Consider the following 72,089-nt stretch of genomic DNA (forward strand, 5'->3'; position numbering starts at 1 on the left):
AATACTCCGAACAGTTATTATTGGCAGAATAGAAAACATTTAAATCCAATTAATATATTCTCTCTAAATTGAAATATATAGTTACTTAGTTAATGTAAATACGTGCTTTGTTTTATTACAGAATTTGTCTGTAAATGTAATAATATGTGCTTAGTGTCTACTATGCTGATTGCTAACCGCAGATTTATATTAGACATTTAATATGTTTTAGATTTTGCCAATTTGGAAATTGATTGACGAAAAATGAAGGCTTTAACTTAGTATCATAGTAATAGAGTAACTCAGTATCACTCTAGTATCATAATTGATACTGCGGTTAACTTTTTTGTGGCTTTAATATTTCAGTATGGCATTGGTCTTTCAACCGGGGGCTCCTGGTTGAATTCCCGCTAAGATCACTACAATTTTATGTGATTTTCACAAAGCTTGGGTGTTTGTCATTATTTCACTTCTATTACTAACTACACACTGTACTACTGGCATTGGGGCTTGTGGCATGTTCGCTGGTAAAACCGCCATTGTTGGCAAATGTGGCTGTATTTGAACCTGGGCACCAGCTGGACGGGCACAAATCTCGTTTTGTATACTATATTGTAAGCATTGGAATATTATTGTGTATAATATTGCATTACATCAATTGAAAAATAAATAAATCAAATAGGTATCTAGTTTATTACCGTATATCCATTTTGTGTACAATAGTAAATCTAATTAATTTTAATACGTGAAAAATAATTGTTGTATGTAGCGAGTCGGGACGTGACTGTGTCCGGGTAAACATAATTAAAGATGGCGATGTTGTCAATCGTTGTTAGACGCGCTGGAGTGTCATTAGTGTTGTAAAATAATATAGACATAATTATACTCCCGACTCGCTATATTTTTTTTTTAGAATTAAGTAGACATCTAGTGCATACTGAGTTTAATGTTAACTAAAACAATTTGAAAAACTAATTGCATATACATTACCTTCCTTCCAACAAATTTCATCAAATATATTATTTTAATAGCGTTAATAATAAACTATTGATAAATTTTTATATTAATTGCTGTGTATCTTTTCTATCAGGTAGCTAAAAGTAGTTTCTATATCCGATAAGAGTAAGTGAAACCATTTTAAAAAGCTTATTGGACTACGAGTAGTTCTGTCGTCTATATTGTGATGTGTGTATCGGGATATTATTACTAGAAAGACCCTGCGAAAAGGTATTATTAGGGTTTCAGTTTCAAAGAACGCTTTTGATAATACTCGTATTATTAAAACAGCGCCAAACCAAATCCGCCTAGACAAAACCGCCCTCAAAAAATACAAAAAATATAAATATAACAAGTGATTTTTTGGTTTTTCGAATTGCGTATCGATATAAATTTACATACTTGCGATAATCAGTGTACCTAATTGCCGATAATACGTGTTCAATCCGATGCAGCTGCATAGCTTATACCTGAGTTCCCTAATGCAATACCTGGAACATCTACTATTTTATTACAACGTTTTTCTTAGGTCGTATTTGGTACAAATCTTGCAAAAGATTTTTAACTAACTTCCCGACTAGCTAGACATTTGAAACTTTTAGAATATATCAGAACACGATGCCAATGCATTCTTTTAATACTTTTAACCATCTTTAAGTAGAATTGAATTCATTTTTAGTTAATAATTCTGTTTTGTATTAAAAGTTATTTGGATACCATTATTGGTTGCTAGGGGGTCCTAGCAAATAAATTATTAAATAACATATACGTGCGTGGAAAAGTGCGTCCACTATGGAAATAAATATGAAATGATATTTCATTATTCAGTATTTCTATCAAGTACAATTTTTTTTTGATCGTTTAAGCTAGTCAAGTCAAGTTTATATGATTCAACAGAAAATTTAAAAACGTTGTATATAAAAAGTTCTTTTTATCTTGTAATTTTATTATTTATGTATCTATATATTCGTATGTTCTTTATTTGTGTATCTAAATTAATATAATATGTATCCTTTAAAAATAAAAATTGTCTCATTTCTAAATTGTTTTGGCGGCAGGTGGTTTAGGTTCGGGTGGTTTTGTCGGGACGCCGTTACAATCGAAATAGCTATCGACTTAAAATATCTTATTTTAAATTTAATATAATTTATATTATCATTTTGACACCAGATTAGTAAGTAAAAGGAAATTATATTGGATACGCAACTTTTTTAATTGGCTCAATGTTTATGCCTTACGACCTAAGGTGTTGGTCTGACGGTATTGTAAAAATAAATGAATAGTGTCTTTATAAAGATATTATAAAATCTTTTGGATGATCGCGTTTGAAACTGACGACCCGGGTATCATAATAGCGATTTCTCCGCGGCCGAGAATTGAATCGAACGTCGTCCCGTCATTAAGCTTATCTCCTGCGTCGCTGCTGGCTGGCGGTGAGAGACGTAAAGTCGGATAATGTCTATCGGAAATCCACAAAACTGCCCGAGACGTTCGCGGATGGCCTGCCCAAATCAAATAAAGATTGCAACCAAGGAAAATGCTCAACACAGCTATACCGATACAATTAAGTAAACGCGACTCACTGAGTTACTATCTAATAGCTTTATAGGTAATTGGAAAGATTAAGACGGCATTTTGAAAACGCTTAATTTTTTTGTTGTGCTGTGTGTATTATTTATAGAAAGAAAATTATAAAAGTATTTATCAATGTGAAATAGCCAGGGAATACGGAAAAATAGTAAAAATAAAAATATATAGCACAGTAGCACATTGGTTACATGGAAATTGTACGTAAAACATTTCACCGTGGCACAGATCGCCGTGACCTTTCTTATCGGAAAGAGATGACCGTTTACCAGTAGCGAAGGGTGGAGATAGGCTCTTAACCCATTCGCCATAAATAGTGCACATTAAAGTTTGGTAGTAATACATATTTGTTTCTATTGAACTGAGACTACAACTTGCAGATGGTATTAGTTAGATGAAAACAGATACGTAGGTATGACTGACAAAGTTTAGTATGCACTATTTATAGCCGATCTCAATAGCCTACCTCCACCCTTCGCCACTGCCGTACGGTCTCCAATTTTATTAGATTCAATATGAACATTAATACAATTTTCATAGCTGATTTTGACAAATTTCATGAATTCAAGATTGAAAACCTAACCTAACCTAACAAATAATCCAGTAAATCGGCTATTTTCAAAATTTGTTTGCTGCAGGCTTCCTGTAAAGTGTAAACCGACAAGACCCGTGTTTTATTTAGACATGAATGTTATGTCTGTCATTACTATACGACCCAACGAGGTTGGACGGTCTTTAATACACGGCCATATATTTTCGATACCTACAACATTTCACGGTCAAGTGTGATACGACAAACTGCATATGTGCAAGTTTCCGGACACGCATTAAATTGTATACCATAGACGCCTAATTACACATGCAAACTCGCAGATCCAATCGGATCCAACGATCGTCGTGAGCAATCTTCGACTTTAAATAGCAATTATATGGAACGATTCAGCTACCAACTCACTCGTATTGATTGACATTTAATTTGATTGGTTCATAATATACACTCAGTTACTAGTATGAACAATACTTATGTTATAAGTAAAGAAACAAATGAAATTTAGACAAGGAACGAGTTGCTGATTGTATTTAATGGGATATTATTTTTGTTATGTATTATTATTGTCTGTTAAAATAATGAACAAGTCAGGCAGCCATCATTATGTAAACGTCAAATTTGTATTGTTACGTCACGTAAAACAGAAAACGCTACGTGCGGCGATACATGGAAGCTCAAGGTTAATTCGGATATTTCCGTACGTTCTCGATAATTTTCGACACAATCGTGCCCACAAATAGGAGTTGTTCTAATTTGATGAAGACTCAAAAGTGACATTTCAGGATCGGGGCTATCTTAACAGAGAGTTGACCTGAGAATCTGCCAATGTAATTTGAGCTTTATGAGTAATCAAATCTTAGGAATACTTGAAATACATAAAGTACCTACTAAGTGCATAATATATATATTATATATGTAATCACCAATACCATTGAACAGTTTAAAAGGTCCGATATGTCACAACAATCCATGTGGAAAATGGACGAAACCTAAGGCCAAGATATGTTTTTTTTTTAAATATGAAAGCGTTACATACGTGCCACACCTGTCAATGTGTATGTTTCGTATGAAAATAACTCCTGTGACGGGAAATGAAGTAAAAAATTCAATATATCAATAACAATTTTTGTTATAAATAATTAAATATGTAAGATTAATTTTAAGGAATTCTCCTCAATTTAGAGGCTCATTCTGGTTAATTTATTTCAGGTAAATTAGCTTATTTGATTACTGAAAGCTCACGGTCAAGTAGTGATAGAGAACATATAATTATTATAACTACATGCGCAAACAGTAGGGTACATGATTATTGATTATTTTGCATAGATAGGCAGCAAAATACACTGAACCATGATATATTTTTTTAATATTTTGATGAACAATCATAAAAATTACATATGGAAGATACAAAAAAAAAGTTTATACGTACATTATCAATGGGTGTCAATTCACGTGCCCTCTATGTGAGTGACGAACTATCTCATTCTGGAATCATGAATGTTCGAAACCGTTTTTGGTAAACCTTACAACCTGTGTTATGTTGAATCGATAAAATTCATTCATCAATTCATCTGTAACCTTATATACTCTGTTTACGAGCAAAACATAACATATACCTTTTTAATAATAATAAAACATGTTCATTTCATATGTATGTATTTTTATTCAACAGTTTACAATAAGCTTATACCTGCACGACAGCAACTGTTTTTAAGGAGAAAAGCTCTCGCAATATTACATTATGAAACGCGACCCGCAAAAAGCTGCATTTCAGGTGAGCGAGCTTAATACGATCTCTTTTGAACGACGTAAAGGGAACCTTTATATTGTAAGGACGCGAGTATTGCTTATTTCTATTCCCAAGAGTAGTTTAAACATGGGTGTATTTATTTTATAGTATAAAAAATGTACGTACATAATAAGGCCAAAAACGTCTTCTTCTGATGCCGTTCTCTATCGGAGATAGACCACTATCACATTTACATTGTCGTCTAGTGCCAATAATAATTTGGTGGAGGACAAAGACAAAATTCATCACCTGATCTCTTCCTCAGTCAGTGGCGATGAGTGAACGCAGGCTGTTAAAATTCGACATAAATAATGTACACTAAACTTTGTCAGTCATTGTTGTTTTTATTTAATAAAACGCAATTTTTTTATAGTACTTATTCCACTTTAATTAATATATTAGGACCGGTTTCGTCCGCCTCAGTGGGACATTTGTTGAAAACGTCCCACTGAGGCGGACGAAACTGGTCCTAATATATTAATTAAAGTGGAATAAGTACTATAAAAAAATTGCGTTTTATTAAATAAAAACAACAATACAATGCAGTTCCACCATGAATTGACAGTTAACAAAATAAAAGAAATTTGTCAGTCATACTTATATGGTTTCATTGAACTAAGAATACAATTTTCAGATGGTGCAGGTTAGTTTATAAAATTCGATTAAACCCTGCCTAAACTAAATCATAATAGTTTATGTATGCCACGGGAGATCCGACAAAAGTAGTGCACACTTTTTCAGTCATACTTATTTGTTTTCGTTGAATTAAGAATACATGTTAGAGATCATAATCGATATAAAATATTCTTCTATTTATAAAATATCTAAAATTATGTATGGTTTAATGCCAGAATTTTAGATATTTTATAGATAAACGAATATTTTTTATTATCTTTTATCTACCTACTATGGTTTGGATTAGACCGGGTTTAATTGAATTTTATACATAAACAAATACTATCTACACACTATAGTATTAGTTTAATGAAAACAAATACGTTTGACTGAAAAAGTTTAGTGTTACCCTTAACCACTGCTACCTTTTATAGTCATATACAGTAAATATTTATTCTTATAATGAGCTGGGAAATACTGTATTTTATCTTCTCATATTGGTGCCGAGGTACCTACTCTAGTTTTGTAGAAGAACTTCTCGGTCCTTTCCTATTCGTTTGGATATATAATCTTAGTCACCATATCAGTCTAATAAGGTTTGAGGAAACGAGCTATAACTAGTCACCATCACCATCACTGACTTCACAATCCAATTACTCCAATCCGATTGTCAGCCTTAAAAAATTCTATACGAGAAATGGTTGACGGCAATGACATATTAAATGGACAACTCACTTCATACCCAGCGCGCACGAGAAATTGTACATGAAAGTCATTCACAGATCTAAAGGTAGATGTCACGTGACCATATGACGTATCCGTTTCCATTATGCGATACAAGCTTTGAGAATTTATAGTAATATAACCTTTATTGTAATGGCGTATTAGTGTCATGACTCATTGCGTTAGAAACAGATTCTCGGTTACTTACGACTTCTCGGAGATTAGACGCAAGTGAGCTCAGCGAATCACAGGCGACTGACTGTCCAATGGTTCCTGTCATTCAATTGCATTGAATAAACATTCATCAATATCTTAAAATGGCATTTTATAAATAATAAATAATACTAACACATGAAAAGTGATATCCCATCTTTCTTGGAGTGTTTAGTAGATTTTTTTACAATTTTTAACTAGGCACATTGGCATTTTGTAACACAATAATAACGGTGGAGTCGAAACCTGACAGTCAGAAATTTTGTATGGGCAGACCCAGCGGTGTCGCCAGACCGCTTACAAGCAGAATGTTCATTTGAGCGTAGGATACCGATATTAAAATATGAATTTCGCCATCCGGCAGACCTGACACAAAGTGAGTGTCATTTTATTTTCTAGATGCTTCGTCCATATTAATGTCATTGGTTGACGGTCACTCATTCAAAGACTCATTGAAAAATCCACTTGTATTTTTGCCAGATTAAGAATTCAAACCATTCATATCATACTTACTTCTTTAGAAGTAGACATTCCGTTACTCGTCCATAACGGTTGCGTGAATTGGCAGTCATATACCATTTTATATTCTGTACGTTGGTGTGTAAAAAAATTGCGGCCTGTTTTGGCGTTTAGTTATTATCATACGCAGTTTTTTCGATTATTAATCTAAATAATATCTATGTATTTACCGGCCTATTTATTTATATTAATAAAATTATATTATACTGTGAATGGTGTGATTCTGGTTTAAGTCGATTTAACATGTTTCGTTTTAGAAACGTGTTAACGGACGTTTGTAGTATTTAATAAATCAATGAAATCTAGCATCCATTCATAATAAATTTAAGTTTTAGAGAACTGATTGTTTGACTGAATCTAAAATTGTGTTAAAATATTTACGACTTTTGACAATTAATGCTGGTATAATAATGGGTGGCTGGGCCAATTATGTCGGTTTTCTCACCTACCTAAAATCCACAGATATTATCACAAGACCCGGCGACCAACCAGCAGTCACGAGTCATGAGTCGAGCGTGATTACGTTACATTCAGTTACTTCAAGACAACCGACGCGCCTAAGCTTGTTAAAGCTAACACTCTATCGCCCTATCTACGATACGATACGACCTAGGACACGTGAACCATAGAGTGACTCATCCAAAATGCATCTGTTCGACCTTCGTTGCGCCAAATCTGATATGGTTTGAGCGAATGTCGCGTCTATCATCCATCCTAATCTTGTCATCACCATTTATCCAAAGTGAAACCGTGAGATTGACATTCCGAACCATCCGTTTACTAGTGCGTGAGTGCGTGAATACCGAACCAGCTCCAGCGCGCGCCAGCCCTCTCAACATTAAACGTCAGTGTCTGGTATCCTGTTTAAATCTTTCGCCCCCTAGATTCGTAATCCACCAGCATCTTCAAATTACAGTCCACTGCAAAAAGCGCAACCAGTGGGGATAGCTACAATAGTTATTAATGAATTCTCAGTACGATTTTATTTCAGCTTCTCACTTAAATATATTATTTTGGCTCCATATAGTAGACGAGTTCCTTTTCAAAGTCTTTTACCAAAATTTTAAATATGTACGGTGTTACAAAGAAATAATTTTATTGATTATTGAAAAAACACAAAAACTTAAACGAGTTAAAACTTTCGACGGTACTTGAGCAAGGTCACTTTTTTTAGAAGAGATGGAAATCACGACCGGAACTCGGTAAACTTTTAATGGGAACAGGAGTTGATAACTTTAAAATCAAAGAAAAATAATTACAAGATAAAAAGAATTTTTTATATACAATGTTTTTAAATTTTCTGTTGAATCATATAAACTTGACTTGACTAGCTTAAACGATCACAAAAATTTGTACTTGATAGAAATAATACTGAAATGTCATTTTGACATTCATATTGATTTCCATAGTAACACACGTATATATTATTAATAATTTAGTTGCTAGGACTCCAGACCCCTAGCAACAAATACTAGTGGATTGGATTACGGATTTCTTCCGAAATAACTTTTCATACAAAACAGAATTAACTGTAAATGAATTCAATTTTACTTAAAGATGGCTAAAAATATTTAAAAAAAAATGCATTGGCATCGTGCTCTGATATATTCTAAAAGTTTCAAATGTCTAGTTAGTCGGGAGATTAGTTAAAAATCGATTCCAAGATTTGTACCGGATAAACAAACACCGGACAATACGAGCTAAGAAAAACGTTGTAAAATAGAACTTAATAAAATATTGGAAATACTAATCAGTTATTTTAATATATTTATATGAAATTTGTCGATTAAGTATGTACATTTTATTTCAGATTGAAATATATCGAGCCACGTTAATAAAAGATTTTGTAAGTGATTTTACGAGTAAATTGTGAGTTGGTTAGTTATTTTAAAATTCAATTAAACAATGTGAAAACTAACCCACAATATAGATAATAGTCAAAAATAATCGTATATCTATAAAATATCAAAAATTTTGCCATTAAATCATACATATTGGATATTTTATAGATATAATAACATTTTTTGTCTACTATAATTTGGTTTAAGCAGGGCATAATGAATTTTTAAAAACTAACGAACAATATATGTAAAATATATTCTTAATTCCACAAATAAGTATGAATGAAAAAGTATACACTATTTTGTCGAATCACCTATCATCATCATCAGCTATGGTCAATCCTCTGCTGGATGAAAGCCTCCCCAAGCTTCTTCCAACTTTCTCGGTCCTGTGTCGTTCGCTGTCACGTATTTCCGCCGATCTTTATCAGTTCGTCAATCTAGCAGCTTTTAGGGCGACCCTGTGGCCGTTTCGTGCCCCTTGGGTACCATTGGATGACGGCATTTGTCCAACGGCCGTCCTTTCGGCGAGCAATGTACCCCGCCCATCTCCATTTCAGCTTTTCGGCAACGTCTATTATATTGCGTACTCCTGTCTGCTTCCTAACACATTCGTTTCTCTTAAGGTCCTTTCGCGTGATGCCTAACATACATCTCTCCATGCCTCGCTGTGCGACTCTTAGCCTTTGGACATCTCTCGTGTTGAGGGTTTACGTCTCGCAGCCATACGTGAGCACGGGCAGCACATATTGGTTGAACACATTACGCTTAAAACATAATGGTAGGTCATTCTTGAAGATACTATTCAGACGTCCGAAAGCACTCCATCCCAGCTTTGTTCTGCGAGCAATTTCATCGTGCATGCTTCCGTCTATGGACACCTGCTGTCCGAGATAGACGTAGCTGTTGACTTGGTTGAGTTTGGTGCCATTAATACAGATAATTGCAGGGTCCGAAAAGCAATTTCTCATCACTTTTGTCTTTGAGACATTTATCTTTAGGCCGACCGTTTGACTGACATCTGCGAGTTCTTGCATTCTACCTTGGAGGTCCTTCGGGTCTTGTGAGAATATAACAATATCATCTGTATCTGTAATCATCTATAACATACCAAAACTATTAATTATGGTTTAGGCAAGGATTGATTGATTTTAAAAAACTAACCATGACCATCTGTAAATTATTGTAGTCTTAGTTCAATAAAAACAAATACGAATGACTGACAAAGTTTCATGGGGACTATTTATGTCGGATCTTAACAGCCTACATCCACCATTCGCTACTGATATTTAATGATAATACTATTCTAAAATCCATAATTTTCAACGAATATGTTTTTAACAAATGTATGAGGAACATTATGAAGTAATAATTTTGACTGGGAGTAAACGATTTTGTGTTGAAAAATGACAATGGGAGGGGTAGGGTGAATTATAAGGGCTTTTAAAACAACCAAATTGATATATAAAATATATATGATTCAGAGTTGTCTATTCCTTTTTTAAACTTTACCGCATTTATAGGAATGGGAAGGAGAATAAGTTTAGACCATGTTTTTTCAGGCATTAAAACTTCTAAAGACATTTTTTTACGAGTGGGTAATTGTAACATAAAGGTGTGTAAGACAAGAAGTTTGGATGGTTTTTTACGAGCCGAATGTCTCCCATCTGCCATTTTACGATTTGCCCAGCTGACGCAGTTTCTGTGTATTTATTTCATATTTTACACAGGCCCCTCGTGTATTTGTGGCAGTGGCGTAGTAATGTATTATATTGGTTGAAAAAATCAAAAAAATCAACTTAAATTACCTCATTTGTCTTGAATTATTATTATCTGTAACGCAGTAGAGAGAACAAATGAAAATCTCTAAGAGAGAGAGCAAGATACGGAGACGATGTTTTAAAATTTCACGTGTAAACGCTGGTTGCGCTTCTGTGGACTGTATTTTGGGATGTGGATGCTGGGGGAAAGCGGTTTAAACGGAAGTCGATCCAGGCACTAACCTTAATGTTTTTTGGCTTTATGGTTAGAGCAGGTCCCGGGTCATGCACTCATGCACTAATAGGCAAAATGGTTCTGGTTATCACTCGCACGGAATACACTTATAATTAATATGAATGATGATGACAAGTTTGTATGAAACACCCTGTATCGGTTACATGGCTTGATAGGTGGTCTAATTGACTGAGTTCGTAATGAGACTCGAATTGAATTATTGCTTAGACGACGGTCACATGTTAGCAGGTTGATACAGTCGCGGTATACGAATAACTGTTTATTAATAACGGTCGACTGATAGCTCGTTAAATAGTTAAACGCCTGGATGACAACAATAAATGAGGATAGTAGGTATGCGATATTTGTGCGGCTGTAAAGATTGGACTGGGATTCTAAATTTGAAAAATTGGAGGAATCGTTTATTTTAATCGGGTCTTGAAAAAAACAATTATGTATTGTTATTCTTATTTAGTAGAGTATCGAGAAATATGTATGCTATCCAAGAAATTTAGAGGTTGTTACAATATGAACAGGGAGCTGTAACTTATTGTAACCTATTGTAACCTTAGGCAACATACACAATAAATCAAAAAATAGAGAAATAGATGACGAAGACCCATCAGCAAAACGTCGCCGCTTGACAGATGAGTGAATTCTGCGATGGCGTGTTTATCAAAAAACTGACAAGTTAGAGGTTCGCTACAAATATATTTGAAATTGGTGTGGTGCGTATTTGAGGCACCTATCTGCCGCGTTCCTTGCTCGACTCGGCTGATGCTCGCAGGCGTGTACGGGGTATGGTTGCCTAGGCAACGAATTAATTACTATCGGCGATTTGCAATTCCTTACGTAAAAAAACGATTAAACGTCAGAGGGACAGTTGTTACTTTAAAAATAAAAACAATGAGAAATAATTATATAATTTAGTAATGTAAGTTGAAGTGTATAGAAATAAACTAACGGCGCTCCAATAAGCGGCCGTTTTCCTTGAGTGTGTAATTTAACAAGATAATTAAGAGCTAGTCGAAGAATCTAGGTTATCACAAGTTTTGTTTTTGTTTTGTTATGCCAAAGAAGTATAACTTCTAACGCCCGTACATAAGTACACGCACTGATTTTTTTTATCTTCCTGGACAATTTGTAAAAATTCACTTACGGGATATTGACATTAGGCTATCGATATTTAATGTGTGATTTAGTTATTTGTGCCGCCTTTGTATTTAGGTAGTTTTTATTGCTCATTGAAATCATTTTATGTGTCGGTATAAATTTGGCTCGTGCATCCGCCCGATTGCCGCACAAATTTCATTTACTTTGTAATATTCGACAAATTGTGCCATTCCCTTTGTAAATTATGTGTGTTATTTGTAGTTTAAACTTCCAATGTCTATTGTTATTATTTGGAGTTATTCGCGGCAACGAGCGAAAGCGGACGATAATATTATTGTGTTTTAATATTATTCAAATAAACCATAACTATTGTTTATGGTATGCAGATATTAAAAAAAAATCGGTGCGTTTACTAATGTACGCGCGTTAGAAATTATACTTCTTTGGCATAACAAAACAAGCTCTTAATTATTTTGTTAAACTACACACACAAGAAAATGGGACGCTTATTAAAGCGCCGTTGGTTTATTTCTATACATTTTAACTAAATTATATAATTAATTATTTATCGTTGTTTTTATTTTTAAATTGACAATTGTCACTCTGACGTTTAATCGTTTGTTTACATAAGGAATTGCAAATGACCGACAATAATAAATTCGTTGCCTAGGCAACGGAACAATTCTACCACCTAACTTGCGTGTGTATACAGCTGACTGATTCGCAGCTAACTTCATACTGTCGCGCACTTTCTTCAGGTGAAAAGTAGTTATAAGGAATATTTTGCGTGAATCATAAACGGGTAAATTGCATAAAGGCGTGGCCAAACTGGTATGGAGTGCATTTGGGCGCCTGAATAGTATGTTTAAAACTGACCTCATATTGTATCTTATTCTTCCAATGTATGCTACTAATGATCAAGAATGCGTGTGAAACATGAACTCGTAATGTGAGAGAAATCTAAATATTAAGAGTAGTGCAACTTGATATTTAAAGGTGCATGTTGGGCATAACCCATAAATATCACAAAATAAACCAATGGATATGGACGCAGACACGAGTACGCGATGTGATATACGTTGCTAAGTAGATGCAGTGGCAATGGACTGGAGATGTCGCTCAGTGAGCGGACAATCGCTGGATAAATATCGTCGTACAATGGCACTAAACGTTCTCAGGGATGCCCTAAAACCCGTTAGATGGACAAACTTATAAATTTCGGTGGATGTACGTGGCAGTGAAATCGAGCAAAACTTCTATTCAGCAATCACCAGACCAACAATCACTTAGGCAAGCCCCATATGGGCATACTCAAACACTAGACACATTAAAGTCTTTCAGACCATACAAGACAAGACATTGAGACAAATCACAAACGCATCGTGTTTGTACGCAATACTACACTCCACAAAGACCTTAAAATAGAAACCATCCACGAACATATCATGAAACTGTCGAAGAAATTCTGCAAGTCCATGATAAGCCATCCCAACGCGACTATTCAAAATTTATTGATCGAAAATGGAAGCGACACAGACTACGTCTATAGGAGGTCGAAGACAATGACGATAAACAAGCAACCACCATAGTTCCTTCACATCCATACCACAGACTTCCATCATCCGAGCGACTAACCAATTTTTTTTCAGCGCAACAAGGAGAGACATTGATACCCGACCCTCTCCCGAGGATAATAAAAGATGAAGGGCACCCCGCCGCCTGACGCAAGTACAAGCGGAGGGAACCTTCCTCCCTAGTATTAAAAAATATAAATACACATAATTCTATTCATCTCAGGGACATAAGTATAAAAGATAAAATACTGCTCGGGGGAGACAATCGGGCTATCAATGTCACAGCAGCGATCTCACCGGAAACCACCTGACCAGTGATGTGACCTGAATCTGGGTTACATCACGGCCAGGATGAAGAAAACTGTATTGTTTGTATATGTAATTATATAAACTTGTACCTGTTTATGTATGTAATTATATAAACTCGTACCAAACCAAAGCCTACAAAAGTCAACACTTACAACTGAGACGAAGGAGATAGGGGGCCCAGCCCCGGAGCTCCAAATATATGTATAAGGCTATACACAGAACAAACGAAAACGTGGCAGTGAAGAACTAAGGACGGAGAAGAGTAGAGGGAGATAGACGAGGTATTAATACAGCAGTGGATCCATAGTGATACATATACTATAACTAACGAGCTCAGACGATAATTATTACGTACTCGTCATTCAAACATCATATTAGTCAGTCAATATCAAACCTTTCAATCATGCGTTGACAATAAATAATCTCTAAATCAAATAGTTGTCCCACGCATACTCTATTTGTCCGAGAATGACGTAAAACTATTAAATAGGTAACATACATAATTTTGAAAATCACTTTCTGAGAAAATATATTATAACCAATAGAAAAAATCTTTTTGAAAAAAGTAAACCACCCCACCCCGGCAGGGAATCGAACCCTGCATCTCCTGGGTTTACACCCCTTCCGTCGCATTTGCCTCTATGCTACGCAGTGACATACTAATTGCGATAATTTTTAACTATTGGCCTTTTTACTACCTACTCATCAGCATTCTTCTAAAACAAGCTACTTTGGCAATCGGTTTTTGTTTTAATAAATCAAAGTATACCTATTACTTCAATTAACCCTGCAAATCCTGGGTTTACGCCCTGTCCGTCGCATTTACCTCTATGCTACTGCCGGGGTGGCTTACTTTTATCAAAAAGTTTTTTTTAATGGTTATAATATATTTTCTCAGAAAGTGTTTTTCATAATTATGTAAATTCAATAATCAGAATGGTACATTCTTAAATCTTGTGAATTATTCGTTGAATAAAAGAAATAGTTAATTATATTAAATAGGTATTAAATTTACATAGATAGCTAAATTACAAGTGCATGTAATAAAACAACTATTATGAACAGTTCTCTCTGTCAATCAATTTATGGATCCACGTCATGGAAAAAAAAAACTTAGTAGTTGAAGAATTACAAAAATGGTGACCCCTTAAATCAGAGGGGGCAAACTTTTTGGATGGAGGGCCAAATTCAAGAATTCAAAATGAGCGGCGGGCCGCAAGTAAAATACCATTTTTAGATTGGTATACACTATTTATTATCACGAAAAATAAACATTACAAAAAATGAATGAGAAGAATGAAACTGTTGTACATTTTTGAACATTTTTTTAAATTCAGGTGTTAATTTTGTAGTTGATATTCTCAAAACTGCTTCTAAATGGGCATCGGAGATGTTTGATCGTAAATAATTTTTATTAAGGTTCATGATTAAAAATGCTTGTTCACATAAACAGGTTGATCCAAAAATAACGAACATTTTTCTTGCATAATCTTTAAGTTGGTCGAATTAGTCTGAATGAAAGGCATTGTAAAATTTGGAGATTTCTTCACGACGATGCAATTCTCTTAAATCAGTGTCACACTGTAGATCAATAATCTCAAGTTGTAGCTCTGTCAGTACACTATCGATATCTATTGATATACATACAATATCTACATCCAGAGTGAGATTACAATCCGAAGTTTCTTTCCATTCATTCCCAATCGATGTTCAACGTAGAAAATAGTGGTTACATAGTGTGAGACGAGACGCAAGGAAGACGTACTGAGATAATACATTTACGAAACAACAAATTCTTCAAATTTTAATCTATTGTCAATATTTTTTAAAAAAATTATAAGAGAGTTATTCGTAATCAGAAGTACAATTAATAATAGCGGGCCGCAGTTTGCCCCCCCCCCCCTGCCTTAAATGAATGCTATTGCTCGATCTGGGGTGATGATGATGATTTTGAAACGTTTATTATGACTTATATTATTTGATATTGTGAAAACAATGCAATATGTTTGTTCAAGCAACTTCATACTATAATACGTGAGCCACATTGCTACTATAGATCGAATTTATAGTAAAACTATTTGAAACAACTTTTGAACAAACATAGCTCCTAATATTCGTACTCTACCTTGTACTTACTCATAAGTTAATCGGGTTATTCGCCAAACTGGGAATACAATGCATCCAGAAATTCCTCCATTGCTCTTATTCGACTGAAAATAATGAACAGATTAGCATGCAAACTAACGCACATGGTATACGAATGGACTCCAAACTAGGGACAACGATATTGGTGCTACATAGGAGACTGAATAAATTTTTGATGACTCAGAGCAAGCTAGATATTTTAACGAAATGAAAATACAGTAAGTACTATAAAATATTCAAAATAATGAATTCGAAAACTAATTTTAGTTGGTATATTCTAAATGGTGTATGATTTGTGTACCTACTACTTAACGGCCCACATACTCAGCGTAGGTCAAAATTGAGCTTTTATTGTATTTTCAGAGCATAACCCTGGACATTCCTTAAACGTTGTAGATAATCTATTTACATAATTTTGAAGCCTTATTATCCTTTATATTTGTTTTAAACATTTTATGACTGCGTAAAGTATTTTTATTACATAACATAGAATTCTTTTAAGCCTCTCGCTCTAGATTTATTAATTTTTAAACGAATTTACAAAACCATTAGTAAAATTAATGTTCACATTATATAGTGACATATTTACGATAAAAAAATATATTTTATAGTCTTTTTGATCCCAAATTTGACAAGAATTAGGCATTTTATTATTCAAAAATGGGCACGGTTAATACATTGTAAGATAATTCTAAAGATATTTAATATAAGCTATGTCTTTGATCATTCAAATGTGATAAACATTTTACGAATAATGTTTGCTTTATAATAATTATTGACCTAAGAATAAGGTAGTATTTTTTTGAAATACGCCATTTCTATTGGCATTTCCCAGTGGCTAAGCTTACCCTTTCGAGTAAGTTTGGCGAGTCAACAAAACCATTGATAATTTTAAAAAGAAAATATTGATCAGATATAGAACGTCGACTTTCCAAAGATGGTACCATAAAAGTTGCAGTGGTAAGTTGGTTCCTGGTACATGCCCTCACGGCCAAATGTATTAAGTTTGTCGTTTGTTTTTGTTTCACTTTCACTTAGTCTTTTCACATAGTCTTAGCCTTGGCTAATACATATTTTTAATATATGGATACAGCCAAAGATTACTTTTAGTAGGTTGTATCGATTCGTCAAAAGCTAATTTCAAAGTCACTTGGTTCTACTATATTGTTTTCAATAACCTATATTGAAAAACTTAGTTTCAAAACTATGCTAAACGATAAATTTAATGATAATATAACATACTTTTGGGTAATTTTTGCTACTAGTAGTTATGTAAAAAATGTTAAAGTTTTCATGTTTTAAAACTTCACGAAAAGTTATAATTTAAAACTAGTAGTAAATTTTGAAGCGAAAGTTTTTAATGGCAGCTTTCAAACTAACCGTTCTTCCACAAAATTTCTGCATCAATAATTAAAACAAGCAGTGTTGTAATCTTCCGTAATTAAGGCTTTATGGAGCCACTTTGCTTCTCGGTTATTATTGAAATCATAAAGTCTGCCCTTCGAACTCGTTTGGACAGCTGGAACGATCACGGGGTGCACTTAGGCTAGAGCGGGTGTCGTTATAAGGACGCCGTCGGCGCGGGCGTCTTAACGGATGCCGTTATAGCGACGCTGCCGTCGCCCTAAGTAAGCATGTTTGCCACATACGGCTGAGTCGTTATGCCTAATAATAATGGTATAAAACGTACCATGTTATTATTTAACGCGCACTTGGGAAGTTGTAAGTCTTGTGTAATGCTATAAAACTGAAATGTGTGATGACGATTTGATTTACATTTGATTATAATAATTAGTTGCATTTATTTAATTTACTCTATAATCATTAAATCAACAGTTAATTTCAAGAAAAGTGGTTAGAAATATTCTCACTAAAGATATACACGTATAAAAACTTTTATACCACAACATGTTAGTAGCAACGTACTGTCTAACTTTCCTATTGTGTGTGCACATTAAATGAGTTACCTAGAGTTATAACTTACATAACTATTACAAAATCGAGTTTTGAATAAATCGCAAAAAAACCCCAGATCACTGTTTTTTTGTAATTAGGAAAACGTCCTTGCATATAAATGAGTGAGTAAGTTGATTTACATTATTTACTTTACATATATATATAATACTGCTAAGGCTGCAAACACACAGCACACTATGATAAATAGAACTCCCTAATTGGTTACAAAAAATGTTAAAAACTTACATTATTCATTGAAATTGTTAGTTATTACACCAGCAGTCAACTTTATCAACGATTTTCACATGGTTTAAAGTGACCTTTGATACCCAACTATTTTACAGCGTTTTTCTTAGCTCGTATTCTTATTTGTCCGGTGGTTCTTTGTCCGATACAAATCTAGTAATCGATTTTTAACTAACTTCCCGACTAGCTAGACATTTGAAACTTTTAGAATATATCAGAACACGATGACAATGCAAGTAGAATTGAATTCATTTTCAGTTAATTCTGTTTTGTATGAAAAGTTATTTCGACACCATTATTGGTTGCTGGGGCTGGGGTCCTAGCAACTAAATTATTAATATATACGTGCGTTACTATAGAAATCAATATGACATTTCAGTATTATTTCTATCAAGTACAATTTTTTTTGATCGTTTTAGCTAGTCAAGTCAATTTTATATGATTCAACAGAAAATAATTTAAAAATGTTGTATATAAAAAGTTCTTTTTTTCTTGCAGTTATTTCTTTATATATATTAATGCCTTTAGTATCACTTGGTATATTTAACTCAAAAATGACAAAATTGCAAAGTGTGAGTTATGACTCTAGGCGATTCATAGACTCATCTGAACGGTAGATTTTGTAGAAAATAGTAAACTAAAATAGAATAACTTAACGATGTACTGTGAGAAATGAGACGAATGAGAGAAGAAAATGGTGAATGTAATCAAAAATTGTGGTCATTTTTAAGTTTATATGGACAAACAAAAGATACGGTCTCACTTTCTGCTCTCTACGTCGTTTGTACGGACATTTTTTTATAATAATTATGGTCTTATGAAGTTACTCCTGGCCCGCACCTACCATAACTTTGGAGGCATTCTAACTTTCGTTACGCTACGGTATAAGCTCGCACAATGCGTGTAAAGACGGGTTACATGTAAGTTATACGTATGGAGTTTATCGTGGGACACTTATCCGTGCGCCGCAGTACGTGAAACATGAGTTCGTATAACATTTTATCAATTCACCGTGGAATACATTTGTACGTATCTTACAAAATGCGGCGATAGTTTGCAATAGTACAGTTCCAATTAGATTAACCCTAACCTAACCTCACCTAGTAAAGACATCTCATAAAATTCGCCACATGTTGTAGCATATGTACAAATATACTCCACGGTGAAATGTTCAACGAAGAACTCGTCATTTGATTAAATGTTACACGAACTCATGATTCACGTACTGCGGCGCACGAATAAGTGTCCTGCGGTGAACTGTTTACGTACAAATTTCCGGATACGGTAAAAACGTAATACGTGGTAGAGAAAAAGCGTGTTTTGATAAGTTATTGTAGTATACTAGGGCTTAATTTTTTCATGTAACATCAGAACATAACTGAGAATACATAACTTGAAAAGGTCCCAGAAAAATATCTACAAATTCATACAACTCATCTCCTCATCACATTGACTACATCCAAATATTTAATCAACTAAACTGTGTCTAAAATTATTAAATAACTTTGTAAATCATCCTAAAGGACATCGCTATTAAGTAATGTATTTATTTTAAGTATTGGTACCGATAAAATTATAACGTGGTAACTTAGGGTAGCTGATGCATCTAATTTGTCCGTAATAAAATATTAGTAATTAGCATAAGTTGGAGCCGTTCACTACTTAGTTTGTAGTTGAAAGTAGGAGTTAGTAGTTGGTCGATGGTAGTTAGTAGTTGATGTTACGTGCGACGCTGCAGCGACCAGCGGTGTCAGCTGTAAACAAACTTTGGGCTAATTAAGGCGTTTGGTGGGACGTGCTACTCCAATTCTATGATACGTTCATAGTTTAAGAGCACAAGTAACTTTTGTAACAGTTTGAATTATAATTTCAATTTTGATCCAGCCTCTATCTTCCAACCGATCAATTGAGAATATTCTACATGCATAATTTTGAAAAACACTTCTGAGAAAATATATTATAACCAATAGAAGAAATCTTTTTGAAAAAAGTAAGACATCCGGCATTAATCGAACCTGCATCTCTTGGCTTTACGCCTCGCAAATTTTAACTATTGACCTTTTAATACGGCTATAATAATAGAGAACTGTTAATCTGATGTAATATATTACATAGATTGTGGAAGTAATTTAATTGAACATACATATTTTGAAAACATTTCTTAAAAATATAAAACAGTTTGAGAAATATACGACATCCAGCAAGTTCGAACCTGCCTCTCCCTCGGGATTTGCGCTCATATGCTCTGACCACTAAGATATAGTATCCCTTCTAATTGCGATGAAGTTTACTAAAGGTTTTTACAACACTCTCTGAAGCGCTTTCTAAATTGTGTTACTTATTGATAATCGGATTTTTTTATTTTAAAACAAAGTATTATTATTACCTTCATTACTAAACAGTGTCAGGATTACTCTAAAAATGTGTTATAACGTACTTGCACTTGCTAATAATTTAATAAACTATTTTTCAAAAAACATTTTCTAGTTGTTATATTTTTCCTAGAAGTGTTTTCAATTTATGTATGTTTAATATAAGAATGTATTTTTTTTAAATAGTGTGAATAAATAAAATAGTTTATTAATTTCATTGAGTTAATAACTAAATAACTGAGAAAAAAAACTTTCAAATTTCATGCGTTTTGTCTCACTTCAGTAGGCATCGCAAAATTTTATTATATTATAGATTAAGTTAATGCTTTCCTAATTTGAATTCTATCTTCGATATTGATATAAATCACAACTCATTATTATCATTTTATTACAAGTTAGAAATAAGGTGACGAAACTATGTCTATTTAACAAAATAATTCAGACCACACGCATTTTGGATTTTACATACATATCATTAAAATTTCAGTTCAGTTTCATGAGAGCGCGAACGTATACTATCCAATATTGACAATAAACCATAGACCACAGCAGTTTTGGTTTAGTTGGTTCAATGATTAGCGAGGGTTTACATGGAATTTATTATCTAGAAGTCAATTGGATTGCTGAAAATTACTTTTTGATGAAATTGACAATTGATCAGTATATTTTGACACATATATAATAATATTAACCATGATATTTATTATTTTTTTATAAACTTCACATGCATTTAAAACTAGAGTGGGTTTAAGTACTACCAAAAGTTGGTAAGTCTCGATATCATGTTATGGAGTAATTACAATAATTTGAAGTTTGACATGCCCTCTAAAATCAGTCATACTTATAATTTATTTGTGCTTTATAAGGATGTTCTGTATATTATGGATCTGTAACTCCCCTCTCTAATATGATATCTCCACAATGACAATAAATTGTCTTTTGTTTAATTCATCGACACCCTAAGTTACTAATAATGTACTATTGTTAAGAATATTCGATCGGTGTGATTTCGACTATTACAATGTACCTACTCAATATTATATTATTGATCAACCCCAATTTATCCACCCTATCTAGCTGTGTTAACACACATATAAACCTTTGTACATGATATAAGCGACACTAATATTACTTACTTACTATTTCACATTAATAAACTCGGACCATTCAACTTGTTCAAACATAATTATGCTCTGCTCACCGTGTTGTTTCACTGCGGATCGAGCTCTATTGAGTTCTTTCCCTTTTATTTATACACCATGTAATTGTAAATTGAGTATTGACGAATAAACATCTCTGAAGATTAACATCCATCGAGTCTAATTACTGACATAAACCTTCCACTGGACCACGTGAAGGATCGGGGCCCGTTGGTAAGGATTTCCGTTGCCGACAACATAACATATATATCGGATGACCTTGAATTTTTTTCTAGCATACATATTTATACATGGATACATAACCCGTTGTTTACTCTAAATCCCTAAATTATCGACTTTCCAACTTTTGGCAGCAACCCCATGATATATCAGTAAAACAGGGCATACATTGTAATGATAAATATTACCGTCATGTACAATTTATATAGTAACAACACAATATAATTTATCGATCAAATTTGAAAAAGTATATGAATTATGAATGGAAGTTAAGTAGGTAGATGGAGCCTACCTACTCGACTTCTTTCATCATTTTTATTGCAATACTCGATTGCCTGGACGGAGATGTTGAACATGCCAATCGTATCCGGAAATTTGTACGTAAACAGTTCACCACAGGACACTTATTCGTGCGCCGCAGTACGTGAAACATGAGTTCGTGTAACATTTAATCAAATGACGAGTTCTTCGTTGAACATTTCACCGTGGAGTATATTTGTACGTATGCTACAACATGTAGCGAATTTTATGAGATGTCTTTACTAGGTTAGGTTAGGGTTAATCTAATTGGAACAGTACTATTTACATACTATCGCCGCATTTTATAAGATACGTACAAATGTATTCCACGGTGAAATGTTCAACTAAGAACTCGTCATTTGATAAAATGTTGTACGAACTCATGTTTCACGTACTGCGGCGCACGAATAAGTGTCCCACAATGAACTGCATACGTACAACTTACATGTAACCCATGTCAATAGATTAACTATTAGAAAGAAGTTGGCTTTAAAAAAACAAACTGGAGAGGTCGCAATTTTTTATCTGCCTATAGTATCGGGCATTCGAAAATTGAATGTACGGTTTTAAACATAACCAAAAAGTCGCATTAATTTTAATATGGAAATATTAAAAATTACCTCAAACAATTATTTACTATAAAAAAAATCGGTGTGTGTACTTATGTTCGCGCATTAGTGACGTCCCGTGGGGGTAGGCAGATTGAGCATCGCTTGGGGGCGGCAGTTACTCGAAGGGCGGCAAATCGAGGAGAATCATTTGGACTATATAGAAATAGTTACCAAAACTTAGTACTTACTAACGAAAATATCTTTTCATTAAAAAAATCGGGTGCGCGATATTAGTTTACTTCCGTTGCCCTTCGACGTCGTTGGTGACCAGAAACGATACGTGCAGATTTGCGAATAATTACAGTCTGACACTTAGTAATGTATCCATACAACACATTTTTTAGATATTGGACTCATAAAAGGATGACAACAAATACTGTATAGAAACATGGTGCGGCATTTTGGCGCTGCTGAGGGGCGGCATTTTATCTAGGTACGTCATTGACGCGCGTTAGAAGTTATACGTCTTTGGAATAACAAAATAAAATAATCGTACACCGCGTTAGTCAAAATTCACATCAACCAAAAATATTCAAACAGTTAGAAAATAGTGTTCATATAAACTAAATATGTAATACCAAACAAAAGTAACGTACCTATCACACTTAAAAATATTAAGCTTAGTTTTGACAGCAATATGACATTTAAAAAGGAGTAGGTACACTTCACATTGCAAAAGAATATTTTTCACCAAGCAAAATAATCCATACTCTTAATTCTATGGTCAATATGGTCGGCTATGATCACATCATTGCGCGAGACGTCATGTTTCAGATCTGTCAAATTTAATAATAAAGTATTATATAAGATAGAATTGACGTTTTAATAGCCCTATATCAATAAAAACTAGAATAAAGGAGGGCCGCTTATTGGAGTGCCACTGGTTTATTTAAAAACACTTTAACTTAATCACTAAATAAATTATTTAATTATTTCTCGTTGTGTTTATTTTATTTTGGCCAACAATAATTAATTCGTTTCCTAGGAAACGGAACAATAATTCTTCGTACATATAATAATAAATTCACGGCCTAGGCATCGGAATAAACTATAATAGTCAAAGAGATTGAAGTACTGGAGAGGGAACACGCCATCATTTATGTACTAAAAAATACGAATCGGAGAAAGACAGTTGGTAATGTTGGTATTCTGGAGCTACTACTTCAAGTTCGTGTGGTAAAACAACATGGCGGATATAATATTGTTATTCTGCCGATCTTGAAAGAAGTAAGATATTTTTGTCGACGTTTAAAGTAAAAAAAAAAACCATGGCCTCTTGCAGTGCAATAGGATGCAAAGCCAGGAGAAATGCCGGCGTATCTTTTCACAGGTATTTATAATAATAATATTACATTTTTCTTTACGTTTATTGACAAATAAGTGTTGTGTTATTATACGTTGTTATTCGGTAAAAAAATGTTTATTATTGGAAGAATACAAATGAGTAACAGCATTTCGGAACAATATGCATACTATTAATTATTTATACATTGATAGTTTTTCCTAAAAGATCATTTACAATAACAATTCACAACTTTTACATCAAACGTCAAATGGTTGTTTATTGCGAAAAATCCAGGGCTGTATGCATAATATTATTTTGAACCAAAAATATACGATGTGTTTTTTAAAGTAAAAACTGTTAGTGCTAGTTAATGACATTCATTATTTACATAGATTTTATATTTCATTTCAGAGTTAAATATATTTTTAAGAATACCAAACAAAAAATTGTATTTATATGAAGTATGTAATGGAGTATAATATGTAGCAATTTTATAATGTTATATAAATTAAATTATTTCAGATTTCCGAAAAATGAAGTTCTTCGGAAATTGTGGATTGATGCAGTCGGGCGGGAGAGCTGGGTGCCATCTAAATATTCATTACTGTGGGAGAATTAGATAATCACATGTATGATACTTCGCCATTAACAAACCACGTCACAAATTTAATGAAACTAGTTTCAAAAAAATATTTAGAAATAAGATATCATTATTTAGCGAAAAATGCAGAGCAACCAATCAACCATATTAGACAATATTTTAATAGATTAATTATACTTAGGAATCAATAGTTTTTCAAAATATTATTTTCTCAACGCTGACTTTCATACATTATATTTCAAATAAAACCATTTTCGTTTTAAATAATCGATTTTTTTGTATGAATTCATATTATATATGCAGGGCTTCTCTGATAAATAGTTAAATAGATAAAATATTGTAATTAACTATATAATCAAATTTTCAACATACCTACTTGTATTTTGTGTCTAATAGGTTTATATAAACAAGTAATTTTATACACAATATGTCAAAAACGAACCCATGTTATATTTTTATTTCATAAAATATTTTCAAAATACACATGCGTAAATAGGTAGGTAATATAATAAACTTTTTTTTTGTTTGTAATTAACTGTAATTATTTGTGTTTTTTATTTAACCGTTTTATCTAAACAATAATGCTATGTTATTTTATATAGAACAATATGTAAAAACAAGACCATATTTCTTATTCCAATATTTAACCATTTGCTATTAACTGATTTGTGTATAATTTTTCATAAAATTATTGTGTTTTTTGTGTTATTAAAAATAAAATACTTACATCCATTTGCATTATTTTTTCATACCCTGAATCCTAATAAAGTTTTTATTGCGGGAACTTTTTATAATGAAAATACGTTTATCATAAATTGGTTGTAAGCTTGTGTTGATAAAAAAAAATACTCAGTGGGGCGTTTTTATGTCCGAGTATGGCCCATTTGCAGCAAAGTGCACCTAATTTCAGAGAAATAGAACTTTCTCTCACAAAACGAGTACACACTGACATTTGTGTGGTACCTCTGGGGAGGAGTCCAATCTCTTTGATAATAGTATACTGTATAATCGTACGGTGGCGTAAAGGCAGTGCGTTCGGCTGATAACCGAATAATCGTAATTCGAATCCAATCGAGTGCGATTTTTTTCGTGTAAAATATAAAATAATATGTGTTACATGTCACACGCCAAAAATACACTCTGATCTGATTTTTCAAACGCGCCTAAAGAAGTATAACTTCAAAAATAGATTCAGCTGGAATACTTAGTTTAAAGTTAATAAAACGTAGAAATTTACGTTGAGATCTTATGATAGTTTGGATATTGTAAACTTTTAGGGGGACCATAAATTATGTATTGTGAATTACATAACTTAAATTGTATAAATAAATAACTGAGGACTAGAGCTGTACAATTATTAATAACATATATATACTATAACTAAAAATGTGTTAAGAGCCGTTAACATAATATACATTTTTATAAGTAAAAAAATATTTATATGTAGGTATGTATTTGATAAGTAAGAGTTTGAGTTGAAATCGACATTCATCACTCTACCAAAAAAGGCGAATGCAAAGGAGTGGAGTGATGAGCCACATGTTAAAAGTTTTATTAAAAATCATCCATAATAGGATTTTTCGAAAATGCGAAGAAGACATGGATGATACACAATTTGGCTTCAGAAGTGGTTTGAGCACTCGCGAAGCACTTTTCAGCTTGAATGTTCTATTGCAAAGATGCCTAGATGTTAATGTTGATGTTTATATGTGTTTCATCGATTACGAGAAAGCATTCGATACTGTTAGGCATCATAAATTTCTCGAACTCTTACAGAAGAAAAGCATCAATGCAAGAGACATTCAACTGATAGCTAACTTATATTGGAATCAAACAGCGAATATTAAGATCGAAAACGAAATCAGTGGAGAAGTAAAAAATCGTCGCGGTGTAAGACATGGGTGTATATTGTCACCTCTGCTATATAACATGTACTCAGAAGCTATTTTCTAGGAAGCCTTACAAGGTGAATCGGTGGGTATTATGGTTAATGGCAAACATATTAACATTATACGATATACCGATGATACTGTGCTGATTGCTGATAGTTTAAAGAGTTTACATCAACTGGTAGAAAAGGTTAATGAGGTCAGTAATTCTTATAGTTTAAAAATGAACCTCAAGAAAACAAAACTATTACTAGTATCAAAAAATAGCGACATCAGACACCAACACAAATTTCGTCATTAACAGCGAACCAATTGAACGTGTGACCCATTATAAATATTTAGGTACATGGGTCAATGAGAAATGGGACCAGTCTCAAGAAATAAAAACTAGAATTGAGATCGCAAAGAGCGCCTTTCTCAAAATGAAACGCCTCCTTAGCAATCGAGATCTTAATCTAGGTCTGAGACTGCGTATGGTACGTTGTTATATTCTCTCAATTCTTTTCTATGGTATGGAAGTATGGGCGCTAAACCAAGAGATGTCACGGAGACTTGAAGCTTTCGAGATGTGGCTGTATAGACGCATCCTCAAAATTCCTTGGACTGACTGGGTGACAAATGTTGAAGTTCTCCATCGAATGGGGAAGGACCGAGAAGTTCTACGTACCTAGTATCAAAACCAGGAAACTACAGTACCTCGGCCACATTATGAGAGGACAAAAGTACAGCGTTCCCCAACTTGTCATTCAAGGAAAGATCAACGATAAACGTATCAGAGGACGGTGCCGCATTTCGTGGCCTAAGAACCTCCGTGATTGGTATGAGTGCAGCTCCACTGAACTGTTCCGGGTGGCATACGACAAAGATAAGATCGCCTTGATGGTGACCGACCTCCGCTAGGGGATGGCACAATAAGAAGAATCTATTTGATATATATATTATTTATTATGGATTATTCTTTCCGATTCAGTCAATGTTAAAAATAATAAAAAAATAATAATATTTATTTATTAACTGGGTAGGTAGAGATATTCTAAAATAGCACATCATAATATATGTCGACGTATATATTCATATATAAATAATGACACTTTCGAAACAAAACCTCTCTAAAAACTTTGTAAGAGTTAAACAATGGTGATATATTATTACTCCCTCGGAAAATGTTATGTGTGAGGATATATTTTACGAGAGTTTCAGGAAAATGTACCATTAGTGTAAGATATGCGACCAAATATATTTCGCGAATGCAAAAGTTTTGTAAATCTACATTCCCGTATGTGATTCAGTTCGGAGGAACATCGTTTATGATTGTAATATACGTTTTCAAAGAACGCGTTCAATATATTATTATTATATTTTATACGCGGAAAACTTGTTTGAAATGTTTGAAAATCTCTGGTGAAGTATAATTAATGGTGTATAATAAAGTGCGGATTTTGCTTTTGATAATACGTTAAAAAATGCCGACGTTTTACTATTAGTTTGAGTACGTCACTATTAATTGTTCTCTGATAATTCAAGAAATTTTAAAAAATATGTCTATATTCTTCGTTATATGTGTCGCTACATTTCAAAATCAGCCAAGTCCACCTTTAGGTATTTTTGACTTTTTTGTGAATTGCTGAAGAACTACTGCTTTCTGACATTTATAAATGCATTATCAATATGTGGAATTTATTAATTTTAAATATTCTATACTCGAAATAATATAAACTTTCACCCTTGTGACTGTGTATTTGAGAAAACAAAAAGCTGTTTTTCTCCTATTCATATATTATGGACTTGGCTAAGTTTGAAATCTAGCGACACATATACGTATCTATCTACGTATATATTTATTTAAAAATTTTAATTTAAGACGTTAATAACTCGGTATTTTGAATGAAAAGAACATACTAATCAAGTTAATAGATAACTATAAACAAGCAAAAAAATAATTTTATAGCAAAAAAAGGCATCACTAAAAATGTCTACGTCTCTAGGAAGTGCATTGACCAGCCGCACAGCCCTCGCTATTGATGCCTGATTAACCTGACACGAGGAAACAGTTTTCATCCAAATAGGTAATAGCTGCGACCACTCATGTAATTGACGGGTACATATTATAAATATTTTTTTTCAGAAAATCAGGATTGATATTCTATACCACTTGAGAGCAGGGAAAAATGCTTTAAGAGCAGAAGTGACTTACGAAATTCAAGAGAATGAAAAACTAGTCGGAAAATACGTCTTGTCTATACTTCCTTGCCAATTTCAGAACAATTTTGACGGTACGCGATGCGATAGATATCGCTAAGCATATGAATTGAATAGGAATGGACTGAATATGTCACTCGACAGGGGTACAGTGGTACTTGAGGGACACCCTAAATCCGCTAGATAATAATTAACTTTAAAAAATCCGTGTATGTACGTGACAGGAAAGAACTAGGGACCGAGAAGAGTGGAGAGAGCTAGTGGATTGACCCCGGCTGATAATAATGATGAGATATTCAAGAGTTTTGTATGTTGTTTTTTGGTGATGCCTGTCAGCTGTGGGAGATAAACATAAATAGAGGTCTTCATCCAGTAACCGCCGCAGTGTTTCCCAAAATGTGGTACGCGTACCCCCTGGGGTACAGGAAGAGTTTGGTGGTGGTACGCGCTGTACAGGGCTTTGGCTGCGCCTGGTGCAACAAGCATTAATACGACAACAATACAACAAATGAACAAGAGCAATTGTTATACTTAGCTTCAGATGGATTCTTGAAAAATAAATATAAGGAGTGTACTTTAACATCATTCTGGCTGAAAATGCAACATATTGTGTATCCAGTTTTAACTGAGGAAGTCCTCAAATACATCTTGCCTTTTCCAACTTCATATCTATATGAAGATGCTTTTTTCAGCATTTGTAGATATTAAAGTCATAAATAGGAAGAGGCTTTTGGATGTGGAATCGCATCTCAGATTAAAATTAATAACCAGGGAACCAAATTACGCTGATATGTCGTCTCAACACAAACAATTTCATCCTTTTCAATGATTGATATTTAGATTATATTATGATGAATGTTATTTATAATACGAGTATAACTTTTATTTATATTTTATTATGAATGACTTTTATTTTTCGTTTATTATTATTTTGTTTATGTACTAAAAAGGGAAAAAATAAATATATTTTGATTGTTATTGAAGTACGCAATTTTTTGACGAGGGGTTCTCAGTATTACGAAAATTATAAAAGGGGTACACAGATGTTTCGGTTTCGAAAGTTTGGGTTTACTGTAGTGGATTGAGAGTACAAATATACTGGTGAAAGGTAAAAACTATTTTTATATTAAAATAAGAAACATTACTTTAATTTTTACGTAGTATGTACAATATTTTTCGTAACACTGCACCGTAAAAATGTTATCTATAAAATATTTACACACAAAAAAAAAATTGTATTTTGCAAAAGAAGAACTCGTATATTTTGGAATGACGTAAGTATGTACTTACATACACTTTTTTATTATTTTGTTCGCGGTAAATTTAAAGCGAAATACAGTGCAATGAAAATTGAAGACGTAACTCTGGCTGTCTTATATAAAATAAATAATATCTCGAGAAAAAATTTACGCTTCTCGTAAAGGAGTGACAAGAGTAAACCACAGAGCTTTGACGGCAGAAACATTAAAGTTTTATGAGGAATTGGATTACCGAGAGACGTAAAACACGGCGATGTCACTTGTATAATCTCGCGCATCAAAAATATGTGTCAAATTTTCACGACTATCCCGTGACCTTTTTTATAGAATTTTTCAGTCTTGTGCCAACTCAATTGAATCATAGTAGAATAAAATATATTTTTAAATCTTTTTAAACCGCACCATTGGGTCTATTATATACCTACGTATCGACCGCTAACGTGATAAAGTGATAAATATTATCAAACTTAAGGTAGGTTTGTATCAAAATATTAGGTAGCACTTATTGTAATAATTACAATAAATTGGTTGTAATTGTTGCAATAAGTGCGATATTTTAACAGCAGCAAGCGAGGTACTGTTACTTACAGCACTTATTGAAACAATTACAATCAACTTATTGTAGTTTGTTACAATAAGTGCTAACACTTTGATACAAACCTGAAAGCGATTAGAAAGTAATAATGCACAGTTTGTCAGTCATAAGTTATTAATTGATTTTATTGACCTCAGAATACAAACTACAGAATAAATTATGTAGGTTAATTTTTAAAATTAAATTAAGCCATGCCTAAACCATAAATATTATAATATGCTTTAGGCGCGGCTTAATTGAATTTTAAAAACTAACCAATACTATTTGCAATATTTTGTATTCTTAAACGATGCAATTTTTCATGTTTATTTTTTACTCGAGCAACTATTATGGGCGACAAAAATATTAGACTCCAAAACAGGGCCATTGTTTTAAAAAGGTTGAGAAACACACGATTGAAGTGATTTCTCTAAGATTAAAAATATTATAGAAGGTTAGTTTATTAAAAACTTGGGTACCGCGGTGTAACTGCGTTTTCCAGAGGTCATTTAATCACCAAGCGATATGTCTGGTCGATTTCCATTTCATCTGCTTGGGAAACTCTGTCATATCGCCTACTTTTGTGGCCTTTTCGCGTTAAGCCTAACACGCATCTTTTCGAGCCAAATTGTGCTCGTTACACTACTGATATTGTTTCGATTTTTTTTCATTGAGGGTCCGATGTATTTAACACTCATTCATGAACACTAGGGACCATAAAATGTGGAAAAGCCTGAAGGCCTTTTACAATATTTTATTGATGTAAAAAAATATTTAGGTACCCTATCATAATAGAATGCAAAACTCAATTATGTAATAAATTGCAAAACACTTCCTTTGAATATAGTAAAAGCGAATGAAGCGAATCGTCTACTTCACTGCGTATAAATTTGATTTGATTTGTTGATACTTGAGGTCTCCAACCGATACAGGTAACGTATTTCGTTGGAGAGTGATTTCGTAGAGTAAATAATATTATGTATAAGGAACCGAAAGAAAATTATACAGGGATGCTGTCAAGCATAAAATATTCTCTTGAATCATGCATGAGAAAATTACTAATCGAAAATTGAAAATATATTATTTAAGTTCACATTAAAATGTGTAAAAATTAATTTATTGGAATTTTAATTGCAGGAATAATGTAAATAATGGTTTTTATATTGTTGGTATTAAGTGGTCAGACAGGACACCGAAGTAGGTTTGATGAAAAGACAAGCCAGGTTGAGGCTTTCTTAATGCATCTGGAGAATATGGCCGAGGCAGACTTTAGAATATACAATCTACGTTCTAATCTCGTTTTTCTAAAAATCATTCGGTGACCGGACAAAACAGAACATGACAACATGCAAAACAGAACAGTGACAAAACAGAACAGCCAGGTGAAAAATAAAACATTAATTTTTGTGGAATCTATTTATTAATTAAATTTTAAACGAAATACATATACTTATATATAAATATTTAATATTTAAAAAAAAAACAGTTTTTAAGTGAAATCATCAGGGTATAATTATATACTTTCATTTCATATTTTGAAAATAATGCATTTTTTATATATAGAGTATATACAATTGTATAAATAATGTAATCACCGCATGTTGGCTATTCGGCGTAAATACCTAAATTTATTAAACTGATTATTTCGTTGTACCCAATCATTTTGAACATATTGATTAAGATGAGATATCCTAAGCTTGCCGGCAACACCAATTTATGTTTATTTGAGGCTTTCTAGCGATTAGTAATACTAATATATGTTATATACGTTTGTCAATTGGATTAGCATTATGTATGATATTAAATGTTTAACATACCTTTTAACAGAAGTCATGTCCTTGTACAATTTACAACAAATCCCACTTATTTCACGGTTTCGCTCGAACTGTCAGATACAAATGCGGTTTTGAGGTTTTTTATAATGCTAAAAGTAACAGTTATCTGTTTTACCAACGGAGGAACAATTGACGAGATTTCTTAATAAGTTAACAGACCGAAATGTTGATTTAATATCTTATAAAACTAGATTTTATCTGCAAGTGGCCAATAATTGAAGCTGGCCCATAATAGTAGCTCTTACCCTATATAATTTGATTTATTATGGTGTATTGAAAATCTGTGCTATTAAAAATCTATCAACATAATAGAGATAGGACAATTTCAATATTAAATTTATATTTTTCCTGAAAGGTCATAGTTATATTTATCGTTGTTCTGTTTTGTAACTGTTCTGTTTTGTCATGTTCTGTTTTTTCATGTTATGTTTTGTCATGTTCTGTTTCGTCGTGTTCTGTTTTGTCACTGTTCTGTTTCACATATTCTTTGCTTATCAATTTGTACAACGTGATAAACGGAATCTAATTTGAATATAACTTATGAATTAATGACTTTCGTAAAAGTGCTAAAAGTATCTACCAGTAAGAGTCTTTATTAAATAAGGAGTGAAGAACTTTCTTGAAAGTTCAAGAACAACTTCAGTGAACATAATAATATAACATGTAAATAACGAGTAATTTCATATACGGAAACATTTCAACATTTGAATAAATTTCAAGTTTGTCTAATTCCAGTTCATTCTTATTCATGGGGCACTAATCCTATTTAGTTTGTCCTTCATTAAGAGGCGGAAAGTAATTTATAATATGAGTAATTTTGTTAGTAGCGAATAATCCAATGTCTCCGCAGGGAGCCGAGTTTGCAAATTTACACCAGTTTTCTCTTATATTATTACTTCGGTTGGTATTATTATTTAACCACGTTTGACTGCCTATTGTATCGTGAAATTTCCGTAAATGTATTTTAGTATTATTTGTAACTTTTATGTAAAACAATTTTGTTTATTTTAAATATCCACTAATTAATAGTTCACTCCAAACCACGTGTTTTATGTGGTGAATACATAATTTTAATATATGCCATCAATGAAATTAATATGGACGAAGCATCTGGAAAAAAAATGACACTCACTTTTTTGTCGGGTCTGCCGAATGGCATAATCTGTTCTAACGCCATTACAATAAAGGTGATATTGCTATAAATTCCCGATGCTTTTTGTCGGGTCCGCCGATTGGTTCGGTTCGAACGGGTTCGCTCAAATGAACATTGACACTAGGAACACTGTTCTAACGCCATTACAATAAAGGTGATATTGCTATAAATTCCCGATGCGTGATATCGCATAATGGAAATTGCGTGATGTCTACCTATACATGTGCGAATATCGCTATGCGCGAATTTACTTGCTAGCTACTGTATTGAGTGCGTTGTCCATTAATAATGTCATTGTATGCCATAGACAAAAGGATCATTTATTTTGTTTTATTGGTTAAACGTTTGTCACATAGATAGATCACGGGATCTTAAAAAGTTGCGATGTTTTAACATGTATACTACACAAACATAATTATACCTATCAAACCAGTCTGCCCCGCACCTCACTCGGTCTTAATAGAGCGTATCACGAAACTCTACGTTTGTTGTGAAGCATCGCCAGTTATTTTTACGGCGGTGAATGTTTTAGGAGCAGATGCCCAAGACTGAGGTTACCTGTAAACTTTGACTATGTTTATAGAGACTTACCAATAAAAGTGTCCATGGGAGAGAGGAGCACGAATAATTAATACAAATAAATGATTCTAATTAATTAACGTATTACGTAAAAACAAAGCTAAAACAATACGGACGTGTGGAGAGATATTCACGTTCGCAATAAGACGCCGCATTTTTAAAGCATTATAGTTGGCTTTTGTGACGACCAGGTCGGACGGCCGGATGGGCCCAATTAAATATATATATTTTTAGTTTATAACTTAACTTAGTAAAATCAAGAAGAGACGCTTCGCTTCGAACATGTGTTCTGGAAGCCGTCAGAGAGTGCGACACTCTGTACCCTTGTGGCACAACATGAAGGGTTCCGTGGTCATCGCCAACTCTTCCTCAGCGGAGCTGCAAAAGTGATCTACGCGCTGCAGGTCTCACATGGAGAAAGGCACAATACGTGGCGATGGACCGAAGAAAATGGAGCGACCCTACGCTTGCCCTATACCCCAGCACTGCGCAGTAAATGGGTGAAGTAAGTAAGTAAGTTAAGTATGTAAATATTTTTTTATTTAATGCGCATACGAAATTTAGCTAAAAACTTCAGCGAAATGTAAATTCGCAAATTTTTTTTTTTTTTTTTAAAGTGTGTTAATACATGTATATGTTTTTACTAAAGAAGATATAATGCCGAACTCTACGGGCTATACGAAGATTTCAGCGGAGTTCAATCAATTAAAATTGGGAGACTGTGATGGCTAGGTCATGTGCACTGTATGAATGATAATGAACTGGCAAAGAAAGTGATGTCCGGCAATCCAATCGGGCGTAGAAGAAGAGGCAGGCCAAAGATTCGCTGGTTGGATGGAGCTGCTAATGACTGCCGTATTCTGGGGGTGCCGAATTGGAAAGCGGCCATACTGGATAGGGACAGGTGGAGGGAATTGTTGGAGGAGGCCAAGACCCACACCGGGCTGTCGCGACCCTGATGATGATGATGTGTTTTTACTAAAATACCAGACCGCTTAGTACCGCAAACGAGAATTCTCGTGATATCAACAGTTGCGTTGAGTACCGCGCACGAGAATACTCGTTTTGGCGCGCGTTTTTAAATAAATATGTTTACAGTGACATCTATGTATTTTCAACGTAAAATTTTAACAGGCCCTGTTAAATTATAAAATTTGATACCGACTGGTACAGATACAACATCGATATCTGTTTTACCTTATGTGATATTATTAAACAAAGTCACAATTTTATTTTTGTAAGACGCCATATTATTTGATCATTCTTTCGTGTGTCTCGAAGGACAAAAATTACGGTAATAAGTAAAAAAGGGATTTAATAAGGTAAGAGAAATAATTTATCTATGATATTTTATATGTTTATTGATGGTTTCTGGTAATTTTAATTAATTTTATGTGTTTCTCGTGTATGTCAGATTACTGTCAAAAATTTCCGAATGCAAAGTGTGAAAGTCCTCATAATTTGCCAATTACTTGATAATGACGTTTGGTATGCCTCGGTATACTCACGTGTAACAGGTATGGAGATGTGGTGACTGGTGGAAGGGAAAGCAAAGCGAAACACTTTGCGAGATACAAATAATACTGAAAATACAGCGTTTAAATTTGATTTGAAAACTTTTACTGCAGGAATCTTCAATTATTCACAAAGTTGTGTCAAGTGTTGACGGATTTATTAAATTAAGTCACCCTCACGCCTTGTAAGTAAGTTGTAACAAGAATGACTCTGCTAAATGTTTACGATGATTTCATATTTTCGTTGGAAGTTTTCGAACGACTTTTTGATGACATTATTATTGAAATTGAGATGTTATTTTTGTATTGACTCTATCGAAATAACTTATTGATTGAACAGCGCAAATTTAAATTTAATGTCATCTGTTTTCGTTGGCCTATAATTTCATAAATAATTAAAAATTGTAAATTTTATAAATGAATTATTAATTGTATTGTGTTATTAAATATTGATTAATAATAAATATTTGTTTGGTGATATATTGAAATGTTATTGTAAGTGCTTATTCTTTCATATTTTGTTTTATATTAATAATTTGAATATTTTTTCCTATGAAATATTAATATCTAATTTCACTAATTTTAATTTAATTGTTATTAACATAGTATTATTGGACGGATAATTCAATGTATTGGTAGATTATTTGTGTCGCCTTTTGAATTTGTTTTGATAAATACCTATTTTATAAAGATTCTTCTTCGATGGCGCTACAGCTCAAGTCGAGCCCTAGCCTCCTCCACCGCCGTCCTCCAGCCGGAACGGTCCTCCGCACGTCCTTTCCAGTTCCTGATTTTTAGCAGTTGGTTGGCATCTTTTGCAATGTTATCACCCCATCGTGTGCGTGGTTTTCCCACTGGCTTTCCCCCCTGGGTTTCTTTCAAGGATCTTCTTCGGTATCCGTGACTCAGGCATGCGCTGGACATGGCCTACTCAGTTTAGCCTCTGGAGTTTTATGAAGGTGGAAAGTTTTGAATCTTGGTATAAGCGGTATAGTTCCGTGTTGTACCTAATTCTCCACTCCCCACCATCATTCATGGGTCCGTATATTCGCCTCAGTATCTTTCTCTCAAAGCAATCCACCATTTCAGCTGCTTTCACATTTAGCGTCCATGACTCGCACCCGTATGTAACGACTATGCGTATGATGGTTTTATAAAGTCGGGTCTTAGTTTTTCTGTGGACATTTCTGGAATTGAATATGGGCAGCAATGAGAATTTTATAAAGATTATTCAGTTGAAAATATCCCTCTGAGGCGGACGAAACCAGTCCAGATTTATTTATTAAGAGTGGAATTAAGTAGGTACTAAAAATGTGTTTTTTATTAAAATAAATTAATACTACATGACTAGGGTTGTTTATGAGATTCCGTTTTTACTTCAGCTGATATCAATGACTAATAAGAAATTAAATGTACTCATTAAATGCTATGTAGAGTAATAAATAGATATATAAAATCATAAAAAATAGTATCCAACCTTTTGACAATAATTGTTATATTATGATATGACGATATATTATGACAATTAGGTTATATTATGATAAGAAGCAAAATGTCGTTTGGTTATCACTAGGGAATCCAATTCCGAGCCTAAATTCTCATCCCGAGATTTCGGGATTACAATTTTACAATCCTGGGATTGGCATTTCTTTTCTTTTTTAATATAAAATTTTTATATTTAAGTACAAATAACATTGATAAAATCGGTAAAAAATAAATCTAGTATAATTTATACTATTTCAGACATTTATTGTTAATATTGTATACATTATATAATTTAGAAAAACACTATCTGAGAGAGTATATTGTAACCAATAGAAAAAATCTTTTTTTTTGAAAAAAGTAAGCCACCCGGCCGGGAATCGAACCCAGCATCTCCACGGGTAAACGCCCCAATCGGCGCATTTTATCCATTATGCTACGATATGACATACTAATAGCGACAAATTTAAACTATTGGTCACTGTAATACCTACTCATTATATATATATAATAGTTAATATTGTATACGTTCAATCTTGGAAATACATAAGTTTAATGGAGTAAATAATATTGTGATATAAATAATAATGTGAATTTATTATGAGAATGCTGTCTCTGAGAGTAAAGACTTAATGAATGGGTTAGCGATATTTAAAATAGTAAAGCAAATCATGGTGTACAAAATGGCCTTTCCGCTTCATAAATCTAATTAGTCAGCCAAATATGAAACTGCCGTAAAGCGTATGGTGAAATTACATTGTTAATAGTGCTAAGCATTTTTTTCCCCAATCTTTCTCATTTTTATTAATTTATGTGAAAAAATAAAATGAATCGGCAATGTACACACGGGTATAAATCAAACTTCATTCAAACTTAATTTATTTCTAATGCATTTATTTGTTATTAAAAGTATTTTTTCTGTTATATTTTGGTTTTTATTTTATTTTCCATAAAAATTGATAAAAAAATCAATCCCGAAAGTTTCGGGATTATGTTTATCAATCCCGGGATTAATAGGTAACGAAAATAGCTCGGGATCCCGGGATTGGAATCCCTAGTTATAACTTACTAAACATCGGCTAGACAAATAATGATGAAACTTGAACAGTTTATGCAACCTTCTTCCATAAAATATTTTTTAAGAACGACGAAGTTTGAATCCAAAGCTTTAAGTAATTTAATAATACCTTATTGAATTTATGAACACTAGTGATGGCGAGAAACGAAATTACTTTCTCAATTAACCCAATGAACGGCTTTAAAGTTATTTAATTACAAACTATTTCGTATGTTTATTTTATTATTAACTTTGCTAAAATTTTATTCACTTTACATTCAAACTACGAGAAAAAACGTCCCCCAAACCCGCGCGTAAAACAAAGTTGGAAAATAATGCGGCAAACCGAGAATTGTGAATATTCAATTGAAAGTTTGTGTTTAAGTTACCTTTTAAATTCGCCCGCTAGGGTCGGAGGCAGATTACTGTTTTACCGACAGTGATTTATGAAAGCAAATTTTTCAGTCTCAGCGTCCGGGGCGCCACCCTTTGTCTTATCTTAAAACTTTGAACAGCTGGTAGTTTTAAGGTTTTTTTACGACATATTTCGAAAGTTTTTTTTAACGGTGGATTACTTATGTATTAAAAAAATGAACGCTGTAGGTATTACGTTGACAGAAATAACAATTTTCTATTTGCTTATCTGCAAAACTAAACGCTTTCGTAATATTGATTTTAACTGACAGTTACCTTATCTCAGTCGTTTTCAAACATAAAGATTACAATGCCGTCTATAGTTAGGCCGCAGCGCTAAATGGCAAGTTGCGGTGGCAGTGCTAATTATTGCTTAACTTCGAATGTAATACAGTAACCGGTTCGCAGTAAATGAAGTATTAAATTTATTCAACTGTTGCATATTTCGTTCATATAAATTAACATTTATTTTCTTAACCCGGTCACCCGGTCTCAATCGGGCATATCACGGAACCTTATGTGTGGTGTGAGAGGCATCATTTTTTTATGACTGGAAATGTTTCAGAAGCAGTTACCCAAGACTGAGGTTACCATGCACTCAAATGTGTTTTGACTGAATTTACATGATTTTTAGTTAAGAATACCCATGGGAGCAGTGATTCCAAAGAGATTTTTGAAGCGTTGAAGTGGGGCTTTGCAGAAATAAGGTTGAGAATCGTAGAGGAAATATTAAAACTTTTAGTAAGAAACCAAAGCTAATACAAAACTGCCGAACATTACAAGTGAAGAGATCTTTACTTATAATGCTCTCTTTCCGGTTTTCACACACACATAATATTATATAATATATATATATATATATATATATATATTTAAATATGCTACAGAGGCATTATAATAATAAAGCCACGCAAGCAAATCTAATTTTGTTGATCATTAAAACTTTTGCAGAAAAATAAATTAATCCACAATGCTTAAGAAATCCACAAGCTTTTCCGCATAAAGCCTTTAATTACACCGAAAAGTCTCAATGCCTCCGGGCCTCTTCTTTACCAAGGCCAATAATATCCGGCGTCAGCGGAACAATGGCAGAATTATCAGAAAATATTGGGCCAGATTGGGGAGCACGGGGCACAATGTGCCCGTCTGTTTACTTAACCAAATAATAAGATCCCTTTATGTCAGCGCTGGAAAACCACCGAACTGCGAATAATTGGAATTCAAGTAGCTAATCTAATAATGTAAATTCTGTAGGTACCTACTTAATTATTTTTGTTAATTATAAAAAAATATTAAATCTATTTATATTATATTTAAATTTAAGAGCAAGACTATAGTCATTATCTATTACAGCCGTCGTCATTCAAAGGTTGGCAACAAGGCCTGAACAAAAACAAACCATAAGTACGAGTGAGTAAGCATTCGGCACGCTTATATCTCCGCACTATAGTTTGGAGTAAGGAAGAATTTCTACAGCTGAATTAAATATTTTTTCAAAACGTCGCCGGTAAAAATGGATTAGACTGATTACATTAATAATTTAAAAACTGCGAACACTTGTTAATGAAATTTATCGTTTTTGTGTTAAATATAAAGTTAGTTATAATTATTTTACAACGTTTTTATTAGCTCGTATTATTGTTTGTCAGGTGGTTGTTTGTCCAGTACAAATCTTGCAATCGATTTTTAACTAACTTCCGGACTAGCTAGACATTTGAAACTTTTAAAATATATCAGAACACGACGCCAATCCATTTTTTTTAAATACTTTTAGCCATCTTTAAGCAGAATTGAATTCATTTTCAGTTAATTCTTTTTTGTATGAAAAGTTATTTCAGAAAAATCCGTAAAAAGTAAAAGACTATTATTGGTTGCTAGGGGGTGGTCCTAGCAACTAAATTATTAATATATACTTGCGTTACTATGGAAATCAAAATGAAATGTCAAAATGACATTTCAGTATTCTATATTTGTTTGTTCGTTTGTTTTTTATTTACTTTATATCAAGTACAAGTTTGAGCATATTGAGCATAATAAAATAACAGAAAGTTCTTTTTATCTTGTAATTTTTTAGTTATTTTAGTATAACATGTTGTTAACATTTGTGTTTCAATTTGGTAGCCGTACTACGAAGTAACACGATGGTATAACGTTTCATAGTTAAGTTGATCAAGGTTCTACTGTGCGTTATACGCAAGAAACACGGCTCCATTTTGCCGAAAAATAGGCGCTCTCTATATATATCATTACTCTTAGGCTGGCAACAAAATTTCAGTAGGTAGGTGCATCTCTGTATCCTGGGATAGTCATTTTGATATATTCCACATGAGTCCACATTAATTATTGTGTCATTTAGAAAATTTCATGAGAGATAAACATATGAAAGTATGCGGCTCATTTAATTGTAAAATATTCACTGTTTATTTTCTAGATGGCTTCTTTATTTGTATACCAGGACTCGAAATGGAACGGAACGCACCGGAGCGCCGTTCCGGCTCGTGAAATTTGTAAAATTACCGCTCCGTCTCGTGGAAAAAATATGTTGACCGTCTGAGCTAGATAAGCCATAGAATAGAAAATCTGACACACTTATTTTTATAAAATACACATACGATTTAATGACAATGTAAATATCTTCAGAAAATTTGTCGAGCGCTCCGGTTCGTAAACTTTTCCATTTCGAGCGCTGTCGTATACGTTAGCACATTTATTATTATTATTATTTTCAGGTATGTAGAAAGAAACTAGAGAGGCCTTCGAAGGAGGCCTTCACCCGAAGAAAGGTTCTTACAAACCAAACAAACTAATAACATATCACTGTTTAATATATTATCTAATAGTATTATATACAAAATAAAAAATCTTAATATATATGTATAATACAAAAATATAAAAAAATAATAATAATTAATGTTATATAAACTAGAAAATCAGTAGATAATACAATCATAGATAGATATATATACATATTAGATATATTCAAAGGTTATTTATATATTCATTAGATATAGTCGTTTAACTGTCATTTACTTTTGTTTGGAAGAAACAAAACGGTTTTTTTTTATTAATGCAGTGCCTTCAATTATCCTAAGCCTGTGTCTAAATAAGATATTGAAACACGTACTGAGTAAATTACACTCTTATTTTATTTGTGCCACCTTCTCAAAGAATGCCATGTGATATGTCGGTCATATCATAATAATAGCCCTTCGGACCACTTATGGATTTTAAGTAACCTAAAAAATAATATCGTAATGCCCATGCATCAGCTGCTCGATTTATCTCCTTCGAATATGTTATGAAAATTTGGCCAAAAGCTCTTTTGCATTTTTGATAGTAGTTATCATTTTTCTTGGCTTATTGGCACGTATTAATTTTTTTTAATTGACTGTGTGATTAGTTCATGAAATACAACCATTTTCTTCAAGTCCCAAGTCTTCAAGCTACACTGTATAATCCGACTTGGAGACTAATTGCATTGATTTTAAAAAAATGCGGCTTCTTATTACAAACTCTTCAGGATCTTCAAGATCTCTTCACATAGAATATTCATAGAATTAGCTTTGTTTTATATTATTACATATTATATAATTTTATAAGTTCTACATTATCATCTTTCACATGGACACTTTTATTAAAGAATGTAATTTAAACTCAGTTTAGTCTTGGGTAACTGCTTTTGAGATAGGTATGTAGAGGTTTTACCCAACTCTACAACTGATACGTCATTATCTATACTCATGTTTAGAGCATAGACAATGAAGAGGCGGAAACGAAATGACAGTTGTCTAGAGACCTTGATTCTGTATAAAGGTTATTAGGGCGCTCAGTCCTTTGCTGAATTATCAATTATTAAGTTAAAAGCGGGATGTTAAACCTTAGCGATGTTATCAATTATCTGCCATGTAAAAATAACAAATCTATTAAATGTGCGCCATATTATAAACGATATAAATACCAACTCGTGTTATCATTCAACGCTGCCCATCACATGTTACATACACAAGAAACCATCAGATATAAAATAAAACGGCTGTAATTGAACGAAGCAATTAACGACTAAACACTCCTTATAGACATTCACAGGCGTAAAAAAATAGTGATGTTTCACAACCAAACGTAATATAGCCTCATGACACATTCGATTAAGACCGAGTGTGGTGTGTAACGGATTGTTTTGGCATGCTATGTTTGTCTTGTATAAATGTAAAAACATCGCAGCATTTTGAGCCCCATGATATATTATATATGTGAAAAACATCTAATCAATAAATTAAAATATGATCATTTTATAGCATGTATTAGATTTATTTAATGCATACAATTATACATTTTACGCATCACATAGTGATAATTATTAAATTAGTATATATATTAACCACAAAGCTTTTTGAGCTTATGTAATAATGTAGCTAATACTTATATTTTTTAATGCAGAAAAAAAGGTAAGTAATACGTTTTTGGATTAAAAGTATGAACATAATAGATTCACCGTATAAGTGTCCAAAAACTCAAAAGTATAGTTTACATAAGAATTAAACATTCTTTTATAGAAAGGTTTCTGATACATGATTTCTAATATTTGATCCCTTCCAGTAACAAAGGGTTGGGTTTGAATAATAGGGGTCATCAACTAAGCCGTTTATGCAAGGAATATTATATAACATAACGCCTAAGCAAGAAGTAAATACAATTATTGTTATGAAAAAAGGATATTTCTACCACGTACATTAAAACACCTACGTAATTTGGATCTCGTTCTCTAATATTTTTTTTTTAGTATATTATAATACCTATGTATCAGTGGCGGCCGGTGGTCTTCAGAATAGCATTTTCTGGTAGTGCGCAATGGTTTACCTTCTATAAAGAGAAGATCTTCTTCTTTCACCCTGTCACGACCCAGCATTGGCGCATAGGGCAAGCACAAGTTCGCGCCACTTCCCTTGGTCCATCGCCAACTCTAGCGCCTCCCGCCATGTCAGACCTGCAGCACGTAGGTCGCTTTTGTGGCACCACTGCAGGGTGAGGGAGGGCCGGCCATGGCGACGGAACCCTTGAGGCTGTGCCATAAGAGTACGACGTGTCACACTCTTTGGCGGCATCCGGAGCACATGTCCTAGCCACGTAAGGTCGTAAAGCGTCTTTTCATGATTACCTCAATCACCGAAGGCTGCCGTGTTATCTTACCGATTTCTCAGAAGGTAAATTAAATATGTCTTTGTTTAATTATTCTATTTCTCAAAAAAGTTTTTGATTAGCTAGAATGATTTAATATCAATAAAGAAATATAAATATCACAGTTTCGAACAATGCGCTAGCGCGTTAGCCAAATAAATAACCGCTGATGTGGTTTTTTATTATTTTGAATGTATTTGAGTGGTTTAGAAATAAACGCAGCAGTTTGTATTTTCGTAAAATGCTGGCGATTCATTAAATATGTTAACTGTACAATTATTAAAAATTAACTCCCCAATATTGTTATAAAACAGAAACTGGCGTTTTTGTTTCTAGAGTCCTTCGTTTCGTGCGACGATCTAAAAGTGTGTAAAAAATTCTACACAAAACGCCATTACAGAAACATTCGACTACCGTTTAAGTAGTATACAATGACCTCATTGTAATCCTGTGCAAACTGAAAATCTATTTGGATCGCAATCGCTTTGCGCTCATGAACGGAGTATTGTTCATAATACTGCTACATGTCTACTTTGCGAAGTGAGTGATACACGTATGAATAACAATGAAAAGTTGAGCGATGCCTCCAAAAATGCAGGCAGTGCGTAGCATTTGCATGGTATTAGAGGATCCACCGCTGCTATGTATATGTGTATTCCAAATTTAAATACTTGAAGCTTTTGTTTGCTTCAAGCAATAACATAATTTAACAACCTGTATTTGCAATGACAATAAAGTTTGTTAAAATTGGCAATTAACAAAGCTCAAAGACGAAATAATCGCTGGATAAATTAAGTGGTACTCCACTTAATTTATCGTAGCGATTGCAATTGTAATAACAAAACGACGTAGCGATTGCAATAACAAAACCGTAACCATCAATATTATTATCCACAACGAGCATCAAATCAAATTGTTATACGTAAATCACCAAACTGATATGGAATCCATTTTAGCGCTTGAATAGTATTTTCAAAATTAATTTCCCATTACGCTTAACGTAAAGTATTCAACCAATGTGTGATACCAATGCTCGTCAACCAACGTATGCATGTAAAATATGGAATTTTAAAGTAAGAGAAATCCAAAAATTATGATTAGCGCAACGTTCCATGTAAATTGGACATAACGCGAAAAGATGTGATTGAGGTCGCTAAGAACATGAAATGGTTATGAGCTGACATGTCACTCGGCGAGTAGACAATTACTGGACAAATACCGTCACAGTAGTACCCAAAGGGTACTAAGCGTCCACGGGGACGCCCTAAAACCCGCTGGATAGACGAACTAATAATGTTCGGTGGATGTACATGGCAGCTAAGAACTAGGGACTGAGAAGAGTAGAGAGAGCTAGGGAAGACCTTCATCTAGCAGTGAATCAACCCCGACTGATGATGATGAAATAATTTTTAAATTGTACTGATAATTTACATTTGTGGTTAATACGTAGATAGAGGGCTAAAAATGTTCGTATTATAGAAAAAACTTAATTTTGAAAGATCTCAGACACATACATTTTAGAAAAAATTAGACCGAGGATTCCAATCATTGAGTTCCGTGTGAGTGCTCTCGTCTTGAAGCTATCGATTTATGTGAATTATTTAAAATTCTGCTTTATGATCAATTAAGGTAGATGACATTATTAGAAGATCTTGGCTGACGATGTTGTAGATGTAGATGATTGAAGGAATACATAATATTATACGGTAGTAGTTGATTACGTCACAATCGGAATTATAAATGGTATTTTAAATTACGTTTTGCGATGGCTTCAGATCTCTAGAGATATTTTTACATCTTTATATTGGATACTTTTTTTATAATAAATAATGTTCTGTGCTTGGAATAAAGAATGATACTTTGGACGATCTCAAAGAGAAAAATATTAAATATTTATAAGTCAAAGTTCTCATAAACAATAGTGCCCTGATGAAACTAGGAAACGGTTCACATTTGGTGCTTACATTAAATTCATAACTTCCGGATATGGGTGCACATTTATTGTTTTTATATTTTATGCTTTCAGACAAAGCATGTTTCAAAGGTGGTTATTTAAAAAGCATTTTTATGATATGCAACCGATAGCCTGTGACTTCGTCCAATGTAATACGAAAATAATAAAGTAGACAAAAATACGAGACTAAATATTTCGATTTGTTTTTTTTTCAAAGCAATGTGGTAGATCTTGTCCGGAAACTTGTTCGTACGCAGTTCGCCGTATCACACTTCTTATCACTAATATATAACATATAATAATTTAAAAACAATCACATTGTCACGAAATAACATATTATAAGTATCCGGGCAGCATAAGTTCAATTGGTAGTTAAAATTATCCAATAAAAATAATAACGCAAAAACAAGTGAAATGAATTTTTCTGTCAGATCAAACAATTGATTATAAAATAAAATACTCATTATGTATGTAAATATTTAAATGGTGTGCGAACTAGATGATTACCTGGTCTTATTAGGGTAAAATATTTTTCTATAAAATCAATGACATTATTAATGGACGACGCACTCAATACAGTAGCTAGCAAGTAAATTCGCGCATTCGCATGTATAGGTAGACGTCACGCAAATTATATAGCAATATGACCTTTATTGTAATGGCGTTAGAGCAGTGTTTCTAATGTCAAAGTTCATTTGAGCGAACCCGTTCGAACCGAACCATTCGGCAGACCCAACAAAAAGCATCAGGAATTTATAGCAATATCACCTTTATTGTAAAGGCGTTAGAACAGATTATGCCATTCGGCAGACCCGACAATAAAGTGAGTGTCATTTTCTTTTCCAGATGATTCGTCCATATTAATGTCATTGTATAAAATCCTTAAAATTAACATTTTAATTTGTGTCGTATTTAAAGACATTTTAAATGGTCAATTTACATTTAAATAGTCGGTATTAAGTTTTTCTTTGGTTTAATTTATATTATCGTGAAGGTCACACATAAGTATTTTTCATTATTGTATATAATTATTATTATAAAATTATGCCTTTTGTGTCAATTTATCACAAGTTGCATATCGTGAATATAATCGTAATGCAATGTATGTGTATATTAATTATACTTTTATACGCTTAGCAGATTAGCTGTGACTTCTTCCGCCACCCCTTAACAACCATAATATATGTAATTTGTTCTTTTCTTCTGCTTTACACAGAGGTCTCATCATTTATCAAAAACATATTTTTAATTAAAAAGAGTGAACGCAATGAATTAAGCGATTTATCAATACTAATTTCTTTCAAGAAAATAGTATAATTATTAAAAAATATCCACAGGAGATTGAATTTTGAAGCTAAATTTAAAAAAAAATAATCAAAGATTTTTTTTAAATCCAGTTAAAAAGTCTACAATTTCAAAGGTTTTCCGGTTAATTTAGCCACCCTATCCTCCCCCCAACTTCTCGGCCAATCCCGAAATATGACAATAAATAAACTCAATTCGATGTCGAAACCCGCGTTTAATTAATAATAAAACTGTTTCGCAAAAAAAATTACAAAAGCAATCAATCAATCGCATGTTATTTAAAATCAAAATCACCCTTTGTGTTTTTTTTCCTTCGAATTTGTATTTTTAATTAAAAAAAGTATATTTCATGAGAAAACATAAAAAAAATGAGTGTGTGGATATTGTATAGTGCATATGTCGGCTACTATGGGAATGAGAGAACATTAATTCGTAGCGCTACTCGTAGATAAATTACACATAAATCTCTCAAACAATGCTCCATATCGTAACAACAAAGGAGATTGTGTTCCTTTCGACAGAGGTTTTCATTGTGCGCAGGGATGACCTGAGCAGACAACCTTTTACCATAATAATTCTTCTTATTAAAGTAAATTTGGAAGAAATACTGACTAAGACATTGTCCAGATGGCGCGTGGCCCACCGCGTTTTACGCTCGAGTACCAAAAATGTGCTCCGTCCATATAGCGCGTTCCATTTGGCAGTAAAAAAGTAAGTAACGTAATTTATTTTTGAATCGGCATAAAAAACAAACGCGAGTGCAAGAGAAAAGCTCGACAACTCAATTATGATACTCGGTTTCTATGAAATTTTGTATTTTGCGATAACTTGCAATATGTATTCTCGGCACTTTGGAGTAGCCATAAAAACTCTCGTGTTCCGGCGCATATTTTGGAATGGCTATAAATGTCGCGTTATCGAGAGTCTCGCATTCGCTTGCGCTTGTCGCGCAACAGACGTCATGTGAATGTCTCAATGAGGTCACATGTACATGGAGAACGCGCGAGCCAGATCGCGCCATGTGGACAAGACCTAACGGCGTATAACAACCAGTTGTGTGTATTTTGTAAAACAGTGTTGTATGTAAATTCACATTAATTGGTTACATTAAATAATATTATTAATGGCACAATGCATTATTAGGTGTTTAGTTATAACTTGTTATAATTATATGTTCGATATTGTTCAAATATCGAACATAAAGCCATATTATGTAGTTTCATATTACAATATCGGTAGATATGTCACTTGTTCTGAATATCCTTTTATTAAAACTCGTACCTATATAATATAGTATAATATTTTTATTCAATACTGAATAAATATTAGGTGTAAGAATGTTTTTTTTTAATTAGGCATTTAAAAAAAAGAATTTTGAAAAATCTAATCTCAGTAACATACTTACCTATATATTGGAAAAAAATCTAGAAAGAAAGGGACCGAGTGTGACTCTACTTTCCGGGTGAATGCTTTCGCCTGTAAAACTATCGATATACTATAAGATTCATGTAAATTGTTTCAATAATATTAATAAAAACATTTACATAAACAATTAATTGATAAATATTAACCATTTAGAATAATATGTTTATCTTGAATTCTGTATAGTAGCGCTACAGCACGCACACACATACACACACACGCGCGCGCGCGCGCGCATTATGCAAGTTGCATCCGGAAGAGTTTGCATCTTTGTTGTGCGATCGCATAAATAGAACATCCACTGCTATGTATTTACTCGCTTATGCATTGCGCTCACACGCTTCTTAACACACTCACTGTACTTCAGTTGAGTTTCATTATTTTATAAAAAAAAACTATTTTAAGGCAAATGAAATTCACGTAAAATACACTGGTTTTATCGAAATAGATACTTACCAATCTATATTATTTGTATTAAAATCGACGCGTTCTTCAGATATCACTATTGTTATCGTGTGTTACTTTGTTTTCGCCTGTTATTTATGTATAGCTATGTAATAAAATCCAAATTCAGCACGGATACCGAAGGTTGTCAAGCCACGACATAGCAGGTATAGCAAGCCTTTCTTTTCATCGTCACTTTTAAAAATTCGTTAATTAAAGCAACAAAGAGTTGCAATTACGCACAATAGCTACAATCATGCTAAATTTCATTTTATTGCCCAAGTTTTCTTTTCATCCGGAAAAACTTTTTCCTCGTCATTATAAAGAAGCGTTCGTTCGTTTGTTTTGGTTTTTTGCGTGTAACTGTTGTGGAAATTTCATTTAGCAATGTTTTTATTATTATTTTGTATGGATCCTTTTGCTGTATGCAAATTTATTCCAGTTGAAAAAGTCTCCCGGTTGTGTCTGAGAGAAATGGAATCTGGCTCAAGACAAAAAAATCATTCTAATTTTTTTATATTTTAATAATTTATTTTTATTCCTTGAAATTTAAAAATACGTCACTATAACTAAGTTTATCACTCCAAAAATATTATCTGAACAATGAAGGATTTTTAAAACGACTAAGTTTTACTTTTCAACAAACAAAACTGAATGCAGAACTATTCTAACTCACATATTTTGAAATGTTATGCAGAAGAGATTTTTGAAATAGCCTATTTCAGTTATTTTTTTTTATATAGATAAGTGTATGTACCATTTTTTAAATCAATAATCCTACTAAAATATAATGCGTACATTTTTTATCCATAAAGATAATAAATAATTTCAGTAAGCTGTTTCAAAAAACTCTATCCTCGATAATTGTATGTTAGAATAGTTCTGCATTCAGCTGACGATTAGTGTTTTATTAGTGGTAACTAATTCGCCCACGATTGCCGTGAGGTAACGTATTGGCTCGTAATTCTATGGGTCCTGAGTTCTAATCCCGGATTTGCCAGATTAACAGTTTTTTTTTTTTTTTTAAATATAATTATCAATGTGTGTTTGGACCCACAGTATGGTATAGGTTAAGCAAGTGGCAACATCAATTTCAATCATCTTCATCAACAAATTTGTAATAACATTATTCTCTTAGGCATTGTCGCTTTACGCGCGAGTACCAAAAATGTGCTGAGCCCATATAACGCGTTTCATTTGGCAGTTAACACGCTAGGTCACATAATCAATCACGTCGTAAGTATCTTTAGCGTCCTGTCGTCTGACATTTTTTTAATCATCTTTATGACCTAATATTTTTTCGTTTAATTAGTTTATCCAATTCATGATTAACTTTGATTTGAAAAGTAAGTATTTACGCTATCTTGCAAGTCCAACTTTCTTCACATATCTTATATCATCGATATGCAATAATTATATTCGCACAGTGAAATAACCATCAAATAAGTATTCATATCTAAAGCAATCATACCACTCAAGATTAAACCAGTGACACACTTTGATATGTATGTTTTGTTGTCAAAACAAAATAATAGAGCGATAATGATGACCAGCATTTCCTCAATTATAAAATGATCAGTAGGGTCTGTTATGATTTGTTAATTGCAACAATATCTCTTGTAATAAATGTACCTACTGCATTTCTATAAATTGGAAGGACAATCCATGAATCCTCACTCACTCACCGAGTCCGTCACGCAATGCACTACTATCGTCACGAGTAGGGATTCCAATCCCGGGATCCCGAGCTATTTTCGATACCTATGAATCCCGGGATTGATAAACATAATCCCGGGATTTCGGGATTGATTTTTTTATCAATTTTTATGGAGAATAAAATAAAAGCGAAAATATAACAGAAAAAATACTTTAAATAAAAAATAGCTACATTTGAAATAAACTGAGTTTGAATGAAGTTTGATTTATACCCACGTGTAAGTTGCCGATACATTTTATTTTTCCACGTAAATTATTAAAAATGAGAAAGATTGGGAAAAAACAATACTTTGCACTTTTAACAAAGTAATTCCACCATGGCCTCATACGTTTTACAGAAGTTTCATATTTGGCTGACTAATTAGATTTATGAAGCGGAAAGGCCATAAGTACACCATGATTATTTGCTTTACTATTATAAATCTCGCTAACCCATTCATTTAGTCTTTACTATCAGAAACAGCAATCTCATATTAAATTCACATTATTATTTATATATACTTATATATATATTATATAATATTATTTACTCCATTAAACCTATGTATTTCCAAGATTGAACGTAGATATACAATATTAACAATAAATATATTAAATAGTACAAATTATACTAGATTTATTTTTGACCGATTTTATCAATGTTATGTGTAAATATAAAAAAAATATATTAACAATGGAAAAAAATGCCAATCCCGGGATTGTCAAATTGTAATCCCGAAATCCCTGGATCAGACTTTTGGCTCGGGATTGGATTTCCTAGTCACGAGTCCTTCACTCGATACAGTCAACCGTCATTCCACTCGAGTCCAGTCTCTCAGTTAATTAATATAATCAATCTCTTGATCACATCGATCTCACCAGTGCATCCGTATCCGCGACTATAATCTCACGCTGTCATCTTTATTATTGTATGTATTCTTGTGTCGACAAATAAAAATACTCTCATCGAACACACAAGCAACTACGACTTATATCTCCTCCACCTCATTTGCCGCCAAATATACTATTTTTCTAACAGTTGTCGCGCGAATAACCATTAGTGCGAGAAGAATTCACCAAATCAGAAACACGCACATTCGAACAATTTCATTTCAAACTATTGTGTCAACAACAACACGTGTTGTATGTATAAAGTGGTAGTGCGTATGTTGGTACACAGGTCTGAAGTCCAGTCAAACATCAGCGTCAAGGTTACACCTAATTGTACCCCGATTCCGCCACTCCTGCCCTCAATCTACCGTATTAATACAGTCCATTTATTTTCAACCAATTGGTAAACGGTAATATCTTATATTATAATGCATATAAAATAAAATAAAAGACGTACCAAAAGTTAAATGATTTTAATATTGGTAGAAAAATAGTTTTGTTGGTTTATCGTAGGTTCTTCAACTATTTTTTCCCCATCGAAGTTCAAATATTGAAAAAACTTCAATCGCATTTTAAAGAAAATCGAAAGACAAATAAAAATGAGGGCTAGTTAAGGAGTTTTCCGCCGCCAGCTGACGTCACTGCGCGATCGCTAGGAAAGTTCCACGAAAAGTTAGCAAAACTTCAGGCGATGAAAAGAATGAAAATACAAGGTAAATGAATAGAATACGTGCTTGAAAATGTTGAATATAAAATTCCACAGTATGAAAACTTCACTATAAAATATATTTTGAGATAAAATATTTTTTTAATAGGTTCAAGTAACAATAACACACTGAATAAGGAAGAATTATTCAATAGAGAAAAAATATCTTAATTAGTAGTAGTTGAAGCAGGTCACTACAAAATGAAAAAAATAAAATAAAAAAGAACAAAAAATGTTTGATAATAAGTACTTACAATAAAAGTAATAATACCTACACCCATGTTATCGTATGATTTACTGCTGGCAGTACGTATTATCACGGCCATAATAAGACAATATACGTGTAAACATGTATTATACTCCAGTTACGTTCGGAAGTTTTTGAATTTTCATGCGACAGTTGACGTCTGCGCCTGCGCAATAGAACGATAGTGGCGAACCTGCCGACAAAAAAAACGAACTACATTGCGGAGAGACTCATTTTGAGGTTAACCGATTTTACGACCTGTTGAATAGTACCATAAAATGACAACATCGCGTATCGCTTACTCTAGTTAGAAGAATGAGATTGGAGAGACAGTCAGTACTTTTACGTGTAAACAGTTATTGTTACGATAGTTTAAAATACACACTGTTGCTGCCAGTAAATACATGCACTTATACAGGTGCTATTATTACAGCAAATTGTTTTGTATTGTTTCCCTTTTTTATGTTGTACCTAGGTAGTTAAGGGAAAAAGAGTTTTTTGAATATTGTCATTAATAACATAATATAATATAATAAATATCATAATAATATAATAAATATCATATAACGCAATCTAAAGTTTATTAATCAGAATATTACGAATTTAATACCTCGCATAGGCAACCGTACAACGACGATTGGCCGGTGGAGCAACTGGACAACCTTGCGCCACGTCAGAAAAAAAAAATATTGAAAAAAAATACACGTGCAAGTAGACATCTGTAATATAAATAGTTAATAAAAGTAACACGTATCAGTTATTTTATTGCTTCAAAATAGCACGGATGTCGCGCGAAAAATGAAATTAATATAGGCGAAGCATCTGGAAAAAAATGACACTTACTTTTTTGTCGGGTCTGCCGAATGGCATAATCTGTTCTAACACCATTACAATAAATGTGATATTGCTATAAATTCCCGATGCTTTTTGTCGGGTCTGCCGAATGGCATAATTCATATTTTAATATCAATATCGCTCGCTCAAATGAACATTGACACCAGAAACACTGTTCTAACGCCATTACAATAAAGGTGATATTGCTATAAATTCCCGATAAGTGATATGTCATAATGGAAATTGCGTGACGTCTACCTATACATATGCGAATGTCGCTATGCGCAAATTTACTTGCTAGCTACTGTACTGAGTGCGTTGTCCATTAATAATGTCATTTCACGCGAAGGAATTCCATATATAAGGTGGTTATCTACAATAATTGAAAGTATAGTTAGCACGTCTTACTTGAATTAAAATGCATACCATTAAAATCTCCACTTGAATAAGAAAAAGTTTAATTCTAATGGAATGTATTTGGAATCAAGTAAGAGGTGTTAACCATATTACTCAACGATATTTGAGACCTCGCAGTTAACGCGGTTATGGGCAATATAAAAATATCACGCCTAACAGATAATTTCCCGTGATAATTAACTACCTGAATACGACATAATATCATATTTTTATCATTGATATTGGTGGCGCTTTAAAGATGCTGGTGGATTACGGATCTGGGGGGGGGGGGGTTTACACAGAATTCCAGACACTGACCTTTTATGTTGAGAGGTCTGGCGCGCGCTGGAGCCGGTTCGGTGTATACGCACTAACGCACTGGTAAATTGGACGGAATGTCACTCTCACTGCTTCACTTGGTATTGGGATTTGGGATTTAGGAATGATGATGAAAAGTTCAGGATGGATGATAAACGCGACGTTCGCTCAAGCCGTATCAGATTTAACGCAACAAAGGTCAAACATATGCGTTTTGAGTCACCCTGTGGTTAACAACGGCTAAGCTATAATAAGCCCGCATGCAACCACTTTCTGGATGTCACTCGAGCTAATGTTATTCGCAATCACGGTCGCCTCATGACCTGCAACTGCTGGTCTTGCGACAATAATAAATAAGGATTTGAGGTAGGTGCGTAAATAAGGAATGACGGCCAATATTATTGGCCCAACCAGATATGTTAGAATAGCCCTGCTGAACCCAACTATAGTGTTTAGTGGGTTACGGTAACGCTTGGTAAATTTCTATATCAGCTTGAACGATTATCAGAACTCTAACGAGTTATCCTACTCTCTCATTATTTTATAATATCTAGGTTTTTTATTTGCAGCATTTATCGCAACATAATTATGAATATAATGAATTCAAACGAACCTATAAGTTTGTTACTTGTGGGTACCTAATTAATTCTACTATGTGAGTGAAATGCGTGTTGTATTAAAAAAAATATGTTGAATACGACTTAATACGTAGGTACCTAATATTATAATATTGTATAAAAAAATAAAATATTTTATTACTATTGAGATTAATTCCACACAGACGACCCTCTTGGTGAATGCGAGATGAGAGGAAGTCTATAGAGAATTGAAGATCGAAGAAATAGTCAGCTAAAAAGTTTTTCAACTCAAGAAAATTTATTGAAAGATTTTGAAAAAACTCATAAGATTATAATGCTTGGATAACGATTATATCTACCGAAGGATTTGGGTCAAAATGGAGTGTTTTTGTGATTTTTCGAACCATTTGATTTCGGTGATTTTTCAACGTAACATTTACATTAAAATGGTAATTTTATTTGGCACAAAGGGTCCAATAAAATTAATGATTTACTTGTGAAGAAATGGCAAAAATTACATGAACACTTAAACTTTTTATACTGCCTCTATTTAAACTTAACTTGGTGAGGTATATTGTCACATAATGTATTAAAAGGTATTTTAATATAATATTTAAAAAAATTCACTCTGGATATTATATTATTTTTTTAAATTCATTGTTACTACAACATACTCGACGACAAAAAAAAATGAATATAGTATTTACTGTCATTGATTACGTATGGAGTGGGCAGGTTAAATTGTATTTACGTGTTTACAGATTAGTTATAAATTATACGATGGCCGCGGTGCTTAAACTTCGACCTATAACGCCGTGGGTCTCAGGTCCAGTAAGTACACGTCATATTGATTTTCAATTTGAGTATATACCTAATAGTTTGAGCAAATGGCTAACATCCATTTCTCGTAAAAACAAAATCGGTTAATACAAACCTCTACTCTGTGGAGGCCCATATGATCTTATTAGGATCGGACATGGTCGAAAAAAAAATGTTTATCAATTTTTATGTAGTATAAAATTCATTGACACATATTAGGTATCTATTCCAACATTCCACTATATTTGCTACCTTAGGGAGCAGTGTCTAGCAACTGTCAATGGTTTTACATTTAATTCCTATATAATTACGAACTTAAAATTCGATAAACTTGTGTTAGTGTGAAGACCATATTTTTTTTCTTTTAATACTTGATGTTAAGACAACGTTTTAGATAAATAAATACTTCAACTATTTTGGAACATATTGAAAGGAATCTAAATTCGAAAGAATTTGATCAATATAATCAGGGTCTACATATAGGCATTTAGAAGCAGAATATATATAAATGGGAATGTATCTGAATCATCAGGGATGACAGCTGGATTTCTTATCATCAATTATTTGTATTCTCGCTCTTGAGAAAGCTTAAAGAAAAGCTCTTAAAGTAGCAGGTGGAGCTGTCCTAAATGGATCCCACAAAGAATTAGGCTATGAGGTATATTTTATAGTATTCAGGGAAAAAGGAACATACGTGCAGGATATTTTTACTCTTCTGGAGGATACGGCGAAACGAATAAATTTAAAGGTAAACGACTAATTTCTTAAGACTGTCGAGGTTATTGATACACAGGAAATTGTTTTGTGGGTAATTCGACATTCGAAAGTACCGCTGTTTTAAGTTAAGGGTTTACGGGTTTCTGTTTTGTATAGATTCAAAATTTAAACTGGGCATGACTGAAATGATAATAATTTAGGTACAGATAATGTAGTCAACTAATTTTCGGTAAAATTTGACTTAATACACTGGTTCTGAGGTACTTAAATATAAATAAAGTTGTTGCTATTCTGGATGGCCCGCTGGTCCGAATATTGAGTCCGAAATATAGTTATAGATTGCATGAAAAACTTAGTTTTCGTCAGTCTATTTCAGTCAGACATATTTTAAAATATGAAAGTCAATTCATCGTTCCTTTTGATGTAATTTTTAAAACTTGTTTTTATTTTTAGAAATAAAATATCAACTCTAATCCTTTATCTATAAATACACAATGTGTGGGCTGTTAAATACAGATCTATGTTGTTACACAACTTACGTGCATAAAAAATGTGGCGTGTCTCGCCTAAAGGGACGAGACTGCTGTGATTGGGGGTGACCAGGAGGTGTAGGTGCAGGAGAGATGAGAAGTCGAGATTTGGTGGTTGCTCCGATGGATGGAGGAGCGAGTTTTATTTACAGCGTAAAATAAATAGTCGGTACAAGAGTATGTTACAAGAGCGTTATGTTACAATATTTATGATACTGTTTCGAGGTCCGAGTCTCGGTGGAACAGAATGCGATGCGGAGCGACTGACACAAAGCTTATTGATCGGACTGACATTAATACTTTGGACGCGGAAGACGCACACGGTGCGTAATGACCAGGCGGCCGATCGATGTAATTAACGTGCATTTTAAAGGGGGCAATTAAAATCTCATTATCTATTCAGCAGCGAAAGCGTTAAGATTGATACTAATAGGTATTTAGACTGATTAACTCATCAACTATGACCCGCTAATTATATGCATGAATATTCGGTAAATTGTTGATGAAGTTTGCACTTGAGAATTCTGCTGCCCTTCGCAATATTGGACTTACAACGTCAATCGAAGAATGTCACGCGTGTAAAATATGGTGACTGTAGATGCAACGATTGTGCGATAGTTTAAATGACTTGTTAATTTGTACACCGTCGAAATAATGGTGACAAGGCCCGAAGTCATTGATTGGTACAAAAATATTACATAAGTATCACTTAGAGAACATTTATGTTGTTATCAAGGTGGACCATATTTTTTTAGGAAAAAACAACAATTTTCTATTTTGCATTTTCGTATGTACGCTTTTTCTTATTATTTATTTGAACGTAAATAAGTGCGGCTGAATCGAAACGAAACTGCGAGTCAACTTTTCCGGGGTGATAAGCATTCCTGAGTAATTCTGAAGTTTATGAAATAAATTCGTTTATATTTTCCTGGTACACCTATACGATAACCATATTTTTTTGGAAAAAATAACGGAAATTTTTGGATAAAATATAAAAATGAATTTATCTATAAATAGTAGGCTATATTTTCGGTTATTTTCACAAAGCTAAGGATTGTAACGATTCTGAAATAAAGCCAACTTCAAACATAGTACAGTCATCTCGGATATTTGTAACGAGAACAGTTTTCTTGAATTAAACGAAAATAATTATGAAAAATGATTAAAACAAAAATAAAACCAGTAAATAAATGAGGAAAATGCCACGGTTGTGAACGAGACGGAAAGTAAATATTAACATATTCTATCCTCTCATTCTATCATGATATCTGAATATGAACAATTATAATCTAAATATATAGTATTACTTATCGTAGACCGTTCTAAAGGTGGGTTGATAGCCAGAGATAGTTGTCAACATAAAAATTATAAATGAAAAAGTGGGGTGTTAAAAAATAAATTGAATAAGGGTGGTATTATAAACTGCTCGAACAATATATTTATCAAGTGATTTTACATTGTAATAATGGACAAAAACGGAAAAATAGTAAAGCTTGTAAATCTCTGGTGTATCTATGACAACTAGATTGTTAAAACTTATACAAAGACCTATCGGGAGTAATTCAAAAGGCGGTCTACCTGTTCGTATGTAATTGCATATCCAGAAAATTCATGGTTCAATAAATACTTGGAAACAGCCCGTACTTTCAAGAGTCATTTCAAATTTCTAGTAAAAAAAAATCGATGGTTCAACATTGACATCCCGTATCTGACATTCAATGTTTTTGACAGGACGTAGTTAACATGTTATACAAAAACTATTAATAAATGAAATTAACCAAAAACAAAAATATGCAAAAATAATTCAGTTTATTTTTTAAGGCAACTATATTTTTGTTTTTATTTAATTTGATTATCTGTCTTTTTATAACATTTTAAATCTCCCATTAAAAATATTGAATGTCAGATACGAGGTGTGAATGTTAGACTATCGATATGACAAAAAATATTATGAAATTTACCCACATTCAAGAATCGTTGTCCTAGGCATCCTCCATCTCCGGTATCTTGTGGTTGCGTTTAACACGTGTGTGATATACGTCACAAGTCTTACTAGATGTGATCTTATTAACTCATTCGCTGCTGACTAGATAATGATTTTTTAATTACCACCTTTAAATAGCATGTTAATTACATCAATCGGCCGCCTGGTCATTACGCGCCGGGTGGGTCTTCAGCGTCCAAAGTATTAAGCTACAATACGGTAAAATAAAGAACTGTCCTCAACAAATAAGAGGGCGTGTGGTCACCATTAGCATACCGTAACCGAGCCTGCCTACTTAATTCTTTCTGCCTGTCAAGCGAAACATCTTGAAGTATGTTTTCCGGGCGAGCCACGAATGTTCAACGCGCTTCGGAATCCGAGGGAAAATTAACATCATTAAAATTTTCTTATGAAATTATTATGTAGTCCTCGCCCCCAGGGGATGGTTGACGCGCAACAAATTGTGTTATTATAATGTTAAGGCTAGACAATCTGTAAACTTCTTTTCCCTTGGGATCTCATGAAGGGGATGTAATAGTGACTAGGGACATCTAATGACAAAATTACGAGACATGCAATTAAATATAAGTCACTGAATAATTATCATTTTGTAGTATTTAATTTTATATTATTAATACGTTTTATGTATGCGTATTAATTGCTGAATACAGGAAAAAACGTAGACTGTGGGCACTGTGGCAGATGAGATTTAAGAATGCTCGGCCATAGCAATTGAAAAGCCTCGGCATTGGATCTTCAGTACAGAAGAAGTTTTTGGATTATAGTACCATAAAATATTCAATACTAATACCTACTCTCCACCTTATAATGCTTCAGAATAAAAGCACAGGATAAGTACGAGGTTATGCTACTTATCTCGATTCATCGCCTAGCCCAGCCCTATGGTGATGTATTTACAATGGATTTACATTACAATTTTTTTAAAGTAAGGCCTGATCAAAATGGACATGTGAGATGTAGAGTTCACTGCCGTGAAGCGAGTTTGTAGGTGTTTCGTGTATTAGTAAAATAGTGTATTTTATTTAAGGATGATTATTGTGATTAAAAGTACCTAGCTAATTTCTGTTTATTATTTATTAAAATAGTAATAAATTATGTACTTTTAATCCATTAGGATGTTTTATACATATTATGGTAAGTGATATATTATCAAAGTTTAGTAGCCGGATTTTAAGAGCCATAAGCGCCATAATGCTTTACTATAATAGATAAAATTTAGAGTATGCTACTTCAATTATTGAATTTATCGATTAACCGATTTATATATAATTCATTTTGTATTTAGTGATTTAGTTGTATCTGGTTGAGTAAAGGAAGAGAGTTACAAATATGGCCACCTTATTAATAGGAATAAAACTGAGCTAATAGTTATCGATCGGGCTAACCTTCTACCAAAAGTAAGTGTACTCCGAAACCTAGAAATAGTAGAGTTAGTATACCTGGGATCAATGATTAGTGGAAAAGGCGGATGTGAAGCAGAAATATGAAGGCGCATATAGGTTACGAAAAATGCGATGACATGTTTACTACTATATTTCAATTTCCACGAAAATTATACGATTATAGTTGTACAATCATTAATATTTTTGTACGGAGTCGAGTCAAGAATAATGAGGGCAGTTGTAGCCTTTGAAAATATGGTATTAGTGCCACATGCTTTGTATTTATTGAACAGAGCCCAGAATAAACCATCATGAGACTACAGATAAAGGAACGGCTCTCGACAATATGTCAGAAGTATTCTGCAGTTTTTTGGACATATTATCCGGTGCGGACCGGATAACTTTGAGAGACTGGTAGTTTTGGGTAGTCTCCAGGGAGGGTGAGTCATAGGCAGAGCGTCGGCGCGCTGGAGTGACCAAGTGAAGAAGCGTACTGGGGGCTGCCTTTATTCTGCCCTAAGACAGGCAGAGGACCTAGAGGGATGAAAACTCTTGCTCGCTCAGAAGATGCCGGAATTACAATGATTATAAATCAATGAAACTATCATTTGTCTACTTGTTTTTATTTTTGTTTAAATCTGTTTGTTTTTCAGACATTTACATAATTCAAGTAGAGAAGACGATCTATAACGGCTTTGATAAAACTACTTATAATAGATTTCCTAATAGCCCATTGCTATATCCTATATGATGGTTTACATGCGAGACTATAATTATCGTTAATGGTATTGATATACAACATTTATATATAATATGTAAGTAGGTATCATGTAAGAATATTATTGAATATTAATTGTTTAACTAATAACTTTTAAAGATTGATACGAGTATCATAGATATTAGATATATCTCATTAGTTAACTCCATTAATTCCCAATACGTTACTATTGTTCCCAGAATGGACGATTTTACACCTCTTGAGTGTAGTATTTTTATTGTTTATTATTTAATTACTTACTAATGATCTCTTATTAGGTTTTGACGATTTATTATAACCTTATCGAGTGTATTATTATTGAAAAGATAGGGGTTTTTTACAAACACGTCAACTATTCATAATTTGTTTGTTAATTTTCTTTTATTGTGACCCTTGACTTGATATGTAGGTAATGGAGTTTTTACCTACTTTATTGTATTGAATTGTTATATAAGTTAGAGTTAATAGTATTCGTTGTTAGTGTTTATTTGCCATTTGGTGAGTGTCCACAGTGCCTGAAGATGCCGAAAGGCGAATCTTGGGTCGCAAAAAACGACTCAAATGGAATAGTACAAAACTTAAATCCATTTGAATACTACTTATGTTATGTTCTTTTTTTTCTCTGGCATTAAAAGTAGACTCCGTCACTCCGCCCAGTCCTCCGCTCTCTTCCAATGCTCTCATATCTCTTTGTAAACCATCGAAACAATTATCTTCCCACACTCCGTTAAACATGAGGTCCTATTTCATATATGAGTGAACATAATATTAATAAAATAATATATTTTCCACTAACTATGTAAGTATATGAAATATCTTATTAATTTCTCGACTTATTGTTTACATATTTTCGAAAAACATCCTTGAAACATAATGTAAAACGACGTAGTCTTCATAAATTTTCCACGACGAAGAGGAATTTTTGGCTCGCGTAAATTTCGAAATTTAATTTGCATTCATTAAGATGTGAAAATAATTAAATTTTCGCCTAATTGTTGTTAAAAATTATTTTTGCAGCGCTTTGTTGTGAATTTAGACTGAGAAATAATTTATGATACATTTTTGGCATACATTTTATAATTTAGTGAAGATTCGTAATGAAGTACGCTATTATTATATACATGACAATAAAAAAATAGTACACGCAAAATTAACCGCAGTCTACTTATTTCAATTTTAGAATATTTCATAACATTTCTTTGTTTAAAAACTCAGTGACGTCCCGTGGGGGTAGGCAAATCAAGGAGAATCATTTGGTATACGAGATAGAAATAGCTGTCTAAACTTAGTAATAACGAAAATATATTTCCATTAAATAAATCAGATCACTGCTTGGAAACAAAATGTATTAATTAACATAAAAGGTTTAACAGGACTTTAGACTCTTTGTTGGGTTCGCGATGTCTAGTTTACTTCCGTTGCCCTTTGACGTACTTGGTGACCAGAAACGACACGCGCACGGATGATAAAAAAATACTGTATAATAAAAGGACCGGCATTTTGGCGCTGCCCAGAGGCGGCATTTTGTCTCGGGACGTCACTATAAAAACTACATGAAAATTATATGTACTTGTATCTTTACTCAGTATATTATAATAAAGTTTTCATGTTGTATTTTTCTTATATTAATCTTATATTCTTCTTCGTCGTGTCGAGTCTTGAATAGCTATAATGTGTCGCTCCAAAAGTTGGCGAAGGCAACACCATTTTCCTCGACTTGTAGGATCACGTCGTAATTTCAGCTTACTGGGCAAGCCTTGCATGAAAAAAAAGGTGCCCCATGCTTTGTATTTCACCGCACTTGCAGGTTTGGTTATCGGAGAACACTCAATTCATCATGTTGTCTCAAGTGTGCCCTACCATGGTTCGCAGTCTGTTTAGGTTTAGGGTTTTCCATGTACGGTACCCGAGAGCCAGTCTCGGGTAGGAGATGCTCTGCTGGCTTTACCCAATCTTCAAAACTCTCAGAGGCTAGGTGTGCCTCCCATGCGGATAGTCTATTTTCTTCGGGTGGGACGATCAGAGGTATTATGGGTGTCACCATAAAGCTTTTTTTTTTGGATTTTAGCCTTGTTTTGCACATTTGATACCCGTGCATGACGTGTTGCGGGTCCCTCTCTTGGGCTGCCTTTTCAATTCGGGATGCAGTTTCGTGTCGGATTGGGGGGGGGGGGGGTCGATTTCTGAAAGCACGAAAACTTTGGTGACAGGCATGAGTATCAAGCACCCTGCCACGATCCGGCATAAAGAGAATTACCAGCGTATTGTGTGTAGTGCCTGAAGATGCCAAAGAGCGAAATCTGTATTGAAAAAATGTCAAAAGAAAGTATAAAAAATACATATATAAGAAAGAAAACACAAAATAATTAGTATAAAGTTTATTTAATAAAAATAAAACATAATAAAAAGTTTATTTATCATTTTTAGCTAAATTTATAAAATATGGTGTAAAATTTGTTACAGCTGTTCGCAGCAAATCTGTCAAATTTTCGTTTGTTAGCCGAGAAAGATGTTTTGATTTTACCAACTTCATAGAGTATAACGATGCACAACTAATAATATTGTACCGAAAATGGAAAATAATCAGCAAGCAGCTTTATTTAAATTAGGATATTTAAATATGCACACACGCATACACCAATACGTGCGTCTTTGACAGTTAAATTCATATACGCACATCTTATCACGTACATACAACGTTTAGAAAGGAAAACTCACGAAAATACAAGTGTAATAAAGAAAGAAAATACCTAAATTTTTATCAAGAGATATTGAGAGCCGCATTTTCCCATATCAGTATGATAATATCTGAGATCTGAGAAAAAAGCACACTTGTCAGGTATACTTACAAGAAATAAGAAGATAATACGATATTAATACTAATGAATAGGTACACACTAATGGCAACGACACACTAATTCGATGAAACTTTAAAAACTCACTGACGACATAAAATTGAGCGATGAGTTTAAATTATTTATTTTTCAAAACATTTATACAGATCAAAAATCATGAGAGAAAATTTTTTTTTATTTTTAAAAACAATCTGCATATTATATTTAATAATATTCGATTAAATGTCATAGAAATTATTTTTTTTAAATTATCTTATTATTAATTATTTTGAACAAAGTGCAGTCATGACAACAATATTATGCGCGAAGGTTTTATGCTGTGCGATAGGAGCCAACCACATTTCATACAATTTGATAGACTGGCTGAGGTTACGTGACGTAAGTTCATACGAAAAAAAATCACAATTCCTGCACACATAATCCGACATTTATTTACGTATCTATTGTATATTTTTTTAATTTTGCAGATCATTTTGATAATTTTGTAATCTGTGTGATACATTTTTACATTATACCTACGACACCTCTCATTGGCAAATTTATTTATTTTTATAGAGTATAAAAAAATCAAGTGATTATATAAATATATCAATATGCAATGAAAAAATATTTTTCTTAAGAAGGTAGGCCTTAAATAATCGCCTAGTATGGAGTCTTCGCCACTGGTATATTGCATACAAAATATTATGACCTTACTTTTACGATGAGTTACCGCTAGATGACGATGGTGTTTTTACCATAAGCAACAGAAGTCATAAATACATATTGCCTGTAAATTCTTGAATTCACTCAAGAAGAAATAATGCACTTAGGAAAACGAACGCAATAATGCTTACAACAAAAGCTATCGAAAACAACAACAAAAAATGCGAAAACGAAAACAAGTTTTGTGGAAACCGATAAAATAAATAGTGGAATTTTGTTGGATCGTTTCTTTTTCAAGAGCTGTTCTTTGTAACAGTCAAGTACAATAAAGTTCTAGTATTAAAGAAGTAGTTAAGTAATAATTTAGGTGTGTTAATACTGTTTGAAGTGCTTATATAAGTCTGTAATATAAATTTACAGGTACTTATTTAGAGAAGTTAGGATAACAAGTAAACAACTGGCTTTAAGCAGGTATATAATTCAAGAAATATGGTTTTACCAATTATGGTCGCCCTCATCCCTGTATTTTTCTCCTACCTCAAATCCTCAGTATTGTCGCAAGACCAGGCGCAAAGTAGTAACGGGTCAGTAGTCGACCGATTAATAATATAAAAAATTCAGTCATTCATCGATCGCGCATTTATAAAGCACTTACCATCTAAACCAAATTTTAACATCAACCAACAAACAATACCACGCGGGTGACACTGCAACCAGACCACGGAGCAAGATAACTAACAGCATAAATGGTCAGTGCCTGGTATCCTAACATAACCCTCCCCCCAGCACCCACATCTACCATCATAATCATTTTATCAAAATCAATTACAGTCCAATATAAAAAAAACGCCAAGTCATACCCACAATGGCCGTAGGGCTTAAGCGTCAGCCTATAGCGTCTTGGGTCCCAGTTTCGAATCCTGGGTCTGGCAAGTACACTTATTGTTTTTTAATTTATGTATGAGACAGAGTATGGACCTAATAGTTTGAGAAAATAGCTGACATCCATTTCTCGTAAAAACAAAATATGTTAATACAAACCTCCACTCTGTGGAGGCCCATATGATCTTATTCGGACGATCTTATTCGACGTCAGAAAATAAAAAGCGTAACCACAATGTTCACATTAAAACTTACAATGTACCTAACCTAACCAGGCGGCTCACGTGGTGCAGTGCGTAAAGCGCTGGCCTTCCGTTTGGGAGCTCGGGCTCGATCCCGACGAGGACACAATATATTTATGTGATTTTCTCAAAGCCTGGGTGTTTGTGATTCTTCAAATTTACTAATAATCACCTTTTACGAAAAAGCAAGGACTAGGTTATTAATAACAAAAAAAACCTAACCTTTAACAAGTTTAGTAGAAGACGCTATCGGCTTCTCGATATGTTATTTAGCTATGCGGACGGGTGGTATAATTAATATATCGTTGGATGTTATAGTTCAACATGGATATAATATTTGAAAGTTACGATCCTCATAATTTAAAAACAGATTAACTTGAAGTCCGCGTTGGTTGTTATAATAGTAACATTGCTTAAGGAAAATTTTCTTTAGGAAAATAAATCAAATACTTTGGTTGTAATCACTCATAACAGTCATTAGTGCATGGTCTGCTCTCATATGTCCACTTTACTCCATAAGTTATACCGCCGGACATATATTCGTGGGGTTGCTGCCAAAAGTTGGTAAATCGATGATTTAGGTATTTAGAGTTAACAACGGATAATGTGTCTATAATTATATAAACATGTATGCTAGAACAAAAATTCAAAGTCATCCGATATAGAACATGCACCAAAAGCACAAAAAATTACCATTATGTCTGATTTTAGTGTATCCGGAAATTTATACGTAAACAATTCACCGCAAGACACTTATTCGTGCGCCGCAGTACGTGAAACATGAGTTCTTGTTACATTTAATCAAATGATGAGTTCTTCGTTAAAATTTTTACCGTGGAGTATATTTGTACGTATGCTACAATTTGTACTACAAAATGTCTTTACTAGGTTAGGTTAGGTTAGGGTTAATCTAATTCTAACAGTACTATTTGCAAACTATCACCGCATTTTGTAAGATACGTACAAATGTAATCCACGGTGAAATGTTCAACGAAGAACTCGTCATTTGATAAAATGCTATACGATTTCATGTTTAACGTACTGCGGCGCACGAATAAGTGTCCCACGATGAACTGCTTACGTACAACTTACATGTAACCTGATTTTAGAGGGCATATCAAATTTCAAATTGAAATTACACCACAACATGATTTCGAAACTTACCAACTTTTGGTAGTAACCCCCACTTATATATAAATTCGTTTTACATTATTACTTTATGTCTATTAAGTATTCTTTATGACTGCGATCTTTGTAGGCTTGTTTCCGCTTTTTGCGACAATTATCCAATATTTTTTCCATGCTTTGAAAACTGTAAATATATGCATGTAAAATAGAATTAAGTGTTAATGGTATGTCATCGGTTATTGGATGCAGAAACATTTTTAAAATTGAGAGAGTTGTAGTTTTTGCATCATTACAATAGGTACCTATGGAGAATTTACATAAATATTTAACTTTAAATTTTAGTTATTACTAACTACTGGTGCAATAAGATATATTAGTTTGATCCTCGGCAACTCATATATTGATATTCTTGAAAGGACCCCTTATTTTTTTTTAAATATATGATTGACCTGACACAGCTTGAAAGCATGTAATTTTTTATACAAAAAGAGCGATGCGGTTTTCAACGGCGGAGACAAAAATAGATTAGTCAAATAAAATGAAAAAAAAAACGTAACGGTTATAATAAATCAGAGGATAAGTTTAAAATCAGCGACTTAAAAACTCACGTCGAGAGACAAAGGCTAAGACAGGGGTCGGAAAACTGTAGCTCTCAAGCTACATCTGATTCTTTGGTATACGGCGTATATAGTTCTTTAAAAATATTGAATGTAAAAATAGTTAGAAAATTCCGCAAAGAAAACAAAATATTTTGTAGTGCTGACGCCGTCAATTCGAAGGAGAGACCACTGTATAACCTCTATTTTTCTCTGTTACTTTTTTCCTTACTTCCCTCAAACCCACGACGAAGGACCATGAGCTAATAGGAATACAAACGCGAGTACTATAGATGAGGAGGATAAAAGGCAGTTTGGGCATGGTTTCTCATATTATACCTGTTTGGACCAATTATGATTCTAATTCGATACTTAACCTAATCCAATATTTCCTACCTACGTATCATAATTATTATCGCCATCCAGGCACGTTAATAAATAAATGACAGAAAGTTTGTTATATTATGCCCTTTGTCGATTCAACACCCGTAAAGCCGTCGATACTGGCACTTGTGAATAGGACCCTATACCACTGTGCATACAAAGTGACTCATTCTCATGATTCGTATATTATAATAGAATATAATGCAAACATCAACGATTAACCCTTATTATTTATTATTACTTCACGACAACTATTAAAGTATGTGTGAATATTCTCAATGCCCCAATGCAACTAATTATCATTTATATTTAATATTCCCACGATGGCCGAGCGGCTTACGTATCGGCTTATAATATCGTGAGTCCCAGGTTCGAATTCTGGGTCTGGAAAATACACATATTTTTTTTTAATTTGTGTTTGGAGTCAGACAATAGACCTAATAGGTTGAGCATGTGGCTAACATCCATTTCTCGTACCAACCTGATAATACAAACCTCTACTCTTTGTAGGCCCATACATTTCTATTAGGATCGGACATGATACAAAAAGAAGAAAAAGAAGAATATCGATATAAACACTATCAGCATTAAATTGGTGTACTTCACAAAGAACGATTAATGAGGTCCAAATGTGTACGCGCGTGGTACTGATTATGAATTTCTGTAGCCATTGACTTCGATAATATACTAATTGTGACTTCTAAATCCACAATTATTGCAATATTGGCGATATATTTTACGATTTACGTTATCGATTAATAATTGAGCATTGATCAAGCTGAAAAATTCTAACATCCTAACATGATTCTTAACCATAGGTATTAAAACATTTCAAATAGCAGTGCTACATAAGAAGTAACGGATATGGATTTAGCTCTTCTTTGTCAAACATTTTCCGACCCCTGAGCTAGGGTAACTTTTGCCTGACTGAACGCTTTTTTCATTCGCCGGGAAAATTAAAAGAAAAGTCAGAACGGCGCAGGAGAGAAACTCATTTTGTTTCCGCAACTTTTCTTTCCGGCCCGTGAATTATTTTGCTCACTATGAGACATGACAGCTATTCATTTTTATTCTAAGTGAGTCTGAGACTCTTGAGCTTCTTCAAAAAACGTTTTCCTATACTTTACGTAATATACTTTGAGAGAGAAATTTATTCTAGTTGCATAATAATTCTATTATCGGGTTGATATACTAAATCTGTGAACGAATTTGGTTACCTAAAAATTAAATACTTAAATATTTTTTTTATTCAACGAATAATTAACAAGATTTAAGAATATAACATTCTTTTATTGAACATACATTATTTGAAAGAAAATGTGATGATTGCAAATTTAGATTTTATAAAGCAAAGGTGGTTTATGATTGTAGCAATCATGCCATTCAGCATAAAAGGGGTGACACACTTTAATATGTATGTTTTGTTGTCATAACAAAATAATGTAGCGAAAGCAATCGTCAGCATTTCTGCAATAATAACGTAGATCAATATAATATATCGCCGCTGTTTTGTAAAAAGGGTGAATCAACCATTTTGGCGAAATCGAGATTTTAATGAAAATACAATATGTACCCCACTAGCTTTGTTGTGTAAAAACGGCAAATTTTTATCTCTACAGGAAAGTACTTAAAAACGATAATCAACTTAAATTAAATTAATTAAAATTACGAAATAAAAAGCAAATGTGGCATATTAGGTTTTTTAAAATATTATATTATAATACCTATTATAATGACAGTATTCTTTCTAAGCTTTATTATAAACTTGTTAGATATTTATAATCATCTACAGGTAAAAAACAAATAAATGTCAAAAGTTAAAAATCCTCCTTCTGTAAAGTAGCATTTTGGTTAATTCGCCCTTTTTACAAAACACCGACGATATTAGGATTTGATTTTTTGAGACAATGTCTCCTGGAATATATGGATTGCATTTGTATAAATATTAAGGGAGATATATAACTCGTCTCTCATCTCGAGTCCATCACTCTGCTCACTACTCAACTCCAGTCCGGTCACTCGACACAGTCAACTGTCTCTGACTGACCAAATCAAGTCCAGTCTCTCTGTTATATTAATATCTCGGTACATTGCTAATCATTTCAATAATATAGTGCATAGTCAATTTAATCAATACATCCGTAACCGTGTTTTTTTTAAATTTATTAATAACCATGTCCCTGCTTTTTCGTACAAGGGGGTTATTAGTAATTTTGAACAATCACAAACACCCAGGTTTTGAAAACATCACATAAATATTGTGTCCTCACCGGGAATCGAACCCAGAACTCCCGGATGGAAGCCCAGCGCCTAACGCACTGCACCACGTGAGCCGCCCCGTAACCGTAAATATAAAATTAATCTGTCATCTTTATCATTGTATTTATTTATTCTTATATCGATAAATAAACTCTCCACTCGAAATATCCAAGCACTACGACTACTTTATCTTCCATCAATCATAATTTCCCAAATGATTATTGATAATTTAAGTGATAATCGATGGGTAACTAATATAGGGTAGTCACGACACGAAAAAGCTTTTGAACCAGTACACTGGATTATGGTTTCTGAGATTAGTTCTGTTTTTGATGGGTAATTTCTGTCCATAGTTAATTTCTGTCCATAGTTAATTTCTATTATATATTAGGTAAGTACCTAATTTTTATTAAATTATATTTAAAATAAAACTCCAACCGCGATCGTGAATACTATTTTTGTATTGAAAAAAGTACTCCAATTTATTCTTGAAGTATACGTTTAAACTTTTTCTATTCATTACTTTGCGATGAGTGGCTACGTTATTATTTCATTTAAGCAGTGCTTGAGGCCAGGCGTAGAGCGAACGAACATTTCGTAGCAGCGTAGCCACTACGGGCTACGTAGGAAAAATAAAGAAGGTCGATCCACGGTCAAAAAGTCATCGGGGGGTGAATTTTAAAAGTTTTTAATTTGAGCGGATGTTACAGCACGGCTAAATGCATGAGGGGTAGATGGTTTACTCGATACTGGAGATATGATATTAAACAGGGATGAATTGGAATTGCTTTTTGTAGCAATTATCATCTTGTAGCAAACGATCAAAATACTGCTCAGTGATACTTTTGCCTGTCTTCTTCAAAGGAACCATTACATATTTATTTATTTTATTTTTAGTTTAAAGTGTTATCATGATTATTTTGTTCTAGAATCCGATGTAGAATTTGGTCGCCTTTGGAAGAGGATTGTTAACTATTTCTAAATAATATTCCATTACGATAAATAATATTTCTGAACTTTTTCTTAGCAAAAATTAAGGCCATACAACATGTGAATTCGTCAATTTGGATCACAGTTGAAAAATAAGAGATAGTGTAGAAATAATTAAAACATTGTTTTGTGATATTATTACTTCTGAACTTCATATAAGTTGAACTTATTATATCTACCTGATAATATTATTTTGTAGTGGTGGATAGATATTGGTGTAGGTACTAGATTCTAAGAGTACTACACAATTAGCTTTTACTTTAGAAACATTTCATTGTTGTATTTATTCAAATTCCACGTCCAGTAAATTGTGTGTAAACAGCTCAAAACATGATTAAATTTAAAAAAAATCACTGTTATTCATGTTTGTTAACAAGAATATTGTAACCTAAAAGAAAAACAACTCATAAATTTTAAATGTGTTTAAAATTTTATAATAAATGGGACTTTTCGACAATCGGAGCTCAGCGTATTTTTAGCGATTCTATTGAAGCCGATACACAGTCTGAGTTCCCTGAGCCGATACGTATTAATTTCAAATACTAATATGGAGTTGGTTTTAGTTTCAGTTGAGTATGAAATTTTTGTCACATACGCACGCCAAACGCTCTATATAGTATTCCAAATACTATTAAGTATTTTTTTTATACTGGTAGTAAGTATACTTAGTCTTCAAAATCGACCACGTTTTCCCATCTCTAGTAGGTATGTTGAAAACCAAATATTGATTGATCAACACATTAGCAAGAGTTATTTGACGACGAAATACAACGCTGCTTTGGTGGCAAAGTTAAAAAATATATGAAGAAATCGATTAAGTTCTAATTTTAAAATGCTCTTTTGTAAAATATCAATTTTCCACTATGACTTCGCAATATCGGTATTTTAATCGAATAATTGAGGCGTCTAATTACAGAAAGCGACAAGTCCACAATTCAATATTTTCGGGAAACAACGTTTTTATGTTTCAAGCTCCAATTATTTGTTTTAACGTGAGATTTTTTTCTCCGTTGTATTTTATGTCGAAATTAAAACCAAATGGCAATTTGTTTCAGCCGATAAACTCTTAAATGTAATAAATAAAATTTGACGTAGCACTATTTGTACTTCACTTTTTAATTTACGCCGCATAAGGCACATATTTCCGTGGCACTGTCATAAGTTTACCAGATGCTACGGCATGGGAGACGCCCTTTTCAATATTGAACTTTCCCTTATTAGTTGAATTAAACACGCGCGAAATCAACCAAGCTTTAAATAATATGAAACACGGACTTGGC

Source organism: Rhyacophila brunnea, unplaced genomic scaffold (assembly GCF_057557595.1).
Source record: "Rhyacophila brunnea isolate RB1 unplaced genomic scaffold, BYU_Rbru_1.0 scaffold_17, whole genome shotgun sequence".
Taxonomy (NCBI): Eukaryota; Metazoa; Arthropoda; class Insecta; order Trichoptera; family Rhyacophilidae; genus Rhyacophila; species Rhyacophila brunnea.